Source organism: Lissotriton vulgaris, chromosome 9, assembly GCF_964263255.1.
Source record: "Lissotriton vulgaris chromosome 9, aLisVul1.2, whole genome shotgun sequence".
Lineage (NCBI taxonomy): Eukaryota > Metazoa > Chordata > Amphibia > Caudata > Salamandridae > Lissotriton > Lissotriton vulgaris.
This window is the reverse complement of record NC_141697.1, coordinates 957,575,209-957,647,297: the sequence shown is the minus strand read 5'-3', so window position 1 is coordinate 957,647,297 and position 72,089 is coordinate 957,575,209. Positions and strand designations below refer to the sequence as shown.

Below are 72,089 nucleotides of genomic sequence, written 5' to 3'. Positions count from 1 at the left end.
ATTAGACGCCAAGGCACATAGCCAGAATGAAGGTTTTGCAACGTCTAGCCTAATAGAATTATAGAACGTAATTGAGACTGGCCATGTTGTAGCATGAGCAAGTCTTGTTCCATTATGTCGATGGCAGATGATACAATGCTGTCCAAAGAGTAAATTCTGGACGACAGAGTTGTTAACCCATTGTCAACTACAGAGAGTGATTTCTCTTAATTAATACAATCAATTTCTCGTATTCTTTCAGCTGTTTCCATTTGCGTGACTTTCCAAGCTTCATTGTGAGCAGCGTATATACCGGCGAATATGAAATGTTTATGACGTGGATTACGAGGTTCCATCAAGAATTCTCATAAATCAACGCCATCTTTAAGCAAAGATAAGTGTTGTTTTATTTCTGGAAGAGTGGATTTTTGTAGCCATTCAAGGCACAGTTTTCCTACACTGTAAGTTGTTATTATCCCTGGATGTTGTCTTTCGAATTTTTCTTGGATCTGACCTAGTTACTGTAAACCCTTGTGTCTTGTTCAGGAATCTATCTTGAGCTATTTGTGTCTCTGGGCCAGATTAACCATTTTTTCCATTCAGGATTTCTTCTGTTCTGTTGTAAAATATAATTTACGTCTACCTCCTCATCTGAAGTTAAATTACTATCAGGTGTGGGCTTAGGTATGGACGATTTTCTTAAATCTTTTATCTTAGCAATGCCAAGACAAGATGACTGTTGAACAGTGTCATTTAGGAACCACGTCTGTTCTGGGATGATGCAGGCTCTGAACAATGTATTTATTTATTCATTTTTGGGTTTGTATAGCGCTGGAATCGTCTCCCGAAGGAGTATCTCTGCGCTTCAGCGGGCGCTAAGGAAAGTTAGGGACTGGCGTAGTTAATAAGTGAGAAACAAGAGAGTCTTTGGCAATTCCCTAAATGTTGTATGTTCTGAACAGAGTCTGAGAGAGTCAGGAAGTTCGTTCCAGAATCGAGGACTGAGGTAGGAGGGAGCCTTCCCTCCCAATCTTGTCCTCTTAATGATAGGTACTTCAAGAAGATTTTTACTGCTGGAACGTAGGGCGCGCATGGAAGTGTAGGGAATGAATTTGTTAGCCAGATAGGATGGGCCCAGATTGTGTAGAGCTTTGTGGATAATGCAGCAGACTTTAAACCTAATCCGTTGGCGGATGGGTAGCCAGTAGCGCTGCACTAGTAGAGGACGCGATGGTGACCTAGAAGGTGCATTCTGAACCAATCTGGCTGCAGTATTCTGGACCATTTGAAGTCTGCTCAGCAGGGAGTCATTAGCTGAGATCAGAAGCCTGTTACAATAGTCCAGGCGACTGATGACCAAAGCCTGGACTAATGTTTTTCGGGTAGAGTCCGGGAGTAATGGAAAGACTCCGATTATGTGGAAACATGAGCCAGCAGTCTGTATCACTTGCTCTTTTAGACTAAGGGCCTGGTCTAGTTGGATGCCTACATTTTTTACAAATGATTTAGGGGCGGTATTGAGGCCCAGATCTGAAGGCCACCATTCCGGAGTCCACATAAGGGGAGCATCACCGAACAGCATCACTTCTGTTTTTCCTACGTTGCATTGCAGAAAGTTGTTTACCATCCACTGGGACACAGCTTGCATTCCATCAGAAAAGGCCAGTTGGACCGTCATAGTTAGTTTGCTGAATGGAAAAAGGAGCTGTGTGTCATCAGCATAGGAAACGGGGATGAACCCGAAGGTCCTTAGGAGACTGGCCAAAGGGGCGACATAGATATTTAATAATATAGGGCTCAGACAGGAGCCCTGCGGCACCCCCTTGGTCAGTTCCATGGGAGTAGAGCAATAAGGACCGAGGTTGACACTTTGCGAACGCCCAGACAAAAAGCTTCTCATCCATGACAGAGCTGACCCTCTTAGTCCCACCTCTTCCAACCTTTTGAGCATGATGTCGTGGGAAACAATGCTTCTAAACCTTTTACCTGCCAGTCTTTTGTGCCCCAAACAGTTTTTGTCTCAATGTTGTCTTTCCAAAAGTCAAAGCCTAAGGTGGACAATTGAGCATTAAAGGCAGCAGAATAAATGTGTTTAGTATTTGTCAACATACTTTTCATGCCTGTCTTATTCACATTTTTTAAGTAAAAACTTTCTGGGGTTGTAACATTAAAACTTGTGAAATATGGAAATCTTTTAAGAAACATTTTAGAACTACCTTTTCGAGGTGTTGGACAATGTTCCCATTGTTTATAAGTTAAAACATTTCTAGGGTTTGCAGATTTATGCAAGTAATGATGGCCAAAATGATTAAAACAATACATTTTCTTCATAATTTGACGAACCTTCTAAGTGTTCATGTTTTGTAAATTTTGCTGACATTTCTGAGTCTGCCATCATGCTATTAACAGTCTCAAAGTCCCAATCAGCAGAAAATGTGCTAAGTGAGACGAAATCAGGAAACCTTAAATTGATGAGGAATCTGTAGCAGCTCAACAGGGCAATAAATGTCTTAATCAGTTGTATCCCATGCTATTCCACCAGGTAGTGGGACCGCTGTGATGATTACTGATGACAGGTCTCGTTGTTCACGATGAGATGATTTGTGTGGCTTCAGGAGCATGTTGATGTTCTTACTTGCTGTGTCCATTTTAATGTGCTTTCCATCTATCAGCTTTCCCAAACTTAACACAAGAATGAGCCAAAGCAGGAGATAAACTACACCTAACACAATCAAAAGTTCAACCCAAGGTGAAACCAGATATGTATTTGTAAGCTCTTGACCAAGTTCCTTAACTTTTTCCTTGAACGATTTCTTCGCTAGAGTAGTTTCAGGTTCACTGGGATCCTCAGAAAAGTTATTGAAGTTGATAAAATAGCCAGAGGCAGTTCTGTCAATTATTGGTATTGCATCCGGATTCTTTTTTTTTGTTGAAAAATATGTTTATTGCGGAAAACATAGAGGACATGAACAGGCAAAACCTTCCATAAGCATTGAGAGGCCAAATTAGCAATATGCGACATTCAGGATTGTACACAGCCTCATGGCCCACATCCCTGAGGCCAGGCGGCATAATGTCAGTGAATGGCACAGTTATAATCATAGTCATTTGCATACTGTACACGTGCATCTCCAGTGTCCGCTAGTTTTCACATATTTCCCCTCCTATGTCCCCCATGGAGCCCTACTCCCATCCCTCTGGATAGATAAAGTTTGTAATAAAAACACAGTCCAAACACAGATCAACAAACAACCCCCCCCCCCCATACGTGGCATCAGTTATAGAGTACGTGCAATAGCTTGGTCATCCATTCAAGGCCCAATAAGGTGCAGACATCACATTCAGTAGTGATCCTCTGGATATCCAGACAAATCACAGGGTTATATGATAGGGAACATTAGTGCGCGCCCAACAGGGCATTACTCCGGCCCAGGTCCCTCCATCTCTCCTCCCACCGCCTCCTCCTCAGACCCAGACCCCTCAGGAGTGAACAATTCGGCACTAGTGGCATCCGAGTCATCATCTGGTAACGCCTCTGCAAACATCAACCTCCAAGCTAGCAAGTCTTCCTGGAGCCTTTCATTGCGGCTCGTGCGCTGCATATGCGTCTCCTCAGCAAGGGACCACTCCCTAACATCCCTAAGCCACAGGGAGACCTCGGGGGCCCTCCGCCCCATCCAAGTAATGGCCACTCGCCGCCTTGCTAACACCAGTAACAGCTGTAGAAACTTGTAAGATAAATTCCTCCTTTTAGGCTTTGGCACCAGGGCCAAGAGAGAATGAAGCGGATCTAGGGTAATCCGGAGGCTCGTGACACGGCCAATATGGTCCACAACCTCACTCCAAAAGCTACCGACCTGTGGACACTCCCAAGCCAGATGGAAGAATCCAGCTCTCACCGCCCCACACCTAGGACAGTCGTCCCGCCTATCCACCGAGATGCGATTCAAGGAGACCGGGGTCATGTATGTGCGATGCAGAAAATTAAAGTGGATCAACTTGAACCGTGCATTACATGAGACTTTCCGGGTCAGGAGCCCAATACGTTTGCACTGTCCCGGCTCCAGAGTCATCCCCAGGTCCTCTTCCCAGGCTGCCCAGGACGGTGCGATCGGCGGGGTCGAATCCCGTCTCATTGCTGAGTACAATAAAGAGATCAGGCGCTTCCCTCTGCCACAGGAAAGAAGGATGTTGAGGGTGTGAGTCAGTGGGGGCACCACTGGGAACTGAGGCCAGGTCATCCGTGCCACCTCCTGGAGTCCCCTGTAGTGCAGGTATTGTCCCCTGCTCAGGTCAAAAGCCTCCGTGGCACGCTCATAAGACACGAAGGATTCATCTGGGTACAGGTCCGCCAGAGTCTCACATCCGCCGTCGAGCCATTCCCGGAAGGACATATTTGCCTCCATCCACAGCACCGGGCCAAGATCCACACTGGCAGCTCCCTATGAAATGGGGCCCGCCGCAAAACTTTCTCCACAAATCGCTGTCAGACTCTCGCTGCGTGGTGCACCACATAGGGCAGGTCCTCGTCTACTTTCCTTCCCTGCATCAAAGCCACTCGTAAAGTCTTCTCGTCCGCCCTGCCCGCCAGTAGCTGCAGCTCCCAGTTATCTGTATCCGCGAACCACCTCGCGGCGGGTAGGAGCTGCACCGCATAGTAATAGAGGTCAAACCTCGGGGCCTCCAGACCTCCCTCCTCCCAGCTCCGGACCAAAGTATGTAGGGCAACTCTACTACGTCCGCCCGCCCAGAGTAGAGATGTGAGCAGCGAGTTGAGCGTGCGAAAAATTTGCGGGGGGAGCGGGCATAAGGTGTTTTGCAGGACGTACAACATCCTGGGCAACATCACCATCTTAGCAACCGCTAACCGCCCCATAAGGGAGAGAGGAAGCGTATTCCAGAAGGACACAGACTGGTGCAGGGAGCGGAGCACCCGGTCAGCATTGCAGGCCAGAAGGAGTTCGTCCGACGAGGCCACCTGAATGCCGAGATAACGGAACGCCTCCAGCTCCCACCTCAGCCCCAGGCCCGGAAGGCTCACATTTGTATCAGCAGTACATCCCGCCAGCGGGAAAATTAAAGATTTCCCAGGGTTAATGCGCAGCCCGGAGGCCGCGCCAAAGCGGTCCAGCAGCCGTATCAAAGCGGGAAGCGAGTCGCTCGGGGAGGTCAAATAGAACAGAGCATCGTCTGCATAGAGGGAGATAACATTCACAATATCGCCCACCTTAATGCCCCATTGCGCCATTTCAGCACGAAAGGAGACCGCCAGAGGTTCTATTGCCAGGGCAAATAGGAGCGGCAACAGGGGGCACCCCTGACGGGTGCCCCTACCCAGGGACCACTCCTCGGAGCGGGCCGAACCAAGCCGAACCCTAGCTTGGGGTGTCCCGTAGAGCACTTGGATCCAATTGCAAAATACTGGCCCCAGCCCCGCCATCCGGAGCACCTCCAAGGGATACCCCCAGCTGACCGTGTCAAAGGCCTCAGCCAGGTCAATCGACACCAGTATGTGGGGATCCTCCCTCCCACGCACCTCGTGTAGGATATGGGTCAGGCGCCGCAAGTTCATCGCAGTATTGCGACCAGGGATAAACCCACACTGGTCCGGATGGACCAAGTGTGCCATGTGTGGGGTTAGGCGAGTGGCTAATAGTCTCGTGAGGATCTTAACATCGGTATTGATTAGAGTGATAGGTCCGAACGCCGCAGGATCGCAGCTGTCCCCACCCGGCTTCAAGATCATACAGACCACCCCTGATTCATGGTGGGCGGAAGAAAGCCAGTCTCCAGGGCCTCATTATAAACCTGTAAGAGGAGGGGGGCCAGGACATCGCCAAACGAATGGTAAAATTCAGGCGGGAAACCGTCTCCACCAGGCGCTATAGCCCGCGGCAGGGCGGCCAACGCCACACCAATCTCCCGAAGCGTCAACGCCGCATCTATTTCCTCGGCCGCCTCGTTCGAGAGGGCCTGGAAAGCCAATCCCTGCAGGTAAGGCCAACAGGAGGCCTTCGTGATCGAAGGGTCATCCGCATATACCGTCTGCAAGTGGGAGCAGAGGATCCCCATGATTTCAGACTCCGAGTGCACTATATCACCAGTTGGAGCCCGTAGGGCGACTATCCGCTCCGGTGCGAATTCACGCCGAAGAATCCAGGCCAGCAGGCGACCAGACTTGTCCCCCTTGTGGTGGAGACGCTGTCTGTATTGGCCCAGAGTAAATTTGTCGAGGCGGGTGATTGCATCCGGATTCTTTGAAATCGCTGGAGCTGTTTTTTCCTGTCACATGTTTGTATAGTCAGATGATACATCAGTGTAGACGGGAGTTTCTTGATAAACTGTTATTTGGGTTTTAAGAGGCACAAGTTCCATGGCTTTATTGCATAGTCCTTCTTTTCTCACTTTAGAATCTTCAAAGGTGATGAGTCTTTCAGTTTGAACCTCTTGGATAGTAGCAAGATTTGGTCATCAGCTTGAGAAAGGTTGCTTTTTTAATTTACTCCGAATGCTCATATTTTAGCGCTTTTATGTACCTAATGGGAATTAGGGGGGCATGAATTTTTTTAAAAATCGGCATCATTTAGTAATTGTTTCTGTTACCTGGGGAATTGGTGTTGTGTTGGGGTACTCTTGCACGGCTCCTCGTGTGGGCTAATTCCACCTCACTGCTGCTTATACCGGCACAAGTTGCACTCGGGAGCGGCCATTTTGGACGTGACACACGTCTTTCGCGGTCAGCGGTCCAGTCGCTCTCACGCAGCATACCAGCATTGGCCATACCCTACATAAATGTGCTTAGGGAGAGCGCGCAGCGGGCGAGCACAGCGCGCGAGCGCAGCGGGCGCGCTGATGGCTACTCCGGTGCATAGTACTCTTAGGAGAGAGTCTCCATCTAAGCCTTGGTTTACTGCGGAGCTGAGAACACTGAAACACACCTGTAAGGTTCTTGAAAGAGCCTGGCGTCTCAGTGGCTATTGCCCCACTGCTAAACTGGCACTGAGAGCTAAACAGAAGCTGTACTATTCTTCTACTGGCCTAGCCAAGGGCTGTCACTTCACTTAAAGAAATATTCGCCATCATACAGAGATTTGTGGCTCCCAGTGCCCAGGTGGCGGTAATACCATCCTCTGTTACCTGGTGTAATACCTTGGTTAACTTCTGTCAGGAGAAAATAGTCGGCATCCAGCAATCTTTTTTGAGTGGGCCTTTGACAACTCTGATTGCTCCTTTGGGGGTGCAGGAGATGGAGTGGAGTGGCACCTTTTCCGCTTTTAGTCCAGTGGTTTAACTACATCTCTTAGAATTTTGAAAGCCCTCAAATCAGGATCGCCGAAAGATCCTTGTCCTGCTAGGCTTCTAGCAGAGGTGGCTGACACAATTAATGGCGAAGTCAATCTAGTGATCGATCAATCACTTTGCGAGGGCTGGGTTCCGCTACCCTGGAAGCAAGCACTAATCTTGCCCCTCCATAAGAAACCGTCCCTTGACCCAATGTCCCCGGCAAACTATCACCCTATCTCGCTCTTGCCAAGGTTGGCTAAAGTCTGTGAGAAGGTCGTGACATCTCAGCTTACCAACTATGTAGAGGTGGCGGGTCTGTTACACCCAGCGCAATCGGGATTTTGTGCGGCCATAGCACAGAGTCTGCGCTTGTGGAGGTGACAGAGGCGGTCCGTGAGTGCCTGGATGCCGGCGGGAGAGCCGCTCTGGTCTTCCTCGATCTCTCGGCGGCATTCGATACGGTGCCCCACTCTTTACTTCTGGATCGCCTAATGGCAATTGGCATTTCGGGTTCGGCGTTGTGCTGGATTCGAGCTTTTTTGGCGGGCAGATCACAGCAGGTGTGGTTGCCCCCCTGCATGTCTACGCCATTACATCTGGCCACTGGTGTTCCTCGGGGTCATCCCTTAGCCCTCTTCTTTTCAACATCTATCTAACTCCGCTGGTTTATCTTGCGGAGTCTCTGGGGGCTAAGGTGATGGCCTATGCAGATGACACACGACTCTTGTTCTCTTGGAAGAGGGGAGAGGATGCGGTGGAGGCTGTGCAGCATTGTCTAGCCTCGGTGTTTCATTGGCTAGCAAGTGCACAGTTGAAGTGTAATGAAGAAAAATCGGAGGTTCTTCTGTATGGTTCATTCCCTGAGGACTTCAGGGCAAGGCTCTAGCCCTGACTTTCCATGCCCTACTGTGAGCAAGGGCCTGGCCAAAAACCTAGGGGTTTGGTTCGATGAAGACTTGAACTTTTCTTCTCAGATGAAAAAGCTGCCAGGGACTTGTTTTGGGACCCTTAAAATCTTGAAGAAATTCCTCCTTCTGCTGCCAGTGAGTGCTAAGGAGACGGTGGTCAGAGCAATGATTCTGTCTCGTCTAGATTACGCTAACGCCTTGCTGGCTGGCAGTCCGGCTTACTTGACCAGGAAACTTCAAGTAGTCCAAAATGAGCCGCCAGACTGCTACTAGGATTGCCTCGTAGACAGAGTGTCCACATTCATTTATGTACTCTGCATTGGCTCCCGGTGGAGTCTCGCATTGAATTTAAAATGCTTTCCATGGCTCACCGTGCTCTGCATGGTCTTGGCCCTAGTTATTTGCAGAAGCGATGTGCCTTTTATAAACCCTCCCGGCACCTGCGATCATCGGATCAGCTGCTAATGCAAAATTTTCGGTTCATCCGCCAGAGGCTTGGCGGCAACTCATTTGTCCGCAAAGCCACCCTGGCTTGGAACCTACTACCGATGGCTCTAAGGAGTATCCATGACCCATTGCTTTTTAAAAAAAAACTAAAAACGCTGCTGTTTTAGACTGACATCGTAGTATTGATAATTTTTAATTCTTTCTGGAGTTAGCGCCGGGACACTTTTAGTAGCTGTGCGCTGTATAAATTTAATATAACATAACATAACATATTGGGAGTCCACTGGGCCTACTACTTATTATCGGCCACATGGTGTGGTTTTACCAGGTCAATTGACACAGACCGGTTCTCCTTTTTTCCAGCAAGGGGCGGCAGTAGTACTGTTCTTGATCCATGGATTGCTAGTACATGTACTGGTTTTCTGTAAGAAGGCCCAAATTCCTTCTTGTCCGCTATTTTCTCCCTGACCAGATCCCCAATCTTTGGAATCCAGACAGGTCTTGCTGGGATAGGTTTTTTTTCTTCAGTGGTCGTTGGCTTTTCGCTGGCATTGCTTAGACTTCTTCTTGTTGCATTTAAGTCCTGTAAAACAGCCAAATGATCTTTGATATCAAAGGGTTTTTGTTCCACCACTGAAGTGTGACGATCAAGGTCTTCAATCAACATTCTAGTACCAAAAAGGATTTCATATGGAGTGATTCCACCCAGAGAATTTCTTGGCAGGTTATTAAGACTATGTTGGACATTTATTAGATGTTTGACCCACCCATCACCCGAACCCAATAACCTAGCTGGTCTAGATTACTTTATGTCATGTTTTTTTCTCTCCACAACTGAATTTCCCTCTGGATGGAATGGACTCGAAAATCGCAATGCAACGCCCAAGCTGGCCAAGGCCTCCTTGTAAGCCCTAGAGCTAAACGCAGAACCCTGGTCAGAATGTAGCTTGCCGATTGCGTATGTGCCGATAAAGACTTGCAGATCTTTTATAACTGTTTGGGCATCAGCTGAGTGCTGAGGCCACATCCAAATGAATCTCGTCTTAATATTTGTGGGACTGCATCATCCATTCGGACGTCCGCATGTAGATAGCCTTATGCTGTCTAACAGTGGTGTCTGTACTGGGCTGGCTGCGCTGTAGTCAGGAATCTGGTTGTGTTCAAAGCTGTGCGGTTGTCAGCGGGCAAACACTTAAGCTTCTTTGGGCCCGCCCGGAGAGGGAGCAAGCAAGCAGTGTTACGTGACAGTGGTCACTGCACAATGCCGGCAAACAACTAGTAGAGTCAGAGTCAGAGTCAAAAATACTTTATTCGATTATTTTAAAATCATAAAAGTATACTACACATACAATTATACAAAAATACACATACATACACAGATCAATAATACAATTCAATTATAAGCAATTGTTAAAAACGGTTAAAAACAATTGGGTAGAAAAAAGTCAGAAGCAGTTAAAACATTAAAAATAATTCATATACCCTAGAACCATCATATTAGAATTATAGGTAATTTCCTTTACCATGTTACTTCATCCCGAAAGCTTGATCACAAGAAGGAGAAAATAAATGAACATTTCTTGACAGAATAAGAGTAAATTTAGACTTGGGCTACTCCTAAATACATTCCGTCGTTGGAGTACTCAACAGTCTATGCCGTTTAGCACGCATCAATGCTACCAAGAAATTAGCAACCCCGAACATCACAATAGGGGTCTCCATAAGTAGACTACAATACCAAATAACAAAGGGGGTATTTTTTATAAAATAAAATATATATGGGCATTGCTGCCTGTAATATTGTAGAATATAACAACGCCCTCGGTGAGAAACCGCCACTGGTAGCTTCTTCGCATGGGTAAGTGCTTGCAGTTGGTGAGGGTCAAAAGAATCGAGGTCAGGGTCTTTTTAGGTCATATTATTTTTGTTCGAAGCTAGGTGTTATATAATTACCCCCCCCCCCACTGCCCATTCTCACCACTGGGCTGTCAGATTTAAGTTGGTGCAAAGAGGAGAAATGATTAGCCCACTTGCTGCAGTTGATCCCTGATTCTAGGTTCTTCTTTGGCCCCTCAAACCCCCATCTAACCAAGTCCCAAAATGTGGTGGATTTGTTCTCTCTGATTGCCATCTCCTATGACATCCATGCTTTGATTTGAAGTCTTGCCTTAATATTTTTAGTTAGAAACCTCTACATTGTCCAAGGTGTTCTAGATATGTGTTTCCTTCCTTAGACATGTGAGTTTGTGATTGGGCACATGACTGCACTTTCTTCTGTTTTAGGCAATCTTGGTCAAACCACTCTGACGATGTGGTGTCTTTAATGCTTGCAGTTGGCTTGTGCAATTTATTCTCGATTTTTGCTGTTATAACAGAAGGCTCTTAAGCCTGAGGACATTTCTTCCATCTTGCTTGCTGCCTAGATCAAGTAATTCATTATATTTGATGTGCCTCGAAACAGTTTCGTCGTCGAAGTTCCGCATTTTATCTGTCCAGTTCGAGTTGTTTGTCTCCATTAGTTTCTCACGACTGGGCTTAAAGTTGAGGTTAACCTGGTTTAGGACTGTAGATTCAGGTGCTTATGTGTATCACCACCAGCTACCAGGGGGTCATGGTCGCATTCTATTTGCTGATTGAGTGTCATCTCATTGACTGTGTGCCAAGCTTCTACATTGATTATTATATTATCTATTATAATAAATACCTTCCAGAAGTCATTCTAGTAGGTGTATCAGAAAGGGGCCAACCATATACAGTTCGAATGGCAGTTGCTGTCAATAGGGTGGACAGGCTCTCGCCCATCTTTGTATCTTTAATTGATCTATAATAATGCTAGGCACGTTCCATGTCGATTTTTCTTCCCTTAAGTCAGAACTTAGAAGATTCCTATGTGAGTGAATGTTCATATCTCCGCAAATCAGTTTCGGATGAATTACATGTTGTATAAGAGGAAACTAGTGTCTCAGGTTTGACAGTAAGGTAGACCAGTTTCCCTATTAAATGGGTGTGACGTCAAAGCATGACACATCATTATATGTGCACATTTTTCCACCCCATCCACTCTTTTTAGGTCTGGCCTAAAGAGACCTTTAGGTGTCTCACCAGTCTAATGTTTTCCCACCCCAAAAAAATCATAATATAAATGTACATATATCTATACATACAAAGGCGTTTGGTCAGCCCACTTCATACATTGGTCTGTTCAGTTCACATTTTGTTCTTGCCCACTACAGCACGTAATACTGAGCAGTGGGCCAGCCCACTTCAGCCACAAACTTTCTTAACTGAGAGGGGATTTTGATGGTACACATCCACGTAAAAGTTAGTCCACGGCAGCTCCCACTGCTGGTGTGCCAATCTTCTTTCATTTCGTTCTTTAAAATTATTATTATTGTGATGGGTAATTGTTTACGTATTTTTGCAAACATATGCACACAGAACAACTTTAGCAGACGGCATTTTCACATTGATTACTTTTAGGGTGACCAACTGGCACAGGTGCAAATTCAGGATGGTGAGTGTAAAAATTCTGCACAAAGGGACAAAATTCAGGACAAAAATTCAGGACAAAAGGTCAAAATTCAGGACAAAACTTCGGGACAAAAGGTACGTTTTACAGACACGTCAGAGGTGGTTGCGCAATAGTATATAAGTAAGTAAATAGACAACTACCTAAGTAGAAGTCAAGTCAAGTTTATATTAGGTTTAGACAATCGTGCACTTCGCGGTTTTTCAATATGCCCGCAGCTCGCTACCTTAGACGATTCAAAATTCGCATCTCGCTCCAGCAGGTACATTAGTCACCAGACAATGGTGAACCACACCTGAATATAAGTGAGGCCGCTTTTATTATCGATTGAAAACTACTGGCTATACAAGGAACTTTGCAGTGCCAGCCCCCCAGTAACAAAACAGCTCCCCCCCTCCCTGCTTTCCAGCGTCCCAGGGAAACACCCGATGCCCGGTCCGGCCAGTCCGGCCTTGCTACCACCCTAAAATGGTGCCCCTCATCTTCACTTTGACCGTCTCTCATGCTCTCATGTGCATATCCTAAGTATGTAGGGCAGGGTGTTGAAGTGCATTACATCATACACGCATTACATAGAGACAATGACTCCTATTAACATGAATGTCAATGTATAGGAAATGTTATTTAAGATAATGGGTGCTACAAGGTGTAATCCTTCTTTTATCTACCATTCAGTCTTTCACCATTCATTCTGTCCTTCCATCTGTGTGCCCATCTATATCCAAACATATTCAACCATTTGCAAACCTATCCACCATATATCCTTCCATCCACCCCTTCATTCATCCATTATTCATCTACCCACCCTTTCACCCCATTCATCTGCACAGTCATCCATCCACTCTTCCACCCATCCATCTATTCACTCATCCATCCAGCCATTTACCCTTTCACCCATTCATTCACTTACTCATCCATCCACCCAGTCACTTATCCTTCCACCCATTCACCCTTTCAGTCATTCATCCTCCCTTTTTTTCTCCATCCCCCTTTCACTTATCCATCCATCCACCCACCCATCTACTCATCCATTCATGAATCCATCCATTGATCCTATTACTCATCCATCCTTTCACTCATCCATCCGTTCTCTCATCCATCCACACTTTCAATTATTCACTCATCTATCAACTCTTTTGGCTATCTACCCCCTTTCACTCACTCATCAATCCTTACATACAGCCTTTCACTCATCCATCCATCTATTCACCCTTTCACGTATCAATTCATCAATCCATCCATCCTTTCACTCATCCATCTACCCATTCACTCGCCCATCATCTACCCTTTCACTCATCCATCCATTCACCCTTTCACGTATCAATTCATCAATCCATCCATCCTTTCACTCATCCATCTACCCATTCACTCGCCCATCATCTATACTTTCACTCATCCATCCATCCATCCTTTCACACACCCATCCACCCTTTTACCCATCCTTCTACACTTCCACCCATACATCCATCTATTTACCTGTTCTCTCATCCATACTTCCACTCATTCACTCATCCATCCATCCTTTTTCATTATCTATCCATTCACCCTTTCATTCATTCATTCATCCTTTCAGTAATCCATCCAGCCATTCACACATCCTTCACTTATTTACTCACCCACCTTTTCACATTATGAGCTGAGCCTTTGTCTGCAGAGTTGCAGACAGAAGAGACCCATCAAGAACTTCAACCCTGCTACAGTTCCTAAAGCAAGGGGTGGGGTGGGGGAGAGTTCATTATGCCCCTGCACATACACAATTTGAAAACGTTGAAGTCATGCATGATGCACAGTGCCAGGATGTGGGGTGACTGTGACATGGTGTTGTTTCCAGGGCCTTAAGTGGGGTTAAACAACGGGGGGTCTCTTCAAAGGGGGTATTCGATGTAATTGAGGGCGTGGCTTAAAACACCTATAATAAAAATCTGCGCTTAGCATAGTATCCCCCCCCGACTGGTATTATGTTTCTGTCAGTGCATCCAGATATATAACACAGCAAGTATCATTACACCAACAACAAGCCAGGACTATTGGCTTTGTCAATGGTTGTTAGTTGCTTAAAATAAAAAAGCAGCAACTATGGCTTTGTTGAATACAATATTGAAAAGACTTCAGTTCTAAAATGATGAGACAGAAAGAACGATAACCCTTCTTTTTTTATTTTATTTTTCAAACATATTTTTATTGGCATTTAGTTCAATATCCATCAGGAGCCTTAACATTCATCAGTGCATATCATAGCCCAAAGGAAAAACCCACCCAAAGCATATTTAAACGTTTGCTTGCTACTGTCCATTCCTTTATACCATCCCCCGTTTCAAATAACAGAGCTGCACATGACCAGTATATGTGTTAGATTCATGCTATCCTACGGCCCACTTTTGCTTTTCTTAGTATATTGTTGGGGAGGAGCCTGTCATATTCTATAAATGGTCACATGAAGGGTGTCTTCAAATATGCGGTGGCGTCGAGGCTCTGTAGTCTTGCCATTGATGCAGATTGATTGCCCGGGGTACGTGGAGTTTAGGGTGGGCAGGGGCGGGCAGAAGTCAGCGGACTCACGCCAGATTTCAAGCCATTGCTGCACTCCAATCGTATGCTACTATCGCTGGGGGTGGGGTGGGGGGATGAATGATATGTAGGGGCAGTACCCATGTGTAGCCTTTGTCTTTCAGAAGGGGTTACATAATAATAAGAAAATGTAAGACCCTTCCCCAATGTGGTCTTTTCGTGCCGTAGGTATCAAGGTACACTATTTAGATTCAACGATGGATTCTTTATTGCCTAGGTAATATGCTTGAGGAAAAACTAAATTTGCATCCATATCTAAAAGAAAATCGAATTATTTCAATACTGAAACTACAGACTATCCAGAAAAATTATGAATTCAGAAATAGGGAAATGTATAGGGAAGTGGCAGATGAGAGAATGGGTACGATTGCAATCGAGCGGAATAATTTTGCATAAACTACACTTGAAGCTGATCAAAAAGATAGACCTACCATATTTAGACATGACAGTCTAACCTCTGACAGTATCTTCATCCTTCGCAGTATTAAGATACTTAAAAGGAGTTACAGTTACTTCCATGGTTAATACAGAACTCTTGTTTGTTAGGCTTCTTTACATGAACTGTATTCTCACATTGCAGCATGGGCGTTTTACCTTTTATCTACCAGAACGCCCTGCTGTTCACTGAGGCAGGAGGAGGCAGCCACATGCTGTCACACCCCAGACTGCCCCATTGACATTCTGTATGTGGCAATCATCAGCCGCAGACAGAATGACAATGGGCGGGGAGGGGCTGCTCCAGGAGGAGTGCGAGGCGCCCCATCAAGGGGGGGTGAGTCCTCTCACAGGGAGCAGTGCTGCTCCCTGTGATGGCCAAAATTACGGACAACAGGCGTCCGTAAAAGGGATCCTCACGGACAACGGACGTGAGGTCCCAATTACGGATGGTCCGTGAAACTTACGGACGGTTGGTCACCCTAATTACTTTTAGTAACTATTCCATGTTCTTGCCAATGCTTCTTTGGACGACGTGTGGCCTTCGAAGCCCTTAGTCTTCGTTTGTTGACCGGGGACCGTGGAACTTATCAGAACAGAGAGACCGTGTTTTGAATATAGGTACCTGAAAGTCAGACAAAAATCGTAGCAAACGTGTTTGCGTAAATGTAGCTAGATGTAGGGGGAAAAGGCACTGCACGTTTCCAAATACTATTCGAGAACATATTTATTGCACCGCACGATACATTTATTGGCTAATTCACAAAAACAACCTTGGGCCTCATTTATGAGGCTGTGCGTCACTTTTACGCCGCTGGTGCGTCACTATTTGTGACGCACCAGTGGCGTAAAAAATGCGCCCTGTTGCGCCATATTTACAAAGTGACGCATCTAGGTAGATGCATCACTTTGTAAACCCCTGCGCCACATTATACCTGCGCCAGGTATAATGTATGCAAGGGGGGCGTATTGACGCAAGGAAGGGTCGTAGAAGTGACGCAGTGAAATCTATGAGATTTCACTGCGTCACTTTTAGGACGCCGTTGCGTCAAAATCTTGCGCCTGCCTCACAGCAGGCGTAAGACTGACGCAGGCCCTTTCACATGGGGCAATGCGTCACTTTTGCGCTTACAGATACGTCAGAAATTTTGACGTATCTGCAACTCCTTGCGACATGATGCGTCATACATTAAATATGACGCATCAGGAATGTCGCAAGGAGTGCGCACTGAGAAGTGACGCATCGCTACTTTCACGCAGCGATGCGTCATTTCTCATAAATGAGGCCCCAGGTACCTTCAAAAGAAGAAGTACGGCAAAAAAAATCACCACGCGTTTGCAGTTATTCAAAAGCATTCTTTTTCATTCGTTTGGACGGATTGAACTGATTTGGTTCGTTAAAAACATATGCATGAAAATATATCAGTCGGAATGTTTTCTAGTGTAGGTCGTCCTGAAACATCGCGAGAAACGATGAGGAGTTAATGAGACTTCCTTCAAAGCGACTTTCACAGCCATTAACAGGCAGAGAGGTGAAGCACTGCAGTCAATGCCTCTTCAATCCTACATCTCACCAGAAGATGGCAGAGCAGCCCCACAGAAGAACTTGCATGATAACTGCACAGATAGTCACAAATTATGAGAGATCGTCTCCATCAGTCAACTCCTTAGTCAGCGTATTTTGACAAGGCAACACCAGTGCCCTATGCCGCGGTCACATTTACCACCAAGTAAAGAAGCATTTGGTCGAACGTCATAAGGGCTGCAGTCAGAGTGCTCCATGTGGACCACAGCTTTGGTTGTCTGATTTGGAGAGAATCTTCTGAAGAAAAACATTATGGGCTACATGCATCAAAATTGTAAATTGTGAATACCTAATTGCGAAATCCTGAGAATTGCAATTAGGTAATCGCAATTTACAATGTATGAAACTCAAAGAGTTTCAGATAGTGATTCCTAGAGGTTCGCAAATCGCTCTACCATGTTAACATTAATGAGGTAGATTACAATTTGTGACCCCCTAGGAATCACAAAACTCACGTGGACGGTGGTCTGCTGAGGTCAGCAGACCATCATATCTGTGATTGCTTTTAAATAAAGTCATTGTTTTTTTGTAAAGCAGCAAAGGATGCTTTACAAAAAGTAAAATGAAAAGTTTTCTTTTCATTTTTTAAGAGTAGGCAGTGGGACCACTGTCTGCTCTTAAAAAATGCTTTAACTAACATTCACAAAGGGGAAGGGGTCCCTTTTACAAAGGGGAAGGGGTCCCTTTTGGACCCCTTCCCATTTGCGAATGGGTTACCACCTACTTGAAATAGGTGGTAAAATGCAGATGTTTTGTGACCGCATTTCAGTCACAAAACATTCCAACATACCGATTTGATTCGGTATTAGGAAGAGACACCCTAGGAAGACACCTCTTCCTAATAGCGATTCGCAATCCGATTTTGCGATTCGGTAACAGGTTACCGATTCACAAAATAGGGGTTGCTGCATCTGAAAAGCATTTTTTGCGTTCGCAAACGGGCCAATACTGCGAATCGGCCCGTTTGCGAAGGCAAAAATGCTTGATGTATGTGCCCCTAAATTTCCAATACAAATCAGTTCATGATTATGATATACAAAATACAAACAGATCCAAAATCGGAAGCTACATTATTAAGGATACCAGATAACTCCATGTCACCAGGACACAATGCTGCAGCCCTGGGGCGTTCTTTTATAAATCATTATTCAATTTGATCAGCTAAAATCAGGCCAATATGTTGCAGGTTGGTAAATGAAAACCCGGGGCAGGAGCATCGTGTCTTTGGTGACATGGATTTATTTTGGTGAATTAACATATCATTTTTTTTGTTTTTTATTTGTGGGTCATTACTAAAGATTTTAAAAACTAACAAATAATCTATTAGACAGATCCACCGCTGGTGTTAGCACATGCCACTAGTTTCCTTGTGAATTTACAAAATACCTTGATTAGGGCTATGAAGGCAAAAAAACAAAGGAAATGAGAAAGCTTAATGCAGAAAACAAGTGTAAGTATGGAGGAATATTACTTAGCACTGCAAACCGTACTATTGTTTTAGAGCCGTGAACCAGTAACTACCCCTCCAGAGGGACCATCATTCAACATTGTGCTTTCCAAAGGGTACAACCAAGATGGATGCTACTTTCGCCGTAGTGCTGGGGGAAGAATATGTCAAAGACAGAGCCTCGAAGTACATCTGGGGCCTCATTTATGAGCCCTTCCGTCACTTTTACGCCGCCGGGTGCGTCACTTTTTGTGACGCACCAGTGGCCTAAAAAATGCGCCGTGTTGCGTCATATTTATAAAGTGACCCATCTAGGTAGATGCGTCACTTTGTAAACCCCTGCGCCACATTATACCTGGGCCAGGTTTAATGTATGCAAGGGGGGCGTATTGACGCAAGGAATGGTCGTAGAAGTGACGCAGTGAAATCTATGAGATTTCACTGCGTCACTTTTAGGACACCGTTGCGTCAAAATCCTGCGCCTACCTCACAGCAGGCGTAAGACTGACGCAGGTCCTTTCACATGGGGCTTGCCCCATTTGAAAGGACGCATTGCTGGAGTTGCGTCACTTTTGTGACACACTCCAGCAATGAGTCACTTTTGCGCTTACAGATACGTCAGAAATACTGACGTATCTGTAACTCCTTGCGACATGATGCGTCATACATTAAATATGACGCATCAGGAATGTCGCAAGGATTGCGCACTGAGAAGTGATGCATCGCTGCTTTCACGCAGCGATGCGTCATTTCTCATAAATGAGGCCCACTGAGTTTTGTTCAGCTGTGGTTTTGTTCTTATTGTATGATGAAGGTATAGAAGAAGGGGAGTAAAAACTAAATGGAGGAAGTTATGGATACATAGAGGAAAGGGGGAGAGAACAACAAGGGCTGGTAGAGAGAGAGAGGAGAAATAGAGACCTTCAGGAATATCAGACACTTGGAGATAGACCAATGCCTCCACAGAATATTAAATATCAAAACTAGGTTTCTGAAAGCATCATAACACTGTATTTATGAAGTAGAAAAATACAAATTTGTTATAGTTAAAAACAGTTTAAGAGCAGATGTTCCCACTTTCAACGTCACCTTTTCTTTAAAATGTCTCATAGACCTTGGCTCCGGGCTCACACACTACCTGCTTGTTTTCTCATAACTGACTCCTTTTGTGGTAGAGATATGCATTGCTGACCTGGTTCATGCCCACTAGACCAGTGATGAGTGGATAGAGGGCAGCCAGGTACCAAAACACCCCCGTGACCGCAGCCGTGAACCAGAGCGAGCACATGCCCGGGAGGAGGCTGGCACAGCCCAGCGAGTACCCCACCAGACCAGATGTACCATGGTACACCTTCCACTTTGACAGGCTCCAGCAAGAAATTAGCTTGGGGTACAGCATGGTGACCCCTCCAAACTCTGAAAAGCAGCATAGACAACAGTGCCCAGCCCCAGAGGACCATGCCAGGTGGCAAAGTGCGGCTTGTCATTGGGGTACTTGTTGTAACTGATGATGACCAATTCCAGTGCAGAAAAAAGAAGGACACAGAGCTGGGCAGCCCAATGGAAGCGCTCCTTAACATTGCGGAAGAAGAAGCGGAGCAGAGAACTTTCTGAAGAGAAAACCAATTGGGCTTCGGTCATGAAGAAAAAGAACTGTGGGCAGAAAGGGCAGTCTGATAAAACTAGGTCAGGACTAGGTAATCACACAAAGTTACACCAAAACAAAGGGGCACATGTAGAGACAGCAGTATGACCAGTTGATCTGCAGCACAGACCAAGAAAGACAGACAGAACAATGATCATGGATCACACAATCACCATAAAACATTCAGTGCAACATTTATCCTGAGATAGGAGTGATTCTGAGAGGCCAAAACTGAAAAAGAATTGAGATCATCACCACTATGTTCACACTGCTCATTACAAGGCATGCAATGAACCAACATTAAAGGCTAAACAGCTGGTGCTATTGCTGACTCCGAGGGTACATATAGCTTCAATGGATGTTCCGGTTCACATTCTTAAACATACTGCATTAAAATAAATGGCTCCTTAGGTTTCAGTAAAGTGTTGTTGCACACCAAAACAACATAGAAGGAAGAAAGTGTCCATTTAACTTAATTGCTGCTATTTTCTAGGCCATCAAATCATATGCCGAATGGGGCTTTGCGGGGGTGGCCGACCGGAGAAAGGCTCTCCCCCCCCCCCCCCCCCCCCCCCCCCCCGGGGAAGTTTGGGGCCCCGGGAGGAAGGGAGGGGGGAAGACATTGAGCGAGGGACAGGAAACAGGTTTGGGCTGGTTGGGCTCCTTGGGCTGGTTTGGGCTCCATTTGGGCTTTAGGGGTATAACTACGGCCATTTTGGGTCACTGGGCACCATTTTGGTGACAGTGACCCAGCAGCCGAGCAGTAGGAAGTTGTTGTAGTGTTTGTTCTGGGGTTATTCTAGTTAGGGAGTAGTTTAGGCGTTTTTGGTGGTCTAGCGACGAAGGTGTCGTGTGCCTGTCAAGCGACGGAGCGCTGAGGGGCTGAGCGGCAGTGCGGCAGTATTTGAATTGAGGTGGTGACGCAGGAGCGGCGGTACTTGCAGGCATGGCCGATTCAGCGAGTGCAGATCCTCGAGTGAGGGAAGCGTTGCGCCTCATAGGAGAGGCGGGCAGGATAGACCTCCTACGTGGAGACCTGCGGGTAAGGCCCCCCTTGTGCGCTGCCGATGGCGCCGTGGCGGCAGTGGTGGCCTGCGAGCCACCGCGAACAAGGGCGAGGAGGGAGGAGGGAGCAGGGAGGGGAGGGGGTGTGACGCGCGGTGGCGGTTCGCGGGCGGCTGGTGCGCCGGGAAAAGGCAAAAGGCCGGGTTAGGGGCGCGGGGGCCCGAAGAAGGCGCCGCTGGTGTTCATGGAGGGGGCGGGGGCGAGGGGGGGGCAGCGGGGGGAAGACGGGTAAGGCGCGAGAGGGAGGCGCAGGGTGGTCCAGAAGGGTGGGCAATGCTGTGAGGAGTGGGGGGTGCCCAGGGGAAGCGGAGGAGTGCACGGCTGGAGGTAGGGGCGGGGGGGGGGAAGGGGGGCAGGAGCCCCAGGTGCAGGACGGGGGGCTGCGGGGAGGGGGTGCCTGGGGGGTGAGGAATGGGCATGATGGGGCGGGGGGGAAGCCGAGGGGGGTTGCCTGGTTCACGGGAGGCGGGGGGAGGGGGGAGAAGGTGCGCCGCAGGGTGCGGGCAGAGGAGAAGGGTCCGGGGGCAGTTGGAAGTGGGGGGGGGGTTCTCTGCTGCTGATTGAGGAGTCTGAGGGGGAGGGGGAGACCGGGGGAGGAGGGGGGGAGAGTGACTTGGACTGGGAGTCCTCATCGGATGGGGAGGGAGACATGGTTGGGCCCAGCAGGCCGGCGTCGCCCCGGGGGGGCGGGTGGACGGGGGGCAGAGGGGGGGTGAGGCGAGGGTGGGCGGGGAGCGGGGGAGAGGCGAAGCAGGCCCGAGGGGGGCGGTTGGGGGGTGGGGGAGGGGGGCAGCGAGTGGAGTCGGGGAGGCGGGGGGAGGGTCGGGGACAGCCAGGGTGGGGCGTGGGGGTGCGGGGTGTGCGAAGGGTGGGGGGGGGATGGGGGGGTGGGGTGGGGTTGGGGAAATGGGGGGTGGGGGGGCGTCCGGTATGACGGGGCAGGCACTCGGCGGCGTGAGGGAGGGGCGCGCCAGTGAGTTGGGGGGTGAGTTTCCCTAGGCATGCTGGACTTCTCCATATTTTTCTTGGCAGGACCAGTTGGCAGGGGGCTCGGGTGAGCAGCATGCGGCTCCGACCCGTCGAGTGGATGGGCCGGCTCTGCCTTGTATGGGCGGTTGTGCTCCAACGAGGGACCATGTACATGAGGACGATGGATGGCAGGGCCTTGGGCCGCTGCCGCACCCACCCCGATGGGTCGGGACGGCCGCCGGGGGACGGGGTTGGAGTGAAAATGTGTGTGGATACCCGGATTACCAAACAGAGAGGGGGAGAAGGGAGAGTGTGGATTTGGGGGAATTGATGACAGCGTGCAGGGATAAGGCTGGTTTGAGCAGGGTGAGCACTGGTCGGGCCCAGCAGTGGGGGGATGGTGTAGGAGGCGGGGAGATGAGTCAGAGGAGGAGGGGGAGTTGCGGGAGGGGGGAGGGGACACGAGTAATGTTGTTGGAAGTGTCTTACAGGTATGCTCCCGGCAGGAGGTGGTGCGAGTGACGGCCTCCCCAGCGGAACTGATTAGACGGCGGGATCCGGTGCGGACGCCAGCCTTGACGCCAGGTAAGGCAGGTGCACAGTCGGGGAGTGGCTTGGGCGGGCCTCGTGGAGGCCGGGTGATCGGAGAGGCGGATGGTGGTGGCACGCCGCGGGGTGGCCAGGTGGTACAGATGCGGAAGGGGGGGATTTGGTGCACTTGGTGAAGGGCAGGTATGTGGTGGATGCAGGGGTGTGTACGGGGACGGGGGGGGCAGCAGGCAAAGTGGTGACGGCAAGCGCGGGAACGGGTGACGCGGCGGGGTCCGTAGGGCCGGCAGTGTCTGGCGTCGGGGCGAAGGAGAGTTGCGATGTGCCGGTCAAGAGGATGCCGTACATGGGGGTTGCAAAACCTTTGGGGACGCACTTGTCACTGGCGACTAAAGAAAAGATTTGGAAAGGGGAATATGTGGAGATTTTAAAATTGCTGCACAGGGAGTTGATGGCTAAGGAGGGTTAGAAGGAGGAGGAGCAAGAGTTGGCTAGGCGCCCCAAGGTGCCGGTAACCATTGAGAACTGGTGGGCGGCTTTTTTGATATACGCCAGTGTGTACTGCGAGAAGTACCCGGACAGGTCAGTTGCGTTGTTCAAATATATGGATGTGGTGCGGCGGGCGCAGGTGACGTACGGCGGGTACGCGTGGTCGCATTACGATGAGGAGTTTCGGGCGCGTATGGCGTCGGACCCCGAGGCAAAGTGGGGAGAACTGGACGCGGACCTGTATCAGCAGACGATGAGTGGCGCGAAGTTTGGCCGCACCATCTACACGGCCAGTGGGCTTCCGCTGGTGGCGCCGCCCTTTACGGCCCGTCCCACCCGTGGGGGGGTGGGGTCGGGGGATACAGGAAGTGCGACTAGCGTTGGGGCATGCTGGGACTTCAATAGGGGGTCCTGTCTCAGGCAAGTGTGCCGTTACCGGCACAAATGCTCCAAGTGCGGGAGGAGACACCCAGTGGTGTGCTGCTGGGGGCTCGGGGGAGGGCCCGCAAAGGGACAGCAGCCGGCTGCGGCCTCCGGTGTGGGGAGGGAGAGCAGCAGGGGGGGAACGGTGCCTTGCAAAAAGGCTCATACGCCGGTTAGGCTGGACAGGCTCGAGCCTCTGTTGGCGGTTTATCTGCGGGCGGAGGATGCGACCGTGCTGCGTCGGGGTTTCAGGGAGGGTTTTCGGTTGGGGTATGAAGGTCCCAGGATTGCGCGGTGGGCGGAGAACCTGAAATCCGTGAACGTGCACAAAGGCATCGTTCGGGAGAAGCTGTTCAAGGAAGTGAAGGAAGGGAGAATGGTGGGCCCCTTTCAGAAGCCGCCCCTGCCAGACCTGATCATTTCACCGATCGGGGTGGTCCCGAAGAAGAAGCTGGGTCAGTTTCGACTGATTCAGCATTTGTCCTGGCCAGAAGGCACGTCAGTGAATGACTACATTTCGGCGGAGTTGGCGTCGGTTTCTTACTCGTCTGTGGACGTTGCGCGGAGGCTGGTGACGGCGGCGGGCAGGGGTGCGCTCATGGCAAAATGTGACGTGAAATCTGCGTTTCGGCTGTTGCCGGTACATCCAGCGGGGTGAACAGACAAAATATCGACTCCAAAATATCGACTGGACATAATATCGAGTTTTAAATATAGACTGGACAAAATATCGACTGGACATAATATCGACTACAAAAATATCGTTTTTCAGGTAAGAAGTAATATCGACTGTTTAAAATATAGATAGCAAAAATATCGAATTTTTAATAATATATAATATTTTATAGTGTATTTTTATGTAATAATATGTGTGAAAAGTGTGTATTAATGTAATAAAATATTTTATTAAATGGAATTTGTTTTTTTAATAATTGCGTTATGTAATTCTGTAGCGGGTTGTGGGTTTATAGGGGAATAGGGTGGGAAGTAATTTAATAATAATTAATTAATTAATATATGTTTGTAAATATTTATAATTAATAATTAATTGATAATTAATAATAATTAGTTAATTAATTAATATAATTGTGTACATATTTTGAATTAGTAATTAATTGGTAATTGATTAATTGTAATTAGTTAATTACATTAATTAGAGTACATTTTAATATATATAATTTTGTGTTATTGTTAAGTAATTAATTGGGAAAAATAATATTAATTAATTAAATAATTACAGCTAATGTGCAAATATATTTACTTTATTGTTATTGTTAATTAATAATTAATTGGTAATTAAATAATATTGATAAATTTTGGGTAAAGGAGTATTTTTAGGGTTCAGGGTCAGTTTTTAGTTTTTGGGTAAAGGGGCATTTTTAGGGTTCAGGGTCAGTTTTCAGTTTTTGGGTAAAGGGGCATTTTTAGGGTTCACGGTCAGTTTTCTGTTTTTGGGTAAAGGAGTATTTTTGGGGTTCAGGGTCAGTTTTTAGTTTTTGGGTAAAGGGGCATTTTTAGGGTTCAGGGTCAGTTTTCAGTTTTTGGGTAAAGGGGCATTTTTAGGGTTCAGGGTCAGTTTTCAGTTTTTTGGGTAAAGGGGCATTTTTAGGGTTCAAGGTCAGTTTTCAGTTTTTGGGTAAAGGGGCATTTTTAGGGTTCAGGGTCAGTTTTCAGTTTTTGGGTAAAGGGGCATTTTTAGGGTTCAGGGTCAGTTTTCAGTTTTTGGGTAAAGGGGCATTTTTAGGGTTCAGGGTCAGTTTTTAGTTTTTGGGTAAAGGGGTATTTTTAGGGTTCAGGGTCAGTTTTGGGTTTTTGGGTAAAGGGGTATATTTTAGGGTTCAGGGTCAACAAATAAGATTGTAATTTTTTTTTTATTATTTTCATTTATTATTTAATTATTATAATTTAATTTAAGTATTTTTAAGTATATTTTAGTCATTAAAATTTAATATTAATTTAATTTAACACTGTTTTTAATAAAGTCGATATTTTTTACATCTATATTATTGTTAACGATATTTTGTACTCAATATTTTTGTACTTACCAATTTGTAGATAGAAAGTCGATATTTTGTCTGTCGATATTTTGTCAACGATATTTTTGCAGGTCGATATTTTGGCAGTCTATATTATTTCAGTGATCCATCCAGCGGATCATCAGCTGCTGGGGATACAGTTTGAGGGCCACATTTTCGTGGATAGAGTGCTTCCCATGGGGTTCCCCTTGTTGTGTGCTCTGTTTGAGAGGTTCAGCTCCTTCTTGCAGTGGGCGGTGCGTTTGCGGCGGTCTAAGACCGATCAGCACGGAGAAGGCACTTGGGTGGTACTGGGTCCGGGGAGGTCGGAGGCGGTGTGTCCTGCAGCGTGGGGGAGACGGTTGGCAGAATGGAGGGAGCAGGACGGGGCAGAGGTGTTTGGCTGGCGGGGGCTGGGCGAGTGACGGCGGCTCAGCTGCTATGGGTCCTGCGGCACGCCCTACGGTCCATGGGTGAGGACCCGAAGGAATTCGGGACGCATTCATTTCGCATTGGTGCAGCAATGGAGGCGGCGTGACGGGGTTGGGGTACGGAGGAGATAAAGCGGGTGGGGCGCTGGAAGTCGGACTGTTATAGGACGTACGTCAGGATGCGGGGTGGGGGGGGTAGAGTGAGGTTGACATGTTTGGCCCATTGCTTACATATGTATCTTTGCAGGTGCTGTGGCGGGTCCGACTGCGGCAGCGATGAGCATTTACGTGGTGGGCCATTCCTTTGTTAAGAGAGCGGAGAGGGCCGAATGGGAAAAACACAGGAACCTCAATTTGGAGTTGGATGAACAGTTGTTTAGGTGTCATTGGAGGGGGAAAGGGGGTATGCGTTGGCACGAGTTGGTGCCGGTTTTGAACAATGTTGTGCGGGGGGGGGGGGGGGGGGGTTCTGTCCAGATGTGGTGGTCATCCATTTGGGTGAAAACGATTTGGTGCAGTGTAAGGGACTGGCACTGGTGAAGCAAATGAAAAGGGACTTGTTGGAAATCAGGAGACAGTGGGCGGGGTGCTACGTCATTTGGTCGGAATTTATTCCTAGGCGGTACTGGAGAGGGGCAGAGAGGCCTGCAGCTATTGACAGGACACGGAGAAAAATTAACAGGGAAATGAGGGTTTTTTGTGAGAAAGAAGGGGTAGATAGGATGGAGCATCCGGAGCTGAGGTATGGGGCAGTGTACTTCTTCAGGGAGGATGGAGTGCACTTGTCACGATACGGGATGGAGCTATATATTGTGCAGCTGAAGGAGGCGGTAGATCAGGTGGTTGGGGTGCGCAGTTATCCAAAGGTGCAAGGGCCCTATGGCGGGGGTCGAATGCTGTATGGGGCTTTCGAGTGGCGCTTTTCCTAGTTAAGGGGGGGTAAGATAGGAGGAATGAGGTCTCATGGACAGAGGGGGAGGGAGTGTACAGTTGGCAGGAGTTGTAAAACAGTTGAGGCAGGCGTTTGGGTAATTGGTAAATATGTATATGTTGTTGCGGGGGAACTTTTTAGGGGTGAAAGTGGGGGTTTGAGCAGGTACGTGTTTATTTAGTTAGGACTCGTTTTGTACGGCAAAGGCCAAGGATATGTTTTGTTAAGATGCACCTGTTCCCAATAAAGCGACCTTTATCACACCTTAAAATGTCTCCGGTCGGTCTTTCCCCTACCTGTCTCCCGATGGGCCCCAATGGGGCTTTGCGGGGGGTGGCTGACCGGAGGGAGGCCCTTCCCCCGGGGAAGTTTGGGGCCCCGGGAGGAAGGGAGGGGGGAAGACATTGAGCGAGGGACAGGAAACAGGTTTGGGCTGGTTGGGCTCCTTGGGCTGGTTTGGGCTCCTTTTGGGCTTTAGGGGTATAACTACGGCCATTTTGGGTCACTGGGCACCATTTTGGTGACAGTGACCCAGCAGCCGAGCAGTAGGAAGTTGTTGTCCCACCCTCCCGCCCCAGGTAGCGAGGTTCTTGGGGGGGGTTTTGGAGGGTTTGTCTTTTTTCTAAGGGTATCCCTGGAAGGGTTTTGTTGGGAGCAGGTGTGTGGTTTAGGTCTGATGGGTTGATGTCGCTGGGGGCAGGTGCTGGAAATAAATTTGGAGGGCGCTTTTCCTAGTTAAGGGGGGGGTAGGATAGGAGGAATGAGGTCTCATTGACAGAGGGGAGGGAGTGTACAGTTGGCAGGAGTTGTAAAACAGTTGAGGCAGGCGTTTGGGTAATAGGTAAATATGTATATGTTGTTGCGTGGGAACTTTTTAGGGGTGGAGGTGGGGGTTTGAGCAGGTACGTGTTTATTTAGTTAGGACTAGTTTTGTATGGCAAAGGCCAAGGATATGTTTTGTTAAGATGCACCTGTTCCCAATAAAGCGGCCTTTATCACACCTTAAAATGTCTCCGGTCGGTCTTTCCCCTACCCGTCTCCCGATGGGCCCCAAACAGTTTGAATACAATTTTATTCTGCTACGTTTCACATCTACTACCAGGGATTTTAAGTCTTTGAAACCAATGGATTTCCACTGACTGTACCGTTTAATACAATATGTGAAAAAAAAGAAGAACGCTTAGAGTTTTTAAATCTAGCACAAGAAAGATTGAATCCACAAACATACATTTAAGGTTATTTAATATTTGGAATTGGCTAATGCGCACAAAAAATATTTCGTTATTGTACTCTGAAAACATCAAATTATTTTCCTGCTCATTTCTTTATCAGTTGCATTTAATGTATTTGCCCACTTTGAAAGTTTTTTGTTTAGTATCATCACAGTTTGCCTATCCATCACAATACTGAACAAAAAGCCTGCTGCCCCTGCATTCCCAACTGACTCATTAACAGTCCTTACAGCATCAGCTCCAGATCTTTAGATTACAAAAAAGCCAGTTTTATAAAATTGTCATTTTACTGCCCTAAACTGTCTGAGGCCTTCTATGAGTTTCCAGCTGCCCGGGCCTCTTACTTGCTCCTACATCAGGAATGCGTATGGAGCTCACACAGTGAACAATAGGACATGGGTGTAGCTGGGGAGGACTATCCTGCCAGAATGAGAGGGGCAGATCTGTTCCCTGCTCCACTTACATTTCAAAGGAGCTGCTTCAGCGCCCTCACATTTAACTTGACATAAGGATTTTATCACCACAGACATGTTGGGACTTGGGCAAAGAGGAAGGAAATTCCAGAACCATAAGTGGTGGAAAACATCAGACGTTTCTTCCACTTCAAAGCTGGAACCAAGTATAAATAGTGGACCCTCAGATCCCACTCTTCAGTACACTCCTGGACCTGGAGAAGACTACAGGACTGCCTTGTACTCCAGAGTACTGACCTGCTGCTTGAGGCCTGCCTTGTTTCTCAGAGGACTGCCCTGCCGCTACCAGAGGATTGAAGCGCTGCTTGAAGCCTGCCTTGTTCTTCAGAAGACTGCCCTGCTGCTTGAGGCCTGGCCTGTTCTTCAGAAGACTGCCCTGCTGCCTGATGACTGCCTTGCTACTTGAAGGAGATACTCCAAGGGTCAGTTGTCTGACCTGTTCTGAGCTACAGGCACACAAGCTCCAGAAGCCTCCCTGAAACAGCCCAGCTGACCTGCTGCAACTGGCCCTGTCTGAACCTACAACTGTCCTTGCCTAAGCCCTTCTGGCCTCTCTTGGAGGGAGCTCCTGGTCCCCAAGAGGTGCCTTCCCATGTCCTGGACCCTTGGCTGGCATCAGCTGAACTCCTCCTGTGAAATCCTGTAGTTTTGAACTCTGCATGTTGGACTTTGAGAAGGTAACTTTTTTAGGGGGCAAACCTGGCCCCTGTTTCTGGCTCGCAGTCCATTGACTTTGGCCTTAACTAGTGACTTTGTCCCAGTCTAGCACAACCAGATACCCATACTTAGCGCTTTCTGCTCTGTGCGCTATTTTTACTTAAAGCTTTAAAATTGCCTATCTCGGGTTTTACTGTTTGGATAGTTTTCATTTTGGTTTCATTTTATTTATTATATTTACTCTGTTTTCTAAATTGTTTTGTGATTTTTCTTTTGTTATATTTTCACTTTATTACTGCATGTGTGGTGCATAAATACCTAACACAATGCCTCTAAGTTAAGCCTGACTGAATTTTTTGCCACTCTACTAGAAGGGTAAGCACAGGTTTATTTAGTGACGTTTGTGGCTCCGTTTTCAAAAACACATAAAATGTGCACATTTCATGTGAAACTTACTTCTCATAAACAGTGTTTTTATGATGTATAGAGTTGTAACACTAATTATATTGCACTTGACATGAGTTACCTAAGTCACCTAGAAGAGTAGATGATGAGATGAATAGTAATGCCACATTTTCGTACAAGACGTATTGCTTCTAATATGGATATAGTTGTTCATGTTCTGTTCAAATTGCTCCAGCTCATCCCCCTCCCAATCATTGTCCCGCTGCAAAGCCATATCTCCCCGTGTTTCATCAAGTGAATGACATAAATGTAATAGGGATGTATAATATTGTTACAAAGCATGTATTACAAATGACGATTCCACCATGTATCATCACTTTCAAGGACTTTCACTGTAAGTGTTAGTGTGAATGTGCAGATACTAGAGTCATTCTTAGAGGGGTGTTTAATTTTGCGCTGATCATCTCCGGTGGGCAGTTGCAGAGGGAGGAGATGGAAGATTTCCCTTACTTTAAGAAACAGGTTAGTATTAAATGCCTTTTAATTATGAGGACGTTTCTGATTTGTTTAACCATGATTGCACTATGCTGGATTTGCAGAATCTATTTTTTATAAAGTGTTATTATGTACTCTTGTATTCTAGCAGTTCAAGTTTAATCTTTTCTTCACTGGGCTGTACCTTTTTGAGTTCAGTTGGATTTTACAACTGTCAGTGAGAATGCAGTTACTGGAGACTTTATTTTTCTATGTACATATGACTTAGACACTCTCTGTGGTGTGTCTGTACTCTTTATGACCTTCACACTTAGAATTCTTACTGAGATTCTGGTAACCAGGGATTAATGGGTATGATTATTTTCCTTTTACTTATAATTCTGTAATTTGAGTCTTTATGACATTTTATGCATATTTTCTCTGTACGTCATTTCACTATTTGTGTATTAAAATCCACTTTTTGCTCTATTTTTGACCCAGAACTCAAATCTTTACATCCCCCCAATATTTGTTTCTATTTATCTGCTAAATTGTGTCATTCTGATGACGAGTGTAGTCTCTAAACGCTAGATCAAGTGGATATGCTGGAGCTGAATTACCTAAGTAAATTTTGGAGTGATCAAATATCAGGGCTCAAATTATTGGGGCTCTGCCGTGACATAGTTCAACCTGACAAGGATTGCGGTTGTTGCTTGGGAAAGGTTTTCAGCCCGACTTAATAAAATACCCAAATTTCTCACATTTATGTTCAGTGGTGGGATCCAGTACTGGTATTTGTCCAGTGCCACTCAGTGATTTTGTGTGACACTAAAATCCCATCTAAATACCTTTGTACAAAATTCAACCTTTTTATAATTCTTCTTGCTAGATCGGGCATCCTTGGTGTGGTTTCCCCTGACTTTCTGCCTTCTGACCTCCTGTTTTGCTGACTTCATTTTTGCTGGCTTTATTTAGGATTCTGGCCACTTTACCACTACCAGTAACCAGTGTTAAGTTCATGTGCTCTGTACTCTAAACATTGTCACATTGGATGATGCACAATTGATATTTAATTTAATTATACATGCCTAGTAAAGGGCACTGTATGTGCTCAGGACCTGTAAATTAAATAATACTAGTGGCCTGCAGCACTGATTGAGCCACCCCTCAGTAGCTCTTTTAACATGTCTCAGGCCCAAACCTTCCTTTTTATTACATAAAAGTCACCTCTAAGGTAGGCCCTGGGCAGCCCTATGGGCAGGGTGCAGTGTTTTTAAAAGGTAGGACATGTACTTCTGAGTTGTACATGTCCTGGTAGTGAAAAATGATTACATTCGCATTTCACTACTGCAAAGCCTATCCCTCTTACAGATTAACATTGGAATTACTTTGTTACATTTTATAAAAGTAATTTCCAATTAGGAACAGATAGAAATTCGGAGCGTGGTGTTTTTGGACTCACAATTTAAAATCCCAACTTATGGTAAAGTTGGATTTTAAATTGTAAGTCTGAAAATGCCACATTTAGAAAGTAAAAACAACAAATGATGGACGGAATGTTGAACACATCAAACATTCACCCCCAGTCAAAGATCTGGGTTTAACCCATCATTTTATCGCTTACCACACAACCCAGCCATATGCAAATAAATTTTGACCCTGCTCCCCATGGTAAAAGTTGAACTGGAACTGACAGGTCAGGTCCTCCCTGGACCAGACACAAGCACTTTGGGACCAGAAACAAGCACCTTGGGACCGGTTTCAGGGTATCACCCCTCATCAGCCACAGTAGATTGTATCCAGTGGCACAGTGAGCAGGGGACCCATCCCTAGGGATACCCTTCCCACCTAGGGTGAAAAAAACAAAAAAAACAGATGATAGACGGGATGCTGAAACAATCAATATTCACCCCCAATCAAAGATCGGGGTTTGATCCACTGATTTGTTGCTGCAATTTAAGTGCTGCACAAATACTTTACACATTGCCTCTTGAGTTAAGCCTGACTGCTCTGTGCCAAACCACCAGAGGGTGAACACAGGTTACTTTTGGTTATGTATTTGACTTGCCCTGAGTAGGATTGTGGTCCCTACTTGGACAGGGTGCATACATCTGCCAACCGGAGACCCAATTTCTAACAGTCCTTAATTTGTTTGCTTTGCTTCTCCAAACTCACTTCCATTCTAACTGCATTTGTGCATCCCTGATTCTGCCTGCTGCAGGCATTGAGTTTGAGCTTAAAAACCTGGAGTGCTGTGGCTTTAGCTCAAATGATTTTGCAGGGAGAGGGCGCTTCCAGCAAACAATAACACCAAGAAGCATGAGCTCCAGAAGGTCAGAGGGCCTGGAAGGCGGCCTGCCAGTTACAGTCAACGGAACCGGAGAATGATCAGGTAGACTTTGAGAAGGGGCAGGAGGAAACAGAAGGGGAGGATGACAATACCATGATTGTGGCACGGAAGGGAGAGGTGGGCCCACAGGAGTGAGTCCCCTACCAGATTGACAGCAGGCAGAAGTATCTCTGCCTGCAACCTGTCGCTAAAGGAGCTAGAGGACAGGAAAGCAGGAAGAGAGCTGAGGTTGAAGAATGGCAAATAGAAAATGGAGGAGGAGCTGACCAGAGGGCTGTAGAGGACAGAAATGCTGACACAGAAAGAGCCCAGGAACAGGAGAAGGCTCGGGCAGAAATAAAAAAGATATTGGCTCATGAAGTGAGTCTCAAAGAGCAGGGCCTTAAAATTAAGCAAACAGCAGAATCCAACAGCAATGGTGGCAGCATGCATTCAGTGTCCACTGGAGAGGTGAGAGTCCACACATCACAAGACCTGTTGCCGAATTATGTGGTGCAGGATGATACAGATAAATGGAGTTCTGCCTATGAGATAGCCCTTAGAATGCACAGGGCCCAGAGCAGGATTGGGGAGCAAGCTTGTGGTAACACATGTCCACAGTGGGAAGGCACACCCTTCTGACACTAGATGTGAGAGATCGAGGAAGGTTGCTCCTATGAAGGCAAATTTACGAGCTAAGTTTGGGCTGACCCCTGACAATACTGCATCAGGTTCAGAGACAGCTGGAAATTGCCAAACCAGTCCTGGGTAGATTTCTTGGAGTGCTCCAGCAAGGAACTGAGTGATTGGATGAGGGGCAGCAAAGTGAATGATTTTACTGAGCTGTACAATCTAATTTTGAGAGAGCACATGTTCATTACTTGCTTTACAGAGTTGTGCCAACATCCGATTGACAGTAAGCTCACTGACCCCAAGGCAGCTCTCAAAGAATTCAGACCTCTGGACTAGTAGTAGAATATCTAAGAGGTTCAAGGATACACAGTCAAGTCCCAGAGTAAGGTGGGGAAGGGTACGCAAGCCCCTTCTGAGAATGATTGGGTGGAAATTCTGGTGTGCGGCAGCCCAGGGCATCCAATTTCTAGCCCCAGAGTTTTAATAATTTTGAGTTAGGTCACAAGCAGGGGGACTTGGTCTGCCCTAACTAATCAAACACTGGTGGGATCTATAGGGGGTGACCAATATGGCATGAGATGTATGTAGTCCCAGGGGCAGGTGACAGAACAGGGAACCACCCTTTACAACGAAGGCTTATGAGAAGCCTTAACAACGAAGCCTGAATCCAGACGGAGGTTCTACAACGCTGGTTATAACCATGAATGGAATTACAAATAGAACAGAATGCTGCAAAGAAATAGTCGCAAAGACAGGCAGAGGTGCTAAGAGGATTTCAATTATCTCTCACAACGGGAAAAGGATGAACAGTCCTTAAAACTTTTCACATGGTGCTAGTTTAAGTGAGATGGGTTCCTGAGTTTCTGAACGTGCAGTAACAAAATAAACAGGGACTAGATTTGAGATTTGAAATCAGTGGGAATGTTGGTATAGAGCTGTTTCATTAGCCACATAAAAAAAGATCACTTTGAGAAAATGATCCAAGTTTTCAAGAGCAGTATGAACAAATATTTTTAACAACTAGCAAAGTAATGTAAAGGTTCTCGCGGACTAACATTGTGATGAACAGAGTAGAAACAGCACAAGGAGAGCATAATAGAGAGCACGTCACAGCAAGAGCAGGGCTAATAAATATTTTCATCTATGTTTACAAAGTGACATTTCAAACGTGCTTACTTCACCTTCAAACCAAGTACATTGTTCAACACCAGAAATATGGTAAACCCATACAGAGGAAATAGTACAAATAGCAACCTTGCAGAGTCACTTTACAACACCTTCTCAAGGGATTAAAATATATGCACCGGCATAGCTAGGGAGGTGCTGGGGGGGCGGTCTGCCCGGGGCAGGGGTGGGGAATTCCTATCTCCCGACGCCCGAGACATCTAGATTTCCTAGGAGGGCAAGAGGTTTTAATTTGTATATTGTCCAAAGGACAAGTAGACAGTTATATGGTAATCCGATACACAGCTGTTCAACCCTGTAGGTCACAGCCAGTTAATAAGATGCTCTGAGCAGTTTATTGGCAGTGAAAGGGTGAATGCAAAAGCTGGGGCCTGCACTTTAATTTCCCCAGAACAGAACAACAAAATGATAAAGCAGAGCTCGAAGTTGGAAATAGCTCGTGCTCGTGTAGCTTCCAGGCCCCATGTAAGAGGTGGCTTATCTGCCTCTTGGCCCCTTGCTCTGTCTTGAACTGTATGACCCCTGCCTTGTATTCTCTGCTCCACTCCTGGGCCTCATCTTTAACTCACTTTGCTTTCCCTTCTCATGCACCCCCTCCTTTGCACTTTGCCTTTCCAGTACACCTTATGTTACACCCGGTGCCTGAACCTGCTCATCCCCCTTAGCCGCCCTCTCTGACATCTCTGACCCGTTCCCCTTGGCCTCTCATATCTTACACATCGAGGGCTTACATTAAAGCTCATTAGTTTCCCCATGGGCTTTCATGCAGGCCTAAGGCCACCCCCAATTATGTCCTTGCACTAGGCCTTTCATGTCACTTTGTGCCTGCACCAGGGGCATTGTGAACACACTGCTGTAGAAACTACAGCAGCTGTGAACTTTTTGATGGGCCTCTTCAGTCTGCTGGTCTGCAGACAAAGGACCATAATGGACTTGAAAGGGTGGATGGGGGAGTGAGTGATAGGGTGGATGAATAGATGCATGTGTGAATGAGTGAAAGGGTGGATATACAGATGCATGGATGAATACGTGCAAGAGTGGATGATAGATGCATAAATTAATGAGTGAAAGGGTGAATGGATAGATGCATGTATGAATAACTGAAAGGGTGGATGTATAAATGCATGGATGAATACATGCAAAAGTGGATGATAGATGCATACATTAATGGGTGAATGGATAGATGCATGGATGAATGAGTGAAAGGGTGGATATACAGATGCATGGATGAATAACTGAAAGGGTAGATGTATAGATGCATGGATGAATACCTGCAAGAGTGGATGATAGATGCATAAATTAATGAGTGAAAGGGTGAATGGATAGATGCATGTATGAATAACTGAAAGGGTGGATGTATAAATGCATGGATGAATACATGCAAAAGTGGATGATAGATGCATACATTAATGTGTGAATGGATAGATGCATGGATGAATGAGTGAAAAGGTGGATATACAGATGCATGGATGAATACGTGCAAGAGTGGATGATAGATGCATACATTAATGAGTGAATGGGTGAATGGATAGATGCATGGATGAATGAGTGAAAGGCTGGATGGATGGATGGATGAATGAGTGGAGCGTAAGGGTGCATTTTTAAATCCATAAATGGATGAATGAGTGAAAGGGTGAATGGATAGATGCATGTATGAATAACTGAAAGGGTGGATGTATAAATGCATGGATGAATACGTGCAAAAGTGGATGATAGATGCATACATTAATGTGTGAATGGGTGAATGGATAGATGCATGGATGAATGAGTGAAAGGGTGGATATACAGATGCATGGATGAATACGTGCAAGAGTGGATGATAGATGCATACATTAATGAGTGAATGGGTGAATGGATAGATGCATGGATGAATAAGTTAAAGGCTGGATGGATGGATGAATGAGTGAAGCGTAAGGGTGCATTTTTAAATCCATAAATGGATGAATGAGTGAAAGGGTGGATGGATAGGTGCATGGATGAATGAGTGGATGGATAGGTGCATGGATGAATACGTGAAAGGGTAGATGTATAGATGCATGGATGAATACGTGCAAGAGTGGATGATAGATGCATACATTAATGAGTGAAAGGGTGAATCGATGGATGAATGAGTGAAAGGCTGGATGGATGGATGGATGAATGAGTGGATGGATGTAAGGATGGATGTGTGAGAATGGGAGGAAAAGAGCAAGGGTGAATGAAGGGATGGGTGAGTGGATGGATAGGTTGAAAGTGGATTGATGAGTGAAAGGATGGACGACTTACTGAAAGGGTGGATAAATGGGTGAGAGTAGATGAATAGATAGCTGACTGGGTGAGGGATGGATGGGTGGGTGGCTGGGTGGACGGGTTGACGGATGGCTTGGTGGGTGGAGAGTTGAGTGTAAAGGTGGATGGAGGGATTAGTGAAAGGGTGAATGGATATATGAGCGAAACGGAAGATGGATGGGTGAAAGGGTGGATGGATGAGCGAAAGCATAAATGGATGAAGTGAAAGGGTAGGTGGATAGATGAGTGAAAAGGAGGATGGATGGGGTGGATGGATGGAGGGATGAGTGAAAGGATGGATGAATATGAGTGAAAAGGAGGATGTGTGGGGTGAAAGGATGGATGGATGAGCAAAAGGATGGATGAGTGAAAGGAAGGCGGGATGGATCAGTTGGATCGATAGGTTTGGAGATGGCAGGATAGGCGTTAGCAGCTACAGTAGAGGTGGTGGAGCTCTTGATGGGCCTCTTCTGTCTGCAGCTCGGCAGACAAAGACTTGTAATTAATTTGAAAGGATGAATGGATGTGTGGGTGAAAGGATGAGTGAGTAGAAGTGTGGCTGGCTAGATGGATGGATGGATGAATGAGTGACCGGGATGGTGAATGGACAAAGGATGTTATAATGAAGGAAAGTGTGAATGAGTGGATAGGTTACAGGGTGTAAGGATTAGAGAGCGAAAGGATGGATGAATGTAAAGGATAAATGGATGGATTGATGGATGGGTCGAAGGGTGGGTGGAAGGACGAGTGAAAGGGAGGGTGGATATATGAAGTGAATGGAAGGGTATATAGATGGACTGAAAGGGAGGGTGTATGGATGAGCAAAAGGATGGATGGATGGTTGAAATGGATAGGTTTGGAGATGAATGGGTAGGTTTGGATATGGATGAGTGGATCGAGAGACAGATGAACAGATGGATGAACAGATTAGTGAAAGGTAATGGATTAAAGAATGAATGGGTGCCAATGTAAAGGTGAAATGCTAGATATCAGCGTGTGAAAGGATGAATGGATAGATGCTTAGATGGAAGAGACAAGAGAGCTATTGTGGAGAGGATTCCAATTACTTTTTTTCGCTTGCTTGGTGTCATAAGAACTTTGAATCAATGTGGGGGGTATTTAAATGTTCTGGTTACTCACTTGGCCTACATTGTGCTCCTTTCTCTACCTTGGGATTATCAGGTAGGCGTGGTTCTTACTAGACAGCTAGTATTTGGTCTCATAAAGGCCACATTGCCATAGAAATTCCCGGCACTGAACAAAACTACTTTGTAAAAGAGAAGAATGCTGTCACACACAATGAAGCCAACAAAAGGTCTTGGTTAACTCAAATTTCATTAGGGGCTCAAATGTTAAAGTCACGAAAGGGCACCCATGATATATGTCCTTGTATTAAAGGAGATTTACGTTTTTCATGAATTCACATGAATTTCTTAAGTAGGCCAGAAAACCGTAGTCCTAGAAAATATTTGTGATTTGCATCTTAGCATGAGCAAATATGAATATGCCCCAGCGGAAATCTGTTGAGTGTTTACAAGTTCACTTTTTCTCCAACCACATTTTTCCCAGCCCTGGAAGAAACTTTACTACTGCCGTTGTCAGGGGTAAATTTCCGACCTTTCTCAGTATGGGAAAAGATTAGAGAAGAGCTGGTGAAAACCTCCAAAATTCAAATCCTTCTATAGTATTAGCCTGACATAACCAGAGAGGCTATTATCAGAGCTCTTCTACAAAGAGATTGCAGCCATTATTTGACGGTGTACTACATGGCACCAAATGGACAAGTGGATTTTGTTACAGGACAAGTAGATTTATGAAGCTACTTGTCCCATGGACAAGTACATATTTCGATAAATTCCACACCCCTGCCGGGGGGCACAATTTTTGAGGCGGCTGCGCCGGATGCAGAAGACTTTCACTTTATAAGCAGCAGAAACAAAACTAGTCTGTTTCGTGCATCATGGCGGCGACAGCGCAGTCTCAGAATCTGGAGGACAAAGTCACTTGTTCGATTTGTTTGGAATATTTCAAGAATCCGGTGATCATAGACTGCGTGCACAACTTCTGCCAGTCCTGCATCTCACAGTGCTGGCAGGGGATAAACACAGACTTCGCCTGCCCCCAATGCAGGGCCACATCTTCAGAGGCAAACGTCCGGCCTAACAGGCAGCTGGGAAACCTTGTGGAAATGCTAAAATTCACCTCCCGTCCCTGAAGTTGCAGGAGAACGTGTGCGTGAAACACCAGCAGCGGCTGCAGCTCTTCTGTGAGGATGACCAGGAGCCCATCTGTGTGGTGTGCGACCAGTCCAGGGACCACCGGGCTCACACCATCGTTCCTGTAGAGGAGGCTGCAAAGAGTACAAGGCATGTGTGAGGCACTGCTGGGATCGCAGCTTTCACTACAAACTGTACTGCTTGACTGACTGTGCCCAGGAGAACAAGGTACGTGTGAGGTGCTTCTGGGAACACAGTTCTTTTACTGGGCATAATTACAACCTTGGGTACAGGGAATGTGCGAGATAATGCTGGGTAAGTAATTGTTATACTGTAGCTCCTTATCTATCCATAGCTGCCAAGGCGTCAGAATGCTATGTGTGACATTTTCATAATTTCATTGTAATTTCGAGTGACATTTCACTAAATACGAGTGACACTTTCTCGCAAGCAAAATCAAGCAATGAAGATGAGGGACTCCATTGCGGCCGCGGCAACTTACAATTTATTTGGGAACGAACACAGTTGGGAGGGAGGGCGAGGTGGGGGGGTTAAAGCAGACCAAAAAGCTTGAGTGTGGAAAAGGCCGCTTTATTAGGAACAGGTGCACATCACAAATAATAAACCTTGGCAAAGCCTTCCAAAACTAATCCTCACTAAATCAATAAACCCCACCCCCACCCCTAAAATTTTATGGCCCCTCCCCCACCCATACAATACATCAATTCAAACATTACAACAACATTATAAAACATTACATCATCATATAAAATAACGTCATCATTATAAACATGTCGTCATCATTATAAAACATACGTCATCATTATAAAACTTACGTCATCAACAAACCCAATAACATTATGAATACCAGGCCCTCCATAAACCAATCACCTGCCTGACCCTTCACCCCTGTCAAACCCCCACAAAACGTCTAAACGGTCAACCAATGACCAACTCATTGTTCCCTGACGATAAACAAACCTGACCATTAATCACCAAAAACTGACACAAATAGCCCTGAAACAACTAGACCCCGCCACCAAGGAAGGTGGGGGGGGAGGAAACTACCCCACCTCTCCTTCCTGCCCCCCCAGTAGGAAAAGAAAAAGAGAAAACCTGGAAAAATTAACGCTGCATCATCAAGGACCTTGCTAGAACTTCACGTAACTCTAACAGGTACAAATCCATACCGACTCTAGAAAGGTGGACCCCATCATCCCTGAAGAACTCCACTGACTCAAAACGAATCTCCCTATGAGAAGTTCTCCCAAAACCAAGCTGACAGCAAAATCTAGAGACCTCCGCATTTACCTTCTTCCTGGCTCGATCAACCGCTCTAAGATTCACTGCTCCTCTCCAAATCCTACGTGGAATCAATTCAGTCCAAAAAACATGGCAACCAGCCGAATGCTCCTTAATAAGAGCCAAATCCTTCTTGATGGCCCGCAAAAGCACCACTCCCTTAGTTGCGCAAAGATCGTTTTCACCCAAATGTATCACTAGAATGTCCGGGCAGCAACCTCCCACCAAACCGTTATTAAGGCATGAAATCAGTTCCCTCCAAAGCATCGCACCTTTACCCTTCCAAACAATATTAAACATTCTGATATTAAAACCCAATGCTTCTCCGAAATAACTTTGGGCCGCTTGAACCCGGGCCCATTTCACGAACAAGTGCTCCACAATCCAAACAGTCACCGCTGGAGAACGGGGCCCAGCAACTGAACCTGAAAAAGAAAAAACTGTAAATACTCATGCAAAGGAAGATGACGCAAGCGCCTCCTCCGTGTCACCTCTCACGTATCGCTGAAAGCATTTTGATGACCATCGCCCCAACCTCATGAGATGTCCCCCTGTGACAAACCCCTATTAAACGCTTCAGTCACAGCGCCAATCCTAAAAGAGTGTGTGCCATAATGCTCCCCATCCAGACCAATGCACTGCAAAGCCTTACGCAAAACCATGCGAAATTGATAGGCTGTAACAGGAGATTTATTAATATGCTGGAACACAAGGTCATCATCACCACCCCCTGATAAAGAACGCCAACAGCAATAGACACGTAACTCTGGGGGAACTCCCCTCCAACCACACTCCTTTACCCAACTTCTTCTGATCAGTTTTAGAGCCGGACAGCCACACATGAACACCTCTCTCTGAGCAAAAAATGTCTCGCCAACAAATCCCTTCCCTGGGTTTAGAACCCAACAACTCGGATACCCGAAAAGCACCAAAGAACATAAAGGCCATTAACATGGCAAACAAGCAAGCCTCGAAATCATCTATACAAACAGAAGGCAAAATCGCTAATAAACGCGCCAGAGTCTGCCAAGATAGTGGAGCCCTCAGCTTCCTATTACTCCCCTGTTCCCTGGCCCAACCCTCAAGCATTCTCCTGCCAAACTCACCAGCAGAGGGGAAGTAACCCCAAAACAATTTTCCCATAAAGGAAATGTCCGCCAACTTCCCAGAAATAGTCACTCTAGAAAGACCCTTGTCCATGAGGTCCAAACTGAACTTAACTACATCCTCTGAACGACGCCAAACCTCTTCACGCCTGGAAGCTCCAGATTCCAAAAACTCTCTCCAAGCCAAGGAATATGCAGAACGCGTAGACACAGATAAAAAACCTACCACCAGTTGAAAGACCCGACGGTGCCTACGTGCCACAGATGTATCGGCATCGGTGATGTGTCTGCCTCCCAGGCCAGTCCACGGAATCTCTCCCACTGTGAACGAGACAAAGCATCCGCTATGTCATTGTCCACGCCAGGGATGTGCCAAGCGCGAAAGTTAATGTCATGTTTCAAGCAGCCCAGCACAAAGACTCTCATGAGTTTCAAAACCTGTTCATCTCTGGCAGATTGCCGATTCACAATCTCCACCACAGCCATATTATCAACGCGGAAAATAACTTTTTTGTGTGCCAAATCCTCTCCCCAAAGAGACAAGGCAACTAGCAAAGGAAAAAGCTCCAAAAAAGTTATGCTCCGACCACCATTCAACCAATCCTCAGGCCAGCGATCCGCACACCATTTACCATTCCAGTACAGTCCAAAACCCTCACTGCCTGCAGCAACAGAAAACATTTGCACATCCCATTGGAAATCATTAAAGGAAGTGAGAAAAAATTCCCACATACGCAAATCTTCTTTGATACCCGCTGACAAACGTACATGATGGTGAGGCAAATGCTGACTTGCCAAAGCCCTGCCTAATCTGCGACAAAAAGTCCTCCCTGCTCCTACCACTCTGCACGCAAAATTGAGGTGTCCCAGTAGCACTTGAATTTCTTTCACCAACACCTTCCGTTTTGTCAACCTAACACCCAACAACTCCAACATCTTCACTTTTTTGTCATCTGGTAAGCGAGCTTCCATTGCCACTGAATCGATTTCAATCCCCAGAAATGACAAGGTAGTGGCAGGGCCCATTGTGTTTTCAGGAGCCAAGGGAACCCCCAAATCATCCATGAGCCCTTGGAAAGTGTCCAGAGCTGTCTGGCACTCCGAGGAGCCCGGAGATCCAACAAAGAAGAAATCATCTAAATAGTGCGTTACCAGTGAATGACCAGACTGGTGTGTAAAATGCCACTGTAAAAAGGTGCTGAAACATTCAAAAAGGGCACAGGATATAGAGCAACCCATCGGTAATGCTTTGTCCACGTACCATTTCCCATCAAAATGGATACCCAGAAGACTCCAATCATCTGGATGGACTGGAAGCAGCCAGAAAGCAGACTTAATGTCACACTTAGCCATCTCAGCAGCTGCGCCCGCGGTCACAACAAGTGACATGGCCACGTCAACTGAGGAATATGACACCGAAGCAGCATCCGTATCAATAAAATCATTTACAGATGACCCTTCCGGCCATGTCAAATGTTGAATAAGTCTGAATTGCCCCAGCTCTTTCTTGGGGACCACTCCAATAGGTGAAATAATCAAGTCACGGATCGGCCAGTCATGAAAAGGGCCTGCCATCCTTCCTTCATGTACCTCTTTATCCAATTTTTCTTGCACAACTGCACTATGCTCAGATGCCGACTTCAAATTGTCAGCCCAACGTCTTTGCCTTGGTCCCAAATAGCCCAAATGAAAACCAACTTGAAAACCCTTCAGCAGTCTCTGTTTAAAACTTACATCCTCATAATCCTGAAGGGCAAGTTTAAGCTGCTCCAGCTTAACTGGCGTATGAGCCCTTGGGTCCAGTACCCTGTGCACCTCTACCACCCCGGCCCCCTTGAAACTGCCAGGACGTCCCAGAACCTCCTGCACCTGACTGTTGCCCTTGCTGGCCACCTGCTGGTTTGTGATCCCAACATTTAACCAAGGGGTGTCGCTTACCACAGCCGGAACATTCATGCCTATATCTGCAATATTCTCTACTACACGACCCCTTATTAAATTCCCAGCAGGTACCATTTCCAGACTGTGTATTGGACGTGCTCCCCACCCCACCACGGGTGGGCTTGCCTTGAAAGGGCCGATAAATCAAGGGTAGACCACTGGCTGTAAAAATTGTCTTACCCCCTGAGGCAGCCCCATCGTATGCTGCCACAAATCTGTATCCAGCTCCTCCCATTTTGCCTCTGGATCCCATGCCATCCTAGCCCTAAACTCCTCATCATACTGGGCCCAAGCATATCCCCCTCCAGTTATTTGCGCCTTCTGAATGACATCCATGTATTTAAAAATAGATACACTGCGCTCTGGAAACTTTTCACAGTAAACACTTGCATATATAAGAAATGCTGCCGTCCAGTTTTCAATAGTCAACGGAACCGTTGGACGCTTTGCAAGCTCATATTCTTCCTCCTTAGAACCCTCTTTAGATCGTACCTCATGATGAAGGAGTTTCAGTATTTCCACATATTCACCCTTCCAAATTCGCTCTTTTGTGGACAACATTAAATGAGCGCCCAAAGGTTTGTAAACACCCATGTAGGGCAATTTTTTAATCTTCAACTCTTTACTGTCAAGGGGCTCCTTAACGCCTCCAGCAGCCTAAGTATTTGTACTACTTTCTACCTTTCCCCCTGCAGACCAAAGACCTTCATCTGTGCCCACAGCTGTGTCCTTTGCATACCGCCCTTTAAACAACCTCCCTTCCCCAACCCCAAGAACTCCCACCACCGCCGTCCCCACAGACACCATTGTAGGTTTGGCCTGTGTAACTGAGTTCTCACCTGGCAACAGAGATACAGCTCTGACAGATTCCGCCCGTGGTGCTGAAACACCAAATGAAGGCCGCCCTCGAGGAGCCCTGACTGGTGGGCCGCGCTCTTGTCTCTCCTGAACTCGCCTTGTTACTTTCGGATGCTGAAAAACACTACAAGACACATTAGAGGGCTCCCCCCCATCCACCTCACGTAATTCTCCTTCTTCCGGAGTATCTTCGTCATAATCCAACACTACCGCCTCCATCTCAGGAGGGAAAGTAACACTTCGGGTCTTACCCAACCCGTGAACAGCAATATTACTTTTAAACTGGTTAGAAAGACCTCCTGGCGGGGGAGCAGACTGTACCCACCTGTACCTCCCCGTGGGTTGACTCTGTAGCTCCATAGCCGACAGTAAGGTGGACCACCTAGACCTGCTATTTGGCGGGGACAGCGAGATCGCGCCAGACCTTCGTGTGCTGGCCGCGACGGGCTCCCTCGGTGGAATAGAGAGAGCCGCGCTAGGCGCTCTCCTCACTTTGCCTCGGCGAAGCTGGGCTGCACCACGCCCTACCAAGTCTGGACCACCGCACCAATCTTCCTCCTGTAAAGAAAAAGTTTGGACTGGTGTGCTGGGGTCCCTAATTAACATTCCTGCTCCAGACCCTGGCCGCTGCCATACAGTAGTACCAACTGACCTCCTCTGCAAGTTATCAAGAGACAAACCCCTACTGATACTCCTCAAAGGCACCTACCTTACTGGAGAATCACCTACCACAAACTCATCTTCACTCGAATCCAATCTAGTATCAGAAACCGCCAAAGAAGAACCTACCCTCTAACCCCCCTCAACACCCCCTGCTCCTCATCCTCCCTGTGAATCCCACCCTGATCATCACATACCTGTCCAAAACGCTCCACACCAGAAGAGCGTGCCTCAAAATGGGGGCCACCCGCCCCCTCCGACCAATGAGGAAAATTCCTAGAAGGCCCTTGATATGCAAAACCACCTACCTGTCCCAATCCCACACCATACTGTGAAAATGTCCCCGGTACAAAATCCCCATCTCCACTGTAAGTGCGCAACCCTTGGTGAAGACCAACATACTGCCCCACAACGCTGCCATGGGAGGGAAAAACATCAGGAACCAATTGAAGAGTACCACCATGAGCACCCCGCAAACTACTCTGGGCTGCTATTAATGACCCCCCAGCCCCAAACGACGTGCCCTCAGCATCCAAAATGGCTCCAGGACTAAAACCACCTTCACCCATTTGTGCCCACTCCCCTTCGCCCCTAGAACTACCCACAACAGATAATGCAACTGTCTGGGAAGCAGAAGTAGAGAACAACAAAGGGCTACCCACATTACCTTGCTCATCATAAAGCGCAATCCTGGCTTCAGTATCAGAATACACTTGACCTCTTTGAAAAACCAACTCTCCATGCCCCCCTGCCCCACCTGTCCCTTGAGTGACCATGCTACTCGCTCCCATGAAGTGTGTCTCAGCTACCAATTGCCTCACAGGATCTAACAAGGGATCAGATGCTCGAAAAATCCCTCGACCAACACCCTGCCCATCACCCAGCTGCAGAGAACCTCTCCGTGCACCACGCTTCACAGCGCCTGAAACCGGCTCTGAAAAACGCTCCAGAACAGGGTCAGAGGCGGAGCACTTCTTGCTCCCTCTCCGCCCCCCCCGTTTGGCCACAGGCTTCAACGAAAGCGCTTCCACATGCCTCGCCTGCGAGCGAGGCGCCAACCCCGCCTGCTCCTCAACCGGCACTTCAACCAGCCCCCCCACTGCCGCAGAAATACACGGAGGAACGCCGGGCAGCACAAAAGCCTCCCCGTTCCCCGCGACAGCGCGCACTGAATCAGGAGGGGCCGGCTTCCTAGTGCGAGCCCGGCCCCTCTCACTCACCTGACCCGCCTGACGTTTTTTCGGGAAATAGCACGCTGCAACCACCGCAGCTACACCGGCAGAAGCCTGACGCTGGGGACGCGCCGGCCCCCCGTCGACCAATAAATCAAGTCGACCAGCCTCCGATAGCAGACGCATTGCCTCGAGGACACGAAAGTCTTCCATCTTCAAGCCAATGATAAAACGCTACGCCTGAATACGAAAATTCACTAAATGCTACTATATTAATACAAAGAGAAAACACTTTTAACTATCTAACCTCCCAGCCACCAGGTCACCAAACCTTAAATGGTGGCTGGGAGGAGGAGTCAGAGAACTAAATAGCCAGGCTACCAAAGGCTACCAAAAATAGCCCAAAAACAATCTAGAATGATCTGGGCTTCAAACCCCTACCCCCCACGCAGCCCTCCCAAAACGCCCGGGGGGGGGGGGACCTCCCTGCAGTCGGCTGCCCCCCCAAGCCCCTCTTGTCCCCAAATAAATCATAAAGGCGGCCGCAACGGACCTCCAGTGCCGCGGCTGCCCAGTTTAAATGTGTCTGCGCTGCGGACTCGAGTGGCATGCAGCGCGTGTATACACCTGAATGCCACTCAATACCAGCTACACCACCCTTCAGTATCTCGCCACTGGGTGAGGTGGAGCCAGCGAGGTTCACAGACCACACCTCGCCCTGTGACGAACTGTGAAAGGGTGGGTTTAGGAAGCATGCAAAAGGCGCCACAGACAAAGCTATTACGTCAGTCTGTGGCGTCAACTTAGGCTTGAGCTATTGTGTTTCTTTACGGACATCCCAAAACGTGCTCTTTCATACTTAGTGGCATCGCTGCATATTTGAGAATTCATCCGATACTGCACTGCGAGCTGCCTGAACACCATAAATAACGGAGGCAAATAAATGTGGGAGCTGCGTCACATAAAGAAACGGAACATACAGCGGGACAGACAGTGCAAGAATCACAGCACATTGAGGGGAGTTCAGTTTCACTTATGAAGCAGGAAAGGCACTGGAAACATTATTATACAGGTAGGAATGCGCCTCACTAAGTAGAACAGGTTTGTCTGAGGTGAGAAATGTCCAAACCTGCATTCTGGACGTCTTGGTATAGTGAAGTTTATCAGACTTGAAACCTTTTTTCATCTTTATACCGCGCCACACAAAAAGCTATAAATGTTGGCAATATTAATAAAAGGCGATGTAAAGACTGTGGGACTGGAGAGCCTAGTTAGGGTCATGGGGCCTGCTTAATTAACATTCTGTGATTCTGGGCTAATCACTTAGTAAAGCCTGCCTAAAAAAAACAACACAAATGTGCTTGCGTAACATAACTGGCGCTCATGTAAAGGGCCATAAAACCCCTTTGGGTTAAGCTCCTACTAAATAAAAGTTAAAAACTGTAAAAAAGAAATCCTGATGAGTGTGAGGTAATGTTAAGTTTTCAGGTAAAATGACCGGATCAACAGCTCCTTCAAAAAAACTCCACAAATAAGCTGGAGAAAAAAGTCAAAATCTATTCCTTTCTAGCTGCTGTGCTGTCTTCTCTGCAGCACAAATGGGGTCAGTACAAAGCTACCTACTGTTACAACTACAGATGGTTCTTTTATCTCATTTGCAGATCAAATGGGCTTAATGTTGTGGCAGTAGACATTGCTAGATGTAATCTGCAGGGAGAATAAAACAGGCACTAACAACGCTACTTAGTGTAGCATTTTATTAATGAAATTGTTGGTTACTCAATCTGTGATGTTATGTGTATGAGAGTGTGAATGGATGAGTAATTGAATGTGGACGTTGACTGTGTGGGTAGGTAAATTTGACGACTGGTTATATGAATTAGTTGGATAACCATAGGAAGCTTGACACGGATGGGTGAATATGAGTGAGTAAGTGAATGATGTAAGGTGGGAGAAAGTGAAATAATTGTCGGATGTGGGTAGGTAGGTAGGGGAATGATCTTAAGTGAGTAGTTGAGTGAGTAACTGGGTGGATGACTGTGAGAATGATAAGGTGGATAGACAAAAGCTTGTTAAAAGACCATGAGTTGACTGAAATTCAACCTGCTGTCTTCAATAACCTATTTTAATGACTGAAAATATAACAGTGAGTGGGAATGGCAATGTGAATTAGGTGAATGAGTGGAAGGGTAGTTAGATGAGAATGTATTATTGAGTGAGTGAACAAGTGTGAGTGGGTGAACAGTAGAAGGGTTGTGTGTAGCCTTTGACCGTGTCATGTATGTGCATGTAACTTGCATGATCGAGGTAACTATTAGCAGCAATACTACGTGTCTCTCGGACATCTTTCCAGTGCTCGCCATCCTTTCCCCCTCCCCCAAGGGGCGGCAATCTGAGGGATAGCCCCGGGCGCCACAAGCTCTAGCTACGCCTGAGAATATACGAAAAGGAAATGCATCAACAATTGGCTTACAGTTCCTAGTTGTTTACGTGCAGCGATACTGTGGGCTGCTGACAAAGAGATGCAGGCAGGAAGTGCAAGCAGTAATCACTTCCGGTAACTAAGGGTGGGCATAAAATCCGTTTCGCGGGCGAATTTGCGGATTTTCCGCGATTTCGCGATCCGCGAATCTCGCGAAATCGCGGTAAATTCCGCGAATCAGCGGGGACGAATTTTCAGCCAAGCAAGGGTTACAGCAGCAGGTGCAAAAGTTGACCCTAATTTTTTTGTAACCTTTTACAAAAGGGTTAGAAACAAATTAACTTCAACTTGGACACCTGCTGCTAATTGCTCCCTGGCGCCTCGTTGCCTACTTGCAACTATTCTCTGACCCTGCTCTGACCCTTGAAGCAGGGTCAGAGAATAGTTACAAGTAGGCAACGAGGCACCTGTCCAAGGAATTAAACCTCATCAGGAAGCACTTACAGATATAAAAAACAGGAAGAAGGGAGAGGATGGCTAATACACCCATTTTGAGTTGTCAGGAGGGGTTAAACTAAAAGAGACCTTTACAGCACAATTTTCATATGCATTTTGCTAAAAATAAAAAGCTGTATGTTCTGTAGGGGCAACTCAGGAATCTGGCCCTTCAGAGATCCGGCCTCTCTCTCTTTCTCTCGTTCTCTCTCTCCCTCTCTCTTTCCCTCTCTTTCTATCTATCTATCTATCTATCTATCTCTCCCTCTCCCATAAACGACTGCATGGGTAACTTCGCTATGCAAGCGGCTCGCGAAGACGCAAAAATCCCCGCGAACACGCAAAAAACCCAGCGAACACGCAAAAAAACAAAAATCCGCAAATTCGCACAAATTCGCGAATTTTGCGGATCGCGAATTCGCAAATCCGCAAATTCGCGGATCGCAAATTCGCAAAATTCGCCCATGTTTACCGGTAACAAAACACAATGCCAGAAATTAAAAAGTTAAGAAACAGGTAGGACAACAGAAGTAACAGGATGCTTCAGTATGATTTACAACAACATAGACTTTAATAATTAATGCCATTTGGCATTTAACGATAAGCACAATAAAAGAATGGGTGATTTTGGCATTTATGGTAACAGCAGTATGAATAATTACCTATTTTTGGTGTGAAACAGTAGTTTGTTATAAAAAAAAAGAAATTACGCCGTAAGATCATAGTCGTTGCTGCGCAGTTGTTGTAAAAGCATTAGTTGAAAAGGCTTTTGGTATTCCGTTGTAAATTTGACAGAACATGCTCTAGTCTCCCTTGGTTAGGAGCTAAACTCAGAGAGTGGGAGTCGTCATTTCCACCTTATCACAGTAAACAGGATCCCTATCACCACTCTGAGAGATACCGGTGCCAGCCAGACTATGGTATTGGAAAGGTTGGTTTCCTTAAATCAGTACACTGGAGAGGTGTATAGGGTTAATCATGTTGATGGGTAGGACTTCTTCTACCCAATGGCTCTGGTGTCCCTAGAATAGGGTGAGGAGGGGACCCAGAGAAGGGTCATAGTTAGTCTCCAGATGCCCTCTGACTGCATTCTGAATTTCCCACACCAATCAATATATGCATTACACACTGCCAAGCATGCCTGAACACTACTGAGTTGCGGACATGTTCTCAGAGGAGCATGGCAACCAGAAAATAAAATTAACTTGGATCTATGTTGCCACACAGCTTTTCAGAAAATTGTGAAAAAAACTCTCCTCTTTACTCTACCTGCACTAATCAGCAAATTAATCTATAGACTAGTTAGGTGACTTTGGAGATGCTAAGGAGCAATATAGTCTAGTTTGAAATGAATGGAGAGCCCATTTCACATCCTTCAGCACCTAAAAAAAATGAAACAACAAATATGCAAAGTTAATCAGTTTGCCTCTACCATATTTAGGTCCTCATGAAAGGAACTTACTCTTAAGCTAGCATATTACCTCTGACCTCTGGTGCTCCTTGCCACCTTATAAGCAATTCTGCATTACATGGTTTAAAAAAAGCTACGCAAAGTAAAACAAAAAAGTCTTAATATTGAACTTGCATTCCTCTATCACAAGTATAAAATAGAGGGCACCTCCTGGAACCTAACTATGACAAATAGATGCATAAGAGTGAACAAATCTTAAATAGAAAGGTAAAAAGACCTGAAAAGGCTAAAGAGAAAGACGCACAGCTTTGTTTAAAAAGAGAACCAGGGGCTTATTTCAAAATTCTACACAAGCATGAAAATATATTTGACAGGCACAAAGAGCAGGCCCTTGATTCAATTACACTACACAGAACAGAAATTAGGGCAGGGAAAGTGGGGCATATTACCAAGCAATAGCGATAATTATCGCTATTGCTTGGTTAGAGACAAAAATTTACCGCTGAGCTGCGGAGATTTTTACCGCAAATAAACTTTGGTATTACCAAGGTTTATCGCAAATGCGATAAAAATCGCCGCAATGCATGAATATCGCTGAAAAGTCAGCGATATTCATGCATTACCGAGCTAATGCTCTTAGCCATGTTATCCACCTCCCATTGGATAACATGGCTAAGAACTGCTCAGGGCAGGTGTTAGCTTTTGGAGATATTCGCACTTAGCGCGAATATCTCCAAAAGTTGGTAATAGGAGATAGCGATGTTAGCGACTGTTTTCAGTCGCTAACATCTTGGCACGCCCACTTTGCATGTCATTAGTGATAAATATCACTGACATGCAAAGTGGGGCCCAAGATGGTCGCTATCTCCTACTAGCTGTCGCTAACTGGTGTTAGCGACAGCTAGGTAATAAGGAGATAATTTTATCTCCGCTTTCTTGGCTTTTAAAGCCAAAAAAGCGGAGATAAACCCTCTTGATAATATGCCCCAGTATTCTTTAATTTCTATCAGACAATGAAGTGTCAGTATCTCCATAATGTTGTTTACTGACATCCACAGACACACGAAATTGATGTCATTAGAAAAGACTTATTAAAGAACATGAAAATCGTCATTCATGAGTGGGAGGTGCAGTTCAGTTGCTGTGCAGTCTCCTCATACCTGTGGCTGCATACCCTCAGACTTTAAACCAGCCACACATACTCTGTGCTGAACTCTGATAAAACTACTGCCAGTTACACTATTACCCTCCTAAACTAATTTGTAGACCACCTTGGTACTTCGTGTGTTCACAAGCATACAGAAACCTTGTGAGGAGATATCATACTGTATTTTCACCTTGGGCTCCAAGTCGACTGCCTTTACTAGATATAAATATGGCTCTACTACATGCACGGGTGATACAGTAGAGTGGAGAAGTGGAGACTTGCACATTATAGACAAACAGCATAATCTATGTCCTGAAAAGTTTCCGACGTTTCTAGTTAATGGGCAAATCGTAGTGGGGCGGTCTCAATAGCAAATCAATGCTCTCATTCCAAAACTCTGTTTCTGGGATTAGTGGTGCAATTGCTTAACAATAATTAGCTGCCACAACTTTTCACTTCGAGTCTCTAATTCCTGGCAGTGTCTTGCACTTCAGAGCCATGTTGGTGCTCTCTCTGAAACCAGCAGAGGTTGGAGTCCCTAATTGGAACTGAACACACAGAGCTAAGCTTCTGTACTATGGGAACAAACTGGGGCTCAAATTACACTGGCTGGTTCAGTAGATACCCTCTTAAGAGAACCACTTGCCAGCTCTGTACAACGTTTTGATTATGCTAGTGAAATTTCACGTACCTCCCAAATATTGGCTTGCACACTGTTTTCATAGTGTATTTCCTTTCCTTCACCTATTCCCCAAGAACGATTTGTTCCGTACGTCTTGCAAGGGTTTTGGATGCGACTGCATACCTGGCATGACATTTTCACACAAATGTCTCGAAGGGTAAACGTCGTCAAATTACACTTGCAAATGATGGGGCATATTATCAAGAGGGTTTATCTCCGCTTTTTTGGCTTTAAAAGCCAAGAAAGCGGAGATAAATTGATCTCCTTATTACCTAGCTGTCGCTAACACCAGTTAGCGACAGCTAGTAGGAGATAGCGACCATCCTGGGCCCCACTTTGCATGTCAGTGATATTTATCACTAATGAGATGCAAAGTGGGCGTGCCAAGATGTTAGCGACTGGAAACAGTCGCTAACATCGCTATCTCCTATTACCAACTTTTGGAGATATTCGTGCTAAGTGCGAATATCTCCAAAAGCTAACATCTGCCCTGAGCAGTTCTTAGCCATGTTATCCAATGGGAGGTTGATAACATGGCTAAGAGCATTAGCTCTGTAATGCATGAATATCGCTGACTTTTCAGCGATGTTCATGCATTGCGGCGATTTTTATCGCATTTGAGATAAACCTTGGTAATACCAAGGTTTATTTGCGGTAAAAATCGCCGCAGCTCAGCGGTAAATTTTTGTCTCTAACCAAGCAATAGCGATAATTATCGCTATTGCTTGGTAATATGCCCCTATGTCCGATAAAGTGGAATATGGGGGCTGTATTATCCTGAAATATAGTACGTTGGGAAGAAAAAAAGTTAGCAGCTTTGCAATCCCCCCCCTCACCAAAATGGAAGCTCTTCATTTAGTGTGATTTCAGTGTTTACAGTGGTATTCATTTACCATTAAAGCGTAGTATTCATTTAGTACGCATGAAGACTAAGTAGTATGCCCACGAGCCGAAATATGCTAATGAGGGAATACTAGTTCTACTCAACTACCCTTCAAATACATGAGGAACACTTCAATTGATTGCTAAAAGAAGACTGGTAGTATTCTAGAAGAATAGAATTTGAAGCTTAGTAGTATTCTGTTAGTGTTTATCTGCAGCTCTTGTGCTATTTCAAGAGCAAAATGAAGGGTAGTCTCCTTGATTGTGACCACTATTTGAAGACTAGTGATATTCTTTGTGAGCAATATCTGAATACTAACGGACCACTATTTGAAGACTAGTGGTATTCTTTGTGAGCAATATATGAATACTAACGGACCACTATTTGAAGACTAGTTGTAGGAGAGTAGGGTCTGCTATCCTATGGTCACCCCAAATTTTTGCTTTTTGCTTCACTGGTTTCTGACTTAATGTGGCTGTGGGCCTGCTAATCAGACCCACAGCCTGCTGTTCTCTCTCTAAATTACTGCCAATGCACTTTAGGTGCATTACGAATTGGAACTGGTTCACCTTATGAGCCCCTGTATTAGTGCACCCTAGGTGCCCAGGGCATAGGTGTAACCAAGGCCTACCAGGGGCTGCAGCATGTATTGTGCCACCCCTGGCCTGGCCTCCATATTTGACACAACTGGCTGATCACTCAGCTGGGGTAAGTCGGTGTAACCACCTCTTACTTAGGTACAGTATGTCGGTGCCTAACCCTAAACTGGACACATATGTTCCTATCAGCCACTCCTATGGAAGGCCTCATCAATCCTGGAGGCAGAGTGCTTGGAAATATGTGAGATGGTGCTCTAGCATGAGCTGAGCCTGTCTGCAGCTGTCGGGAACAACTCCCTAAGCTGTTCCGGGATATTGCCATACCATATACTCTTAAGTGCATTATAATCCTCGCGGTTAAATGCTATCTTTGGTTTGGCTTTATCAAAACATGTCGAGTAAGGTGTCATACGAATTGGAATACTATCCCCTCGCCAATTCTGGCGACGGGGATAGCATTCCACCCTTCTAGAGGGACACGACATGTGTGTAGCCTTAACCCCGGTTAAAGTTAAACAGAGCCTCAGCTTCACAAAATGGACGCTGCCACCACAGACACAAGTCTGGCCTCCTGCTGCTGACCGAAACTCGGCAGATGGTGGCCTGGACAAAGGGTTTCCTGCCTTGGGAGGTGCGAGCACCACCCCAGACAGGATTTTGTGTATTGGGTAGGACAGGGCTGAATAGAATCAGACATGCCCGGGGCACACAAGGTGTCCCCGTGCATAGGCCAGCCCAAACCGGTTCTGGGGCCTTCCAGCCCCAGTCCTGGCGCGGAGCTGGACAAAGGAAAGGGGGTGTAACCGCCCCCCTTCCTGGTTCCTCCCAGAGGAGGGACCTAGTAGGTGATCCACCCCCTAGATTGGGAATAAGAGGGGGAGCAGTGCCATTGCACAGCAGATCATCCTGAATCAAGTTAAAACTAAGAAGACGACTGGACTTCGACATTCTGCTGCACAGAAGACTGAAGAAGAATCTCCCTTGTGGCCTAGGAGTGGCCACCCTGTGAACACAGGTACCAACCAGCAACCCGACGTCTGCTTTGCCGCCGCCTCCCGCCAGAGACCGAGCCCAGAGCCCGACAAGAACCAGACTCCCAGACCTCTCAGAGCCCGATCCACAGTCCCTGCGAAGAAGGGACCCGTGGAGGCACCGAGTGACGTGGGACCGGACCTCTTGGAAGACACTCGACAAGCTGACTGCGCAGCTCCTGAGGCATCCTCGACGTTGTGCTTTGGGGATTGAGAACCCCCACCGCCGAGCAGCCCTTGCACCGAAGAGCAGCCCTCCAGCATCTCCACGATCTGCGTGGGGCCCTTTTGCATTGTGCCACTCGACGCGCCATCCCGGCCACTAGCCACGTGGTCAGCGGCCATCTTGGCGACGAACCCGAAGATTTACACAACAGGTCTGGTTGCTCCAGACCTACCCAAGCTCCTGTGAAAAGGAGCACCCGCTCTGACCTTGCTGGTCCGAGTGTTAAGCATCTTTCACCTTCTGCCTGGCTTGCCTTTGCCAAGGCCTGTTTGCTCCGATTGAGGTGCCGACACCGCCAACAGCGAGAAGCCTGCGTGGGACAGCTCGTGACCGACTCCTGGACGTCCTCGACCCCGGGTATCCACGTGGCTGCAGAAAGAAGCTACCTGACAACGCCTGTTTGCACCCGACATCGCCTGGTTCCAATCTGGTTCCACGGTAGTCACTGGCTAGTGACTTTGAACATTGTCCCCTCTGCTTTCAGGTCTTCACATCTTCAGATCCACCCTTGGATCCACCGGAACTCTTCTCATCGAGCCGCCTGCAGCATCTTCAGCTCCAAGCACCAACGACCAGCGTGACGAAACCCGACACTACTTCGACCCTGTGCACCCGCTTCCTGTGGGTGAGGTAACTCAGCTCCGCCGGTGCTCCTGCACTGGTACACATCCCAAGGGCCTGTGTTTTAAGTTTCAGCTCCGTAGGTCACTCGGAAGGTTCCTAACTTTCTAACTTTGTACTTTTTACGCACCATAGACTTTGTATTGGAAAGTGCGTGCACTTTGAACACTGCACCCGAGTCCCGTGGGCCTCTCCCGACTTAGTCACTGCTAGTCTCAAATAGCTCCAGCGATTCCCAAGGCCCTAGGCCTCTTCACTTTCCTCCTGGTATCTCTTATACCACTTTCTTAGTATATGGTTTAGGTGGCCCCTAGGGCTCATCCATATTGTGCAACTTTTGTGTATTTTAAACTGTCTTGTGATTTAACGCTTGTTCTTCTGTGCTCATAAAGAGTCCAGGGGATTTTATAGTTAATAAATCAATATATATTTTCAATATATATCTGTGTGGTGTCCCTTTCATTTGGTATTCAAGGGGGTTGTGTATGGTATAACAGCTGGCTTCACATGCCTTTCAGAGTTTAGCCTAAGACTGCTTTGTACACGTTACCACTAGGATAACTGGTCTACAAGGTTGAATTACAACCATCATCATAAGGGTTGCTTGGCATGGTACAAAGTGATCACTAAGAATTAGTGAGCATTATATACCAGGCCAACTTCTCACATTGGTGAGCAGCGGATTGGGATCTGAGCTTGCTGTTGTTTTACCATTACAATCTTTGAGATTATCATCTGAAAGATCACACAGGTACCTGCTAGGTACATATAAAACAAGACTAGTATACTTAAGTTCTACTGAACTTAGTTGTTGTAGAGCAAAGGGAGTAGCACACCCTAGCTACAACTACTAGATAGGTTTAGTAGGTAAACACCAGTGTAGGTAGATTGCAACACATCCACCCACACTAGAGCAATGTCTGGAGCAGAGGGGTCCAGTGGACTTACTCCTGTTGAGAGTGACCCTCCAAGGGCACCATCCAAATTTGCTATTTTTTCCTTTAAGGAATTAAGACAGCTTTGTGTCTTAAGGGGTCTGAAGACAGGGCCTTCCCCTACTACAGACCACCTAAGAGAGCTCTTAGACCAGTCTGAGACTCTAAAGCCCTCTAAGGCAAACCCCACAGGGAATGCTGAAGGAGGCCATCCTTCAGAGGATGACACTGTAGACACCCCTGCCCCTATCATCCTGGTAGATGAGGATGCCTCCACCACTGGAGCTCCTCAGATAGATGTAGAGGAAGAAGAAGAAGAGGAGGAGGAGGTGGAAAGCAGTGAGTCAGATGATGACAGAAATAGTCAGGTGCTGGTCAGTAGACTGAACCAGGCTAACTTAAGTCAACTTGGGAATGAATCAGGTAACAACCCATTCAGACCCTCAGGTGGACTTAACCAGGAGCCTAGGAGGAGAAGGATTCACTCAGGTGACTCTGACAACTCCTATACTTCTAGAGGTTCTCATGGTCACTCCAGAAGGAGGATGACTAGCCCTCAGAGAAGGGAACATGAGACCAAATTGAGAGAATCTCAAATTAGAGAGGCTGAATTGAGAGTCCAGAGACAAGAGTTAGAAATTGCCCTGGCCCAAGAGAAACTTGCTAGAGCAAGACAGCCTAGAGAGAGTGGGGTAATAGAACCCACTGGTGGCAGCAATATCCACAAGGATAAAGACAGGTCTTTTGATAATAGAAACCTGAGTAAGATTGTGCCCCCCTACAAAGCTGGGGATGATATCCATAAATGGATTACTGCAATGGAGAGAGCCTGCAGAGTACAGCAGATCCCTCAGGAGCAGTGGGCAGCAATCTTGTGGCTCTCCTTTGAAGGTAGAGGCCGAGACAGACTCCTCACAGTTAGTGATGGGGATTCTAGAAACTACCTGGTCCTGAAGAGTGCTCTGATTGATGGGTTAGGCTTAACCACTGAACAGTACAGGTTAATGTTCAGAGATACCCAGAAGACACAGACTCAGGACTGGTCTGAATTTGTTGAGTGTGCCACTAAGGCTCTGGAGGGATGGTTGCTGGGAAGCAAGGTTACAGACTATGAAGGATTGTATAATTTGCTGATGAGAGAACACATTTTAAATAATTGTCAGAACCAGCAGTTGCATCAACATTTGGTTGACTCAGATTTGACCTCTCCCCAAGAATTGGGAAAGAGGGCAGATAAATGGGTAAGAACCAGAGTTAAGCAAAAGAACCAGAACCAGAACCAGGGTGGTGACCAGAAGAAAACAGACCAGAAGGGTGGGGAGCAGAAAGCTAAAGACCAGAAGTCTTCAACAGGGCCCCAAACTGAGACAGAGGGTGGGTCCCAAACTTCCAAGAAGAAGAAGAAAGAAGGTCAGAAGAAACCCTGGTGTAAAACTTGTAAGAACACCTCTCACTGGACAAGTGAGTGTAAAAAGGGTGGAGCCCCCAGCACTGCAGCCCCTAAGGCACCTGCACCCACTAGTACAGTTAGCAGTGCTGGTCCTCAAGCCAAGGGTTTAGTGGGAATCACTTTGGGAACTGGAGGAGATTCTGACCTAGTCAGAACTCTTACACAGGCTGTTCTGGTTTGTGAAGGGGACCTAGATTTGGTCCCTGACATAAGTCCCAGTAATCTGGGCAAATACAGACAGACGCCTTTGATTAACAACAAAGTGGCTCAAGCTTACAGGGACACATGTGCCAGTGTCACTATGGTGACACCTAACTTTGTGGACCCTGGACAATACATGCCAGGCGATGATTACCTGGTGACCAATGCCAGCAATGTCACTACTACACATAGTGTGGCACTTGTTAACTTTTCCTGGGGAGGGGTAACTGGCCTAAAGAAAGTTGTGGTTAGTGCTGATCTCCCAGTAGAATGTTTGTTGGGCAATGACCTGGAGAACTCTCTATGGTCAGAAGTTGAGTACAGGACTCATGCAGAGATGTTAGGGATATCATCACATGTCCTTGCTGTGACCAGGTCACAGGCCAAAAAGTGCCTCTCTGAACCTCAGGTCTTGGATCCTGGAACAATGGACCAAGTACCTCCCAAGAAGAAGAACAGGAGGGTTAAGGCTGTGCCTTCCCAACTGCCTACAAGTGAGGATCAGGCTTCACAGGAAACTGATCTTGAGACCCCTGAAGGAACTGTCCCTGAAGAACTTGAACCTGATCAGGTTGAGTTTCTGGGGACAGGGGGACCTTCTAGGGCAGACTTGGGGCAGGCTCAGTTAACCTGTCCTTCTCTTGAACCCCTCAGACAGCAGGCTGCTGCTGAGGCTGCTGGGAATGCTCAAGGTGCCCATAAAGTATATTGGGACGATGGACTCCTTTATTCAGAGGCTAGAGACCCCAAGCCTGGTGCTACCAGGAGGTTGGTTATACCTCTGCAATTTAGGGGCTTCCTACTCACCTTGGCCCATGATATTCCTTTAGCAGGACACCTAGGCCAGAACAAGACTTGGGACAGGCTTGTCCCTCACTTTCACTGGCCTCACATGTCTGAAGACACCAAGGAGTTTTGTCGCTCCTGTGAAACCTGCCAAGCCAGTGGTAAAGCAGGTGGAACAACAAAGGCCCCCCTGATACCACTACCTGTGGTGGGGGTTCCCTTTGAGAGAGTGGGGATTGATATTGTTGGTCCAATGGATCCCCCTACAGCATCTGGGCACAGATTCATACTGGTGGTAGTGGATCATGCCACCAGGTACCCAGAGGCAATTCCCCTTAGGACCACAACAGCTCCTGTTGTGGCCAGGGCCTTACTTGGAGTTTTCTCCAGAGTGGGGTTTCCTAAGGAGGTAATATCAGATAGAGATACCAACTTCATGTCTGGATATTTAACAGCTATGTGGAAGGAATGTGGTGTAAACTACAAGTTCACCACTCCTTATCACCCACAATGCAATGGGCTTGTTGAGAGATTTAACAAGACCCTAAAGGGCATGATTAAAGGATTACCTGAAAAGCTCAGGCGAAGATGGGACATCCTTCTGCCCTGCCTTTTGTTCGCTTACAGAGAGGTCCCTCAAAAGGGGGTTGGCTTCAGCCCCTTTGAATTGTTGTTTGGGCACCCTGTAAGAGGACCCCTGTGTCTAGTGAAGGAAGGATGGGAGTTACCTCTCAAAAAGCCTAAACAGGACATAGTGGACTATGTACTTGGTCTCCGCTCCAGGATGGCAGAGTACATGGAAAAGGCATCTAAAAACCTTGAGGCTAGCCAAGAATTACAAAAAGCTTGGCATGACCAAAAGGCTGTCCTTGTTGAATTTCAGCCTGGACAGAAGGTATGGGTGTTGGAGCCAGTGGCCCCAGCAGCACTCCAAGACAAATGGTCTGGACCCCATACAATTCTGGAAAAGAAGGGAGAGGTTACCTACTTGGTGGACCTAGGAACTCCCAGGAGCCCCCACAGGGTGCTCCATGTGAACAGATTGAAGGCATATGTCAGCAGGGCAGACATGGGCTTGCTCATGGCTACAGATGAGGGACAGGAGGAAGAGAGTGACCCTCTCCCCGACCTGCTCACTCAGAACCCTGAGGATGGCTCAGTTGATGGTGTGGCCTTAGGTGGCAGCCTCACTGAACATCAGCAACATGACTGCAGACAAGTTCTACAGGCATACAGGCATATGTTCTCATTGACACCCAGTCAGACTAACTGGTGTACACATGTGGTGGACACTGGTGACAGTCTTCCTGTAAAAAGCAAAATTTACAGGCAACCTGACCACGTCAGGGACTGTATAAAGACTGAGGTGCAAAAGATGCTGGAATTAGGTGTCATTGAGCCTTCAGAGAGCCCCTGGGCTAGCCCAGTGGTTCTGGTCCCCAAACCTCACACCAAAGATGGCAAGAGAGAGATGAGGTTCTGTGTGGATTACAGAGGACTCAATGCTGTCACCAGGACAGATGCACACCCTATTCCAAGGGCAGATGAGCTCATTGACAAGTTGGCTTCGGCCAAATATTTGAGCACATTTGACTTGACAGCTGGCTACTGGCAAATCAGGTTAGCTGAGGAGTCTAAAGCCAAGACAGCATTTTCTACCCCTAGTGGGCATTATCAGTTTGTGGTGATGCCCTTTGGTTTGAAAAATGCGCCTGCCACCTTCCAAAGGTTGGTGAACCAAGTCCTCACTGGGTTGGATGACTTTTGTGCAGCTTATCTGGACGATATTGCTGTCTTTAGCTCCACCTGGGAGGATCACCTGATCCACCTGAAGGAAGTGCTTGAGGCTCTGCAGAAGGCAGGCCTCACTATCAAGGCAACAAAGTGCCAGATAGGGCAGAGCAAGGTTGTATACCTGGGCCACCTTGTAGGTGGAGGCCAAGTTCAACCACTGGAGAGTAAGATCCAGACCATCAAGGACTGGTCCCCTCCAACTACCCAGACTCAGGTCAGAGCTTTCTTGGGCCTGACTGGGTACTACAGGAAGTTTGTTAAGAACTATGGGTCCATTGTGACTCCTCTTAATGATCTGACATCCAAGAAGATGCCCAAAAAGGTTCAGTGGACAGAAATCTGTCAAAAGGCATTTGATGACCTGAAGAAGGCCATGTGCTCTGCACCTATCCTGAAGAGTCCTGACTACTCAAGAGAGTTCATTGTCCAAACAGATGCTTCTGAGTTGGGAGTGGGAGCAGTGCTTTCACAGCTTAATGTAGATGGCCAGGACCAGCCCATTGCTTTCATTAGCAGAAGGCTGACCCCCAGAGAGAAACGTTGGTCAGCTATAGAGAGGGAGGCCTTTGCTGTGGTGTGGGCCCTGAAGAAGTTGAGGCCATACTTATTTGGTACTCACTTCAAGATTCAGACCGACCATAAGCCCCTCCTATGGCTTAATCAGATGAAGGGTGAAAACCCCAAACTACTCAGGTGGTCCATTTCCCTACAGGGGATGGACTTTACAGTGGAGCACCGCCCAGGGACTGACCATGGCAACGCAGATGGTCTCTCCAGGTACTTCCACTTAGAACATGAAGACACAACTGGTCAAGGTTAGTCTAATGTCCCTGCGTTTGGGGGGGGGTTATGTAGGAGAGTAGGGTCTGCTATCCTATGGTCACCCCAAATTTTTGCTTTTTGCTTCACTGGTTTCTGACTTAATGTGGCTGTGGGCCTGCTAATCAGACCCACAGCCTGCTGTTCTCTCTCTAAATTACTGCCAATGCACTTTAGGTGCATTACGAATTGGAACTGGTTCACCTTATGAGCCCCTGTATTAGTGCACCCTAGGTGCCCAGGGCATAGGTGTAACCAAGGCCTACCAGGGGCTGCAGCATGTATTGTGCCACCCCTGGCCTGGCCTCCATATTTGACACAACTGGCTGATCACTCAGCTGGGGTAAGTCGGTGTAACCACCTCTTACTTAGGTACAGTATGTCTGTGCCTAACCCTAAACTGGACACATATGTTCCTATCAGCCACTCCTATGGAAGGCCTCATCAATCCTGGAGGCAGAGTGCTTGGAAATATGTGAGATGGTGCTCTAGCATGAGCTGAGCCTGTCTGCAGCTGTCGGGAACAACTCCCTAAGCTGTTCCGGGATATTGCCATACCATATACTCTTAAGTGCATTATAATCCTCGCGGTTAAATGCTATCTTTGGTTTGGCTTTATCAAAACATGTCGAGTAAGGTGTCATACGAATTGGAATACTATCCCCTCGCCAATTCTGGCGACGGGGATAGCATTCCACCCTTCTAGAGGGACACGACATGTGTGTAGCCTTAACCCCGGTTAAAGTTAAACAGAGCCTCAGCTTCACAAAATGGACGCTGCCACCACAGACACAAGTCTGGCCTCCTGCTGCTGACCGAAACTCAGCAGATGGTGGCCTGGACAAAGGGTTTCCTGCCTTGGGAGGTGCGAGCACCACCCCAGACAGGATTTTGTGTATTGGGTAGGACAGGGCTGAATAGAATCAGACATGCCCGGGGCACACAAGGTGTCCCCGTGCATAGGCCAGCCCAAACCGGTTCTGGGGCCTTCCAGCCCCAGTCCTGGCGCGGAGCTGGACCAAGGAAAGGGGGTGTAACCGCCCCCCTTCCTGGTTCCTCCCAGAGGAGGGACCTAGTAGGTGATCCACCCCCTAGATTGGGAATAAGAGGGGGAGCAGTGCCATTGCACAGCAGATCATCCTGAATCAACTTAAAACTAAGAAGACGACTGGACTTCGACATTCTGCTGCACAGAAGACTGAAGAAGAATCTCCCTTGTGGCCTAGGAGTGGCCACCCTGTGAACACAGGTACCAACCAGCAACCCGACGTCTGCTTTGCCGCCGCCTCCCGCTGGAGACCGAGCCCAGAGCCCGACAAGAACCAGACTCCCAGACCTCTCAGAGCCCGATCCACAGTCCCTGCGAAGAAGGGACCCGTGGAGGCACCGAGTGACGTGGGACCGGACCTCTTGGAAGACACTCGACAAGCTGACTGCGCAGCTCCTGAGGCATCCTCGACGTTGTGCTTTGGGGATTGAGAACCCCCACCGCCGAGCAGCCCTTGCACCGAAGAGCAGCCCTCCAGCATCTCCACGATCTGCGTGGGGCCCTTTTGCATTGTGCCACTCGACGCGCCATCCCGGCCACTAGCCACGTGGTCAGCGGCCATCTTGGCGACGAACCCGAAGATTTACACAACAGGTCTGGTTGCTCCAGACCTACCCAAGCTCCTGTGAAAAGGAGCACCCGCTCTGACCTTGCTGGTCCGAGTGTTAAGCATCTTTCACCTTCTGCCTGGCTTGCCTTTGCCAAGGCCTGTTTGCTCCGATTGAGGTGCCGACACCGCCAACAGCGAGAAGCCTGCGTGGGACAGCTCGTGACCGACTCCTGGACGTCCTCGACCCCGGGTATCCACGTGGCTGCAGAAAGAAGCTACCTGACAACGCCTGTTTGCACCCGACATCGCCTGGTTCCAATCTGGTTCCACGGTAGTCACTGGCTAGTGACTTTGAACATTGTCCCCTCTGCTTTCAGGTCTTCACATCTTCAGATCCACCCTTGGATCCACCGGAACTCTTCTCATCGAGCCGCCTGCAGCATCTTCAGCTCCAAGCACCAACGACCAGCGTGACGAAACCCGACACTACTTCGACCCTGTGCACCCGCTTCCTGTGGGTGAGGTAACTCAGCTCCGCCGGTGCTCCTGCACTGGTACACATCCCAAGGGCCTGTGTTTTAAGTTTCAGCTCCGTAGGTCACTCGGAAGGTTCCTAACTTTCTAACTTTGTACTTTTTACGCACCATAGACTTTGTATTGGAAAGTGCGTGCACTTTGAACACTGCACCCGAGTCCCGTGGGCCTCTCCCGACTTAGTCACTGCTAGTCTCAAATAGCTCCAGCGATTCCCAAGGCCCTAGGCCTCTTCACTTTCCTCCTGGTATCTCTTATACCACTTTCTTAGTATATGGTTTAGGTGGCCCCTAGGGCTCATCCATATTGAGCAACTTTTGTGTATTTTAAACTGTCTTGTGATTTAACGCTTGTTCTTCTGTGCTCATAAAGAGTCCAGGGGATTTTATAGTTAATAAATCAATATATATTTTCAATATATATCTGTGTGGTGTCCCTTTCATTTGGTATTCAAGGGGGTTGTGTATGGTATAACAGCTGGCTTCACATGCCTTTCAGAGTTTAGCCTAAGACTGCTTTGTACACGTTACCACTAGGATAACTGGTCTACAAGGTTGAATTACAACCATCATCATAAGGGTTGCTTGGCATGGTACAAAGTGATCACTAAGAATTAGTGAGCATTATATACCAGGCCAACTTCTCACACTAGTGGTATTCTTTGTGAGCAATATCTGAATACTAACGGACCACTATTTGAAGACTAGTGGTATTCTTTGTGAGCAATATCTGAATACTAACGGCAACGATTGTGAAGACTCAAGTAAGACTAGTAGAATTTAAAGTGAATGTTAATTGAACACTAGTCACATTTGCTCTGATTAATTTATAGTAATGCGATTGATTTGATTGCTTGCACAGGCCTTCTCTGAATGATGCCTTATGGACCTTTCAGACAAAATTGTATTTGTTACATGTTCTCGTAGTGAATGATTATAATCTGTCTGTTACAAACTCATTAGTCATACATTCAGCAAACATTTTATGATGTATACCTGGAACATGTGTTTGTTTTCAGACTACCCAGAAGGAACAATTGTGCAAAATTGAATTAGTCGCCATATAAAAGCTTAACTGTTCTAACTCCTCCTGTGCTGATTTTCACACCTGCTTGGGTCTGTACTCTGCCATTAGGCAGGAATTTTGTCTTTGTGGACGCCCTTTCCAACGCCTGTTTTCCTCGGGTCTGTAGTCTGCCATTAGGCAGTTTGTTATTGCACACCAGTGGGGTCAGTAATAGGCCGTTTTGGTATTTGCTCCTGGGGAATCTGTTATGTTGGAATTTTAGAATTCCAAGGCCCACTTCTGTTAGGCAGAGTGCCCATTAATATTTTTCCTGCACCTGGGCTGTTGGGTCCTGGGCTGTAGCCCTATTTAAACGTAGGCTCTGCTTGCCCATAGTGTGACCATTAAAGCAATGGGGTGACCCTGAAGGTACTGGACCTGGGTAATATACTAATATAAACAAACAATGGTCCGAGACCAATCTATTTCATAAAAGCAATAGGTCAAAACTTATTCAATTAAAGGCGTATGTTATCTAAACAGCCTTACTCAATTAATGATGAACAAAAAGAGGGAAAATAGGCAACAGCAACAAGCTCCAAATATATGCAATATTTTTAATCTATTGTCGTAATGAAAAGCGAATTCACAGTATTATGTACATTTTATATACATTGCCCCGTATTAAGAGCGTGCAGTAGAGTAAAAAAGAAGTGTCAAAAGAGCGTGAACGTGATAAGATGAAAGGAAAAGAAATCACACAGAGTTATAGAGTTATTCTCAATGATTCAAAAAACACCAGCCAATGAAGACCGGAACAATATATCCTGGCCACTTCAATAAGTCAGTATGCAGTCCTTAATGTTATTCTAAGACATGAGATGTAAAAATGTCTGCACTATATCATAGAGGGGGATAACATTAGTGGTCCAGGTTTTTTAGTGGGTGTCGACGTTTCGACTCGTCTTGCGGCCTTGCGGTTGGTTATGCCTGGGCCATGCGAGTCTTCTTCAGGACAGATAGGACGGGGCAAGGGATCTCATTGATGACCCTACGGAAAATATAAACAACCCTCATGGTTGTTTATATTTTCCGTAGGGTCATAACCAACCGCAAGGCCCCCTCTATGATATAGTGCAGACATTTTTACATCTCATGTCTTAGAATAACATTAAGGACTGCATACTGACTTATTGAAGTGGCCAGGATATATTGTTCCGGTCTTCATTGGCTGGTGTTTTTTGAATCATTGAGAATAACTCTATAACTCTGTGTGATTTCTTTTCCTTTCATCTTATCACGTTCACGCTCTTTTGACACTTCTTTTTTACTCTACTGCACGCTCTTAATACGGGGCAATGTATATAAAATGTACATAATACTGTGAATTCGCTTTTCATTACGACAATAGATTAAAAATATTGCATATATTTGGAGCTTGTTGCTGTTGCCTATTTTCCCTCTTTTTGTTCATCATTAATTGAGTAAGGCTGTTTAGATAACATACGCCTTTAATTGAATAAGTTTTGACCTATTGCTTTTATGAAATAGATTGGTCTCGGACCATTGTTTGCCCAAAGTGTAGGCTGGCACCCAGCCCCCCATATCTGACCTCCGAATTACCCACTTACCTTTTGAAGGGTTTTTCTGCCTGGTGTCATGGATTCCTATCAGGAGACTTACCGGGATGACCAGTAGGAGGAGGATCCCCTTAACGCCCTACCATGGGAGGATTCCTTTTATGACGCAGTGGACAATTCCATGGTCGCGGAGGCATTGGCGCCGTTAGAGGATCGCCTGACACGTAAGATTGATAAGGCTTGTGAGCTATTGGCTAAAGCTGCGCTATTTGTGCCAAACCCTACACCAGGGAATGCCATGACAGATGATCAGCCACCACCTTCTAAGCGACCCAGAGACTCGGGCGTCGACACTGATGCGTTCAGTCATCTTAAGCAGGCATTCCTGGCCAGTTCTCAGGCGCCCACAACCCCTGTTGCAGCAACCCCTGCTGCAGCATCACTTGCTACCCAGGGGGAGGATGATCAGGGTGGAGCTGGTGATCAAGGGGACACTGAGCTATATAAAACTTTAGAAATAAAAAAATAATAACCTTACCTCCAGTAAGTCCCACACAGCGAGGTTGCTAAGAGGTCTTCGGAAGCCATGCCCCCTTTCTCCACCACTCCGCAAACGTGGCTTCTGGCACACTACTGGTTGGGGATGAAGTCCACTTTACTCCGGAGGGACCTTTGGAGGCTAAGAAGCCCTCCTTGTACCTCCTGTAAGTCCTACACAGTGGGATTCCTGAGAGCTGGTTGGAGGCCCATCCACCTTTCTCCACCACTCTGCAAACACCATTACTGCTTGAAAAACTATTGACATTCGCTGAAAAAAATAAAGGTTACTGGGGCGTTATAGCTAGGAAACGGAGATTGAAAAAACGTTAGTAGTTCAATGAAAAAAGCAAAGGTCACAGGGACGTTTTAGCTAGGCTCAGGTTTCACTTGAACAAAACCAGTGAAATTCAGCTGTTATAGTGAACTTACGCCCCCGCAATGCACCCCCTATGACCTCATATATTACAACACTCATGACATGGTCAGTGACATCATTGATGACATGATCCACAAAATCACCAACGCATCCACTCACATCCCCATAGAACCTTTCATACACCCACTCCCACATGACAATTCACAAACCCATTTACAGACCAATACCACTACTTACACACCCACTCACAAATTCATATATCTACACACACATCCACTCACCGATACAGCCACACATACACCCACTCATTCATACAGTCACTAATATATTCACTCATCCACCCATATTATCCCCCACACACTGGGTTAGTCAGCTGTAGAGCTACTGACAGTTACTCACACACCCATACAATCAATCACAGTCACTTACTCACCCATACAATTACACCCCGCCCCACTTCATATGCATACAGATACTAACAGGGACTCACTCACATACAGTTGCTGACACATGCACACACTCACCCACCCCACTGCTCACCTATACTGACCTTTACATACCGAGGTACTCACCCATATACCACTGGCAAATCCATTTACTCACCCACACAGCCATACACACACTCACCCATACAGCCCCTCACACATGCATTCACTAACCCATACAGCTACTGACTCACCCACTCATTCATCAATACAGGCAGTCACACACCCCCTCACCCAGACAGGCACTCAGACAACTAATCAATCGCCCATACAGCCACTCATGTACCCACTCACACACCCATACAATCACTTAGACACCAACTACTGACAGACGTATACAGTCAATCACACACTCACTGAATCATCCACACAGGCACTCATACACCCAGCGATTCACCATAAACACCTTAGTATTTATATTTAACACTTAAACTCTATAAAAACAGTCAGTCACAGGATGATGTCATGAGTGATGTCAGTGATGTCATGAGTGATGTAATATGTCAGGTCATAAGCAGTGTATATATATATATATCAATGAAAAAACCATAGGTTATAGGCCATATATAGTTAGGAATTAGCATTTACAAAACCTTATTTTACTCGCATAAAACCATTGAAATTCCATATATAGTTAGCTAACTATAAGCGCTAACTATATATCGCGCACACGCAATCCACTGCTGATGATGTCACATATTACATCATTCATGACATGGTCAGTGACATCACTGATGACATCACTGATCACAACATCCAGTGATTGTATGTGTCTGTAAAGTTTAAATATGTTTCACATATTGAAGAATGAGTGGATGTATAAGTGTCTGGATGAAGAATTTAGTAGGTGCATGACTGACTGTATGAGTGAGTGATTAAATGTGTCTCACTGAGTACATGGGTTATTGACTAAACTGTCTTAATTCGTGCATCAGGATGTTTGATGTTGTGTAAGCTGCTGCATGTGTTGATCAGTAGCTATAAGAGTGGCCATATGGGTTATTGATTGGTTGCCCAAATATTTGAATGGGAGGCTGAGTGTGTGTGTGTGGGTGGCTGGGAGGTGCGTGACTCTGTGCATAGATGTGTAAGCAGTTGATTCACTAGGAGTATGAGTTCAAGAGTGCATGTGGAAACAGCTATATGGGCGGTTGACTGTGCATGGGTGTGTTGGTGAGTGAATGGATTTCTCATTGCTACATGTGCAAGTAAGTACGTATGTAAAACACAATACATGTGAGAGTTGAGATATATAAATAACTGAACATAAGAGCCAGTGAATGTGTGAGTGGCTGTATCGATCACTGTGAGCTTGTATCAGGGATTATATAAGAGAGTAAATATGTGTTATTATATGTTTGAATAAGTAAGATGTGTATAACTGTATAGTTGAGGAAATGGAGGTGTGATTGATTCTTTGCATGACTGACTAGGTGTGTGAGTAACTCCATGGATGAGTGACAGTCTGTGAGTGTCTGTTTATACTGAGTGTATGTAAGGTTATATTAGAGTCTGAAGAGGTTCATTGTATTATCACATGAGTGATGTGATCAGTGATGACAAATGAGATGTCATCAGTGATGTCATTTGAGTTGTCATCAGTGATGTCATTTGAGATGTCATCATTGATATCATTTGAGTTGTCATCAGTGATGTCATTTGAGATGTCATCAGTGATGTCACTGACCATGTCATGAATGATGTAATATGTGACATCATCAGCAGTGGATTGCGTGTGCGCGATATATAGTTAGCGCTTATAGTTAGCTAACTATATATGGAATTTCAATGGTTTTATGCGAGTAAAATAAGGTTTTGTAAATGCTAATTCCTAACTATATATGGCCTATAACCTATGGTTTTTTCATTGAATTTTCAAGGTTTTGTAAATGCAAATTCCTAACTATATATCCACTATAACCTATGGTTTTTTCTGTGAATTTCATTGGTTTTTTAATAGCAAATATGAAAAGCTTTAAAATGTCAAGTACGTGATAGATAAAAACATTTTCGTATTTATGCACGCTGATGTGCTTTGAACGCTACCCCCCCCCCCCTCCCCTCTTTTGCCTTAGTAGTACTCTCTCTTTGCAGATACTGAAGGGTAGTTAACGCAGGCCTTTACCCCCGTTGTAATCCGTCGTGCCTCCTTGTCTCTCCATTTGATTGATTGTTGTCCAAGCATTTACTGTTTTAGAATTGGTTCTCTTTGGATCATTCTCTATTTACAAACAAGCACAAAGTCGCAATACTCTGTTTATTCTTTGCAGATAGTGAAAAATCGTGTAAAAAAATAAAAGTAATCGAGCAAAATCAGTAGGCCACTAATTGGATCTCTTTTTGACCTCGCTAAAATAGAAATATTAGGAACAACCCTTCTTGAGAAATACGAAAATAGTGAGATGAACTGAGCTCCACACCATGAGGGCTGCAAGACAGCTCGGCTCCATCACCCATCCCGCACAAAATAACGACAAACCCTATGCAAATATTAAAAATATAGACAACACACCAGCAAAGAAACAGGGTAAAACATTTTATTAAAAAACTATTTACATAACGTTGGTTTATAAGATGATGTCAGTAGTGGACCGATGTGTGAATAGATCGAAAACAGCACAAGGCTCCAAGATCCGGATAGCAAGCTCCTGGATGTTGGGTGCCATAGTTTAGAGTTCTGAATTTCAGCCTTTTTCAATGCCTGTGCTTTGTTGAATCAAAATGGCGGCTTGACACAAAGCTGACTCAAGCGTTGTTACTGATGCTATGCAGACCAAAACTGGTTTTCAGTTTGTACATTTTTCTAGATTTTTCAATCCAAGTTTGGTTGACTTTGTAGAACGATGGCTTCAGATTTTCAACATACGGTGTGGTGGCGCTGACTGGGAGGGGGCGCTTCGCTCCTGCCCCCTCCCCAAGTAAGATTTTCATACGTGAAAGTACGTTAATGGTTTTGGTCCCTGAGATGCTTCGATGTCACTACCATTCTCAAATAGCATAAGTTCTGGATGTTGGGTGCCATAGTTAAGAGTTCTGAGCAGCGCTTGTAACACTGTCTGAAGCTTATTTCCACCTACTGCAGCTTCACTATTCTCAAAGTAAGTGAGTGTCGTTTGTGGACCTGACTGCATTAGAAAACAATGTGATATGTTACCTTCCTAAACAGCTTGACGGAGGCCCCTGAGGGGCGGTGTGATGGCCATGGACTCGGAGAAGACGCTTGGCTCCGACACCCTCCCCAAGTCTTATAGCACTGGTGTAGCCTGAGATCGCCCCCGACATAGGCGGCCGGCTCCCGGGGTCCGGCGGAACTTTTTGCCTTTTGATGACTCTTCAATTCTGGACCTTGTCCCACAATCCGTTTGACCTGAAGACAAGCTGTAGTGGGGCGCCCCTTTATCATTTTAGTTGCCATTCCGCCCGCTTTTGCTACACTGTGCCTCTTCCGCCATTCAGCTGTTTTCCGCCCGCTCTTGCGACTACAGCGTCTCGCTCACCATGTAGTTGAGATGCGCCCGCTCTTGCGGTGCAGCGATAGGCGGCTGCCACAGGACTCTCAAAATGGCGGCCGGCTCTTCGGTTTTGGGCCTGGTCCACTAAAATGGCCCTGGGACACCTTGGAACTCGGACGCTTGTCTGCTAGGGCTTGGGTCCCATTCTCGAAAAGCGTCCCCTCAGCCGTGAAGATTCTACAAAAGTCTTGGGGGCCTCCGACTCCCGCAGGCTTCTGGTGGGGAGCGGCTGCCATGATTGCTCGTGGAATGGCCACGACGGAGCTACGAGATGGTAGTGGTCTCATGCTGACGCCAGCTTTAGTCTGAAACATCCAGAAACACTGTAGACTACCAATTCGATCAGTTCCGGTAGCGCCCCAACATGACCCGGAAGAGAAGAACTTGCCCTCCCCTCTTTGACTGATCGTTCTTGTTGCCTGTCCCCTCTGTTGTCATTTAACAGAACTTTTTTGACTGCTGAAAGGGGTTGTGTTCTGAACGCTGGTTGGTGGAGACATTTAGACTATATTCTTGACCTACGTTGTCGCGTAATGCGTTTTATGACACGCCGCGTTAGCGCACCCGGAAGTGATCCGAGGCGCGGCGCGCAGCGCGTAACGTAAGCATAACAGGTCATGTGACTTGTTAATAAAACTTTTCATTGGTTCATTTTACTTTTGTTAATTTAATGATGAAAAGCTTGGCCATATGACCTAAAAATTACGCTTTTTATTATTTTCGAACAATATTTTTTTTTCAAACATATGTTATAATATTCCAGGCTAATGTACTTTCCCGGAAAATTTACAACTGTCTTGCAAGTAAAATATATTCCTTTTTCGAGAAAAAGGGCGTTTCTTCCTTCCATGACGGAGCCGTTGAGTAAAAGAGATTCGGCCTGCTGTCTTAGTCGCCGATACGCCTGATTATCAGATTCTTATCGATCACTTTATGTTGCAGACATGAAAAACACAACTGCCCTTGACCATTTATCTTTACTGCGTTCCTACATATTATACCTTTTATCCGTCATGTAATTGGACTGCTTTATTTCACTTGCCTTTTACTGATTCGAAAACAGTCACTAAAAGTAAAAACTTTACAAATGAAAATACTACTACCGTGTTTTGTTTTAAAAACCTTTATTGTGAAAATGTCAGTATACAAATACGGGCCTATAACCACGTGGGCCGGCCACGGAGCAAACTGAAATCGTATATGATGAGGAGACATTTACACTGTAGAAGAACGTAACGAGCGGGCCATTAGGTGACCAGAACAAAGGTGTCTAACAGTTGCGGAATCGGTGGACGTACATTTTGTAATTAAAATACGACAGGGCCACTTACAATAACATTTTCTAGA

General features: G+C 46.5%; 1 protein-coding gene across 1 annotated transcript; it reads right to left on the bottom strand.

The window, feature by feature from the left end:
- Window positions 1-19,332: 19,332 nt before the first annotated feature.
- On the bottom strand, window positions 19,333-42,935 carry CYB561D2 (cytochrome b561 family member D2). The gene is given in 3 exon segments (XM_086939539.1): window positions 19,333-19,595; window positions 19,598-19,835; window positions 42,570-42,935. Coding segments are annotated over 3 exon segments (867 nt in total).
- Window positions 42,936-72,089: the final 29,154 nt, after the last annotated feature.